We start from the raw sequence: 72,089 nt of genomic DNA on the forward strand, positions 1-72,089 counted from the left end.
CTCTCCACCCATTACATTAATTGCACATGATGCAAGCACTGCACCTTCTCCAGGGCCCGACTGGGGCATACAATGGTCTCGGGCACTAATGAAAAAGTGGTCCGGGGCTGCGAATGGCAGTTCATTCCTTTTGTGACAGCCTGTTTGTGTAGTACCTAAAGCCGAGGTTTTTAATAAAACGTGATGCAAATTGTGCACTTAAAAGAATGTTTATTCAGTAACAATTGTCAAAACGGCCACATGATGTAGTAATTTCTGACACTGGCACACATGGGCCCAAAACGTGGCCCACTTAGACCAAGAAAACTGGCCCACACTAGCATTTTGCGTTTTCGGTTCGAGCATTGCCCTATTGCCCCATAGGCCAGTCCGAGTCTGACCCCTTTGACATTGCGCTATACGGTAATCTGTGGGCTCGATCTCTTCTCTGGGCTGTCTGTAATCGGCAGTCTCTCTGTGTTGGGGTTTCATCGGTGCTCTCTCTCGCAGCGCAGAGTTGGGGTGTCTGTAATGTGTGTGCTTTGCCTCTCTGTGTTCGGGCCCCCAGGTGTTATCTGCGCCCTCTCTCTCTCTCTCTCTCTCAGAGTAGTGGTGTCTGTGTGTAATCTCTGAGCTCCTTCTCTTCCTGTGTGTCCTAGTCCTAGAGGATGGGTGGAGGTCAGCTGGGGGGCTGATGTTAGAGAGGGGCTATGGGGCTGTAAACTTGATTACAGACAATGATCGCGGGGGCTCCTACCTCCTACTCTAAACTAATGTATTGATCTGGGTCTTAACAAAAAAAGTACAAACCAGCTCCACGTGATCTAAAGCAACGCACCCAGACACACCCTAGTCCATAACTGGTGCTTCTCCATCCCCCGAGCCTTAGGTCCCCTCATTGGTTACTAATAGCAAGAATAATCCTGCTCCAGCACTGTGGCCATTCACCGGAGCCTTGCGGAAAGGGGCGTATCCTACTTAACCACAGGAATCAGCAGAACATCCTTGAGAAGAAACTTGAGATTGTCAACTAACAGCGATTTAGTTCTACTGCCCTTCTGCCGACTTCGACATGCAGGCAGATCTGTAGCAGGGGCCACATTTACGAGATGGAACTACCTTCCCAGAGAAGTCAAACTGCAGCCCATTACATCAGCCTATAAGGCTACATGAGCATTGAGAATTGTGAAGTAGAAAAAAGCACTGTGCACTCCATGTCATGTTTCTGTTCAAAGATAGCAAATCCTCATAGAAATGTGTCAGGCAAAATAAGTACGATTCACTTTGAAGTAAGAAATTAGCACAGTAGAGTACTCAGAGCATTGCTGCCCTGTTTTCCCCTGCCCTCTCCCTTGCACTTCTCGTTCTCGCACTTGCACGTTCTGAATGACACAAGGCCTAGTAAGATCGTTTGGCCTCCCTCTGTCTTCCCTCCCTTGTCTTGTCACGCCTAGAAACACTTGTGTATATGCGCATTATAAATGACTTATCATATCATGATCACCTCTCAACACACTCCTTATCACCTCTCACCACTCCCCTAACCGGAAATACACCTGTACTAAAAATGAATATTGTATGATATGTAGCTACCATGTATACCCTGTTTAAAAAAATATATTCTATTATATGTAACTACCCTGTTTTTCACTAATACCATGTAACCATTCAACCATTCCCTGTAACTAAACTCTTCACAGGTGGTAACAGCGCTGCGATGCCCACGGGCTGCCTGTGTGCTATACAAATGTGAAATAGTAAATAAACAAATAAATAAATAATCATATCTATAAAAGACCATTTTTGTGAATTAAAAGACTAAAGTGTCACCTGTGTCTTTCTCCAAATACTTTCCCCATCTGTCCTGTTTACATGTCGGTCAATTTGGACAGAGGGCATGTCACGCGCTGGGGGCGGGGCTTGGGAGCACTACAAAGTTTTATATTGCGAAATAAAGAGGTGACAGAACCTAACTCCGCGTCCCCCGTTTTATTGCAAGGCCTTCATTCACGAGACCTCCATAAACATAACACCCCATATTCCAATTTCTCTTCAATTCATCTACATAGTAAGGCGTTGTCTTGCATGACTTTAAAATCGCTTTTGTCACATATTTACTCCAAAATCCAACAGCTAACGTCAGTGACCCGGCAAGCTACTGCTTTGGTCAACGGACCCTTCACTGGTAAAATCCGGATCAAATGAATGTATCAAAAACTCCAGTGTCACGTGGAAGACAGCATAGGTGGTTGCTGGGGGGTAAGAGGGGGTTCTCAGGAAGCTATAGCCCTGGTTCTTTTGGTTGTAGCCACAGATAGAAGCTCAGGGGTTACAACCAAAAAGGCTATAGCTATCCCCCAGTCCCAACAGTCCCAAAATTAGCATAGGCCCAGATCTTTTCCAGACCTAGCAACACCCCTGGAAAACAGTAACCTCTTACACGAATTGCAACTTGAATTCAGACCGATGAGGGGAGCTGAATCTATACTCCCCTCCATCTGAGTCTCTCTAAAACACAACACCAACGATGCACTTAACTTCCAGGATATCTCTGCAGCATTCGAAACATAGCCACACAATACTTGGACTTCGAATTAGAGGGCCCTCCACTACACCGGATTATATAATTCCTTACAAATAGGACAGGGACCACATACATGGCCATTTTCTTGTCAGGATTCCACCTAATCACCTGTGCAGTACCCCAAGGATCTGGCCTTTCGCCACTTCTCTTAAACATTTACATGACTCCTGTTACAGAGTGGGAGTAATAGAACACTCGTACACAAAACAGGTGAGGTATGCCAGGCATATTCTGAAGTTAATTATATAGGGTAAAGATAATAGGAACAAAGGGATTCAACATAAACAGAACAGCCATTTTAGGCACCATTGTGTCCTTGTCAACAAAAGGGTCTCTCTAAACCACAAAGTGCTCCACCCTGTCTCAATACGGTAGGTCCCTCCTCTGCCTAAAGCCTGGTATGGGAAAGTCAAGCATCCATGGCTTGAAGATCCCCCGGCCTTGTAATCCCTCCTCGCAGGGAATAGTATTGGGATGAACTCCTACAGAACCTAAAGGAGAATCTGAAATACAAAATAGAATATTTCTCTAGAAAATATGTAAGCATGACAGGCTAACCCAAATCAATTGAGGGCCTATTTTAATTGGATGGAGTGTCCTTTGCACCAATGCCCAATCCCTAAACTAGATTAGAAGTTCCCAGTGCGATTGCGCCCAGGAAGGAAAGTGTCCTTCAGATCACTCACAATCTCAGGGTAGTTTCAAGTGCTCCAGCACACTTCTTTGGCTTTGCCTTGGCTGACAATCCTGACATCGTCTAGTCTTTTTTGATGCCATAGCCTTTAAACTCCTATTCGGGTAACGGCTGTATCAGACCCCTCTTGGCCTATGGTCTCTGGATGCTGTACTGATGCAAGAAGTGTAGCTTCCCCTCTTGCCACAGGAGTTCTTCAAAGCAATACAGGACAAGATCTGTAGCTTCCCCTATTGCCCTAGTGGTTCTCCACTGTAGGAATTTCTTCCAGCCTCCCTGAGTGTTTGTCATGCTGCAGTAAATATAATCTCCAAGCCAAGGGTTTCTTCATCATTGCAAACATTTTTAGTTGGCTGTAGTGGCGTTACAACTAGAACCAGTATCAGTGCTAGACCTGCACGGCAGCCTATTCTTCAGCTCCTTCTTTCAAGGCCTGACTCCTGCCAACCTTTTGTCCCAGGCTTGTAGCAGGCTCTCTAGCCTAATATTCCCATGCAGTCTGGCCTGTTCTATGGCCAATGCAAGTTCTGACTCTCTAGCTCTTCTTCACTTGTGCTGTATGTGTCTGAATATTTGGAATTGGACTGTGCCCTGGCCCTAGCGGTCTGAGGTTACTAAAGACCTGTGTGTTATGTTGGGATCAGGCAGCACACATCTTGCATGCTGGCTCCCTGGTTCACAATTCATTTCCTTGCTTTCAGCATCCTTGCAAGGGTCCTCATTTTGCACGTTTTTCCTTGTTGCTGCAGAATATCCATACAGCTCAAGTTTCCGTTCAATGCCAAATGTCTGCACCCACAGTGTGCTTTGTGACGAATCCAGGGTATTAGCCCCCCTCTCCTCTCGGGGGAGCCACGCCTTTGGGACTAGGGAGGACTAGAGAGGTAGGCCCACTAAGATTAACACCCCATAGGGGAAAGGGCAAGCCAGATCCACTGGAGGTGATTCCCCCTCTGGGTATAGGAAGTTCAGAAGAGGGTGGAGTGACCCACCCTCATGTAGAGGGAAAGAAGTTTTCTTTTTTATTTAATAAAGAAAAAGTAAACAGGGATTTCGATTTAACTGAGCGAATGAGGTGCTGTTGTGCAGTGTGTAATACTTAATTAGCCTTTCTTTAGGACTGTGGTCATTAGGCCTTCCTGCTCTCCCAAACACGCCTGCCATCTTGGTGGCAAACAGTCCCTCACACTTTCTGGGGATTATACTGCCAAACACTTTTTTCTTGGATTTTAGCACCATCTTTCTTTGCTCGTGTTGGACTTGCAGACTGTCATGTTGGCCCTCCTGGACCTTTGGAATATATAGCACCATCATCTCCTATGGCTTGGGTGGTCTGTCAGGCATCAGACTTTGAGCAGCATTGGGCCCTGAGGTTAAGAAGCTTCTTCTCTGTGGTGGACCTTTTCAACTGGTTTTTCTTCCAGACCCTAAATTGTGATTTGAGGCTTTTCTACCACTGTGTTATTCTGCTCAAGATTGAGGGTCTTTGCATTGCTTCTTTCATTGTCCTCTCTCTAGTGCAACTCTGCTCCTTTCACAAACCTTCTCTCCTCTTTACCTCCTCAACTCCTTTCTTCCTTCTTGCCTCCTTACTGCACCACCATGTTTGCTCTCTCTCTCTCTCTCCCACACCCTCTCTGTTCTGCTACACTATACCCCTCTCCATTTCTTTCTCTCCCTTCTTCTCTCTCTCTCACCCACTTCTCTACCAACTCCCCTGTTCTCCTCCTTGCTACTTCCTCCTCCTCTTTATTCACCTTCTCTTTCGCTCTGTCTCTCCATCGCCTCCTCTGACCTTCTTTCCTTCCCATATCTCTGCTGACCTGCTCTGTCTCACCCCCACCCTCTCTGCCCTTCTCTGTCTTCTATTCCACTCTCCTCTACATCCTCCTAATTGCTGTCTATCTCTACCTCCTACAGTCTTCTTCCTTTCTTCTCTACCATCTCCTCCTTGCGTCTCTCTCCTTTCTTCCTCCTTACTGCATTGCCACTGTCTACCCAGCACCACTCACTCTCTCCATACGTGCGACGACTCCAATACTTCCTTCTGGTCTTCTACACTTGATCGGGCCAGGCATGAGCTATTTCATGAATGTGTTTAAGTGTGTCTGTATATATATATATATGTGTGTGTGTGTGTGTGTGTCTGTATGTATATATATATATATATATATGTGTGTGTGTGTGTGTCTGTATAAATATGTGTGTGTGTGTGTGTGTTAAGAGCATTGAGTGAATGAGTGCTACTCATGTGGGCTACAGACTTTCTAGGCGCTTGTAAGTGGCTAGCTAATGGAGCAATGGCTCCTCTAGACGATGTTATAAAACATCCACCCACTATATTTGATTAATAATACAAATGGTTTAGGCTACTGCTGGTTGTGTGGGTTGGGTGTCTCGCCCATTCTACTATGTACAATTTCAAGTTTCTGACATATTTGGGACTTGGGGAGCAGGGGAGAGTGAGGTCAGCTCAGGGAGCAGCTCTCATGAACTATTGTCTTTCACACACCCATTCTTCCCTTTCAGTATAGTGGTGTTCTGCTCTGGTGTCTCTGCATGCCGGGTGATCCCTCTCCCAACGTCCACTGTACTTTCCAGCAGGTGACCGCTTTCTAAATCGTCCAGGAGTTTTTGGGATAGCAAGGTTTTCTATACATGCAAGGCTAAGGGTGGACTGGGTAGCTGGTGCAATCTACCATATACCATCTGCATGGCCTGCATCCTGGAGCGGGCAGTGCTCTCCGGCCCCAGAGTCACACAAGTTCCATCCCCTATGCTATGACTTCATCAAGATGTTTACAACTCGACTCAAGCGTATTCCATCTAAAACCAAAATAAACATGATTTGTGCCACTGCAACAACATAACTCATGTCATTCTCCTTTTCTGAAGAAATGGGAGTCTGCTCATAGCTGACTGGAATGAAAAAAACGTGGACTCTTCATGGACACCACCCTCGAACCCCAGGCAAAAGCCATTGTAAGAAGTTGCTTCTTCGAGCTCCAAACCATCCAACGCATTATCTCCTCGCTGACTTCCCGCACAGATCCATGGCAGTCCACCATGGCAGTCCTTGCACTAATACTATCTAGAGTAGGCTACACAACAGTCCCTACCTGACCTCTCAGAATGCTTACTAAGCCATCTACAATCAGCCCAAAATGCTGCAGCTCAAATCCTCCTTGAGACTACAAAGATGTGAACACATTACACCACCCAGCCGAACACTCCACTGGCTCCCAACATAGAACACAATTCAAAACTCTCTGCATCAGCATCACCTACTGTGACTGCCACGGCGGAGGCCAGAATACACCAAGAGGAAATGTCATCATTACAAGCCACTTATAACACTTTGGTCAAGCAACAGGGCTTAAGAGGCAGTTGTATCAAGCAGGACTGTCATGGAAGGTCTGGTGCATAGGGAGTAGGACAATCGGATCCCTCTAAACAAGTTGACACCTCTATTTCACAAGGCCAGTATCTGAAAAGACCTGGACCTTGAATATATCTGCAAATCTTAAAAATGAAGGAGAACAAATGTAAGACAGCACACACTAAGATTGAACAGTGTGAAGAAACAGATACTGTCCTGAGGATCCCTTTGACAACAAAAGGGTGAAGCACGTGTAGAGAGTTCGTAAAATCTTTCGAATACTATTAAAGAATGTTTATATGCAAACTACAAAAGTGGAATCAAGATTATTTGGCTATCACCATATAACAAGTTATCAATTTGTTGGGTTGGCACAACAGGGATTATACTCACATTTGGAATATATACTTTTTATCTCTAGCAATCAAGATAATAGTGTAAACCCAATGCAGACAACCCAGAACATAAGTCATTATGTTTGGATTCGCCCAAAGGAATAAGTCCTCTTTTTGATTTCAATTGCTGTACAAAAAATGGTTTAGTAGAGCAGTAATTTATCAGATCTTGGGTACTCTCCTCATGCTGAACCACATGTCCATGGTTTAACAGCACATACCACATCAACACTTAGTAGTCTGGTATTTCCGGCATGCTCTCATCAACACCTCAGGTTTCGCATCAGTCTCCCCATCTATTCCAGTAACACCAAACCCTTATTCTTTGCTTGCAGAACCACAAGGCAGAGGTGCACTATGCAAGACCACATTACATTACATCACACATAGTGAGAAACTGCTGGCTCTATGTGTTTCTGCCAGCAGAATAACACCAGCTGCACTTCTTGGAAGTATCACCCTGCCAGCAGCACCATGCTGGCTTCTCTCTTGTTCGGCGTTCCCACCAGCGGGTCAGTCCGACTTCACGAGGAGAAGGCTCAGCACAGGAGTAGAGAGGCAAGGAAAAGGGCAAGAGTCAGGACGCTAAAGCGGGGAGGTGACAGAGGACGCTTTAGTAGCCCCCTCAGTGATAATCTAAGTGAGACAAGCCCTTCTGTCTCTGGAGTGAAGTTCTGGAGGAGAACAGAGAATAGGGTTGCGGAAAAACCCTCAATCCCAAATCGACAATCTAAGAAGAAACCTAGGAAAGAGAGGCAAGTGAGGGAACGGACAACAAAGGCAACAAAGACAGTAAATAACTCACATGGTGTGGTTATTTCCTTGGTCCCCTAACTCCTCGCTCACTCTCAAAGGCTGGGTATTGCCGAGGCCGCAGACCACGATGTAAACAAGAAGAAAAAGTAATTCAAAAAGACTGTCATGCTGTGCGCCTCACCTGTGGATTATTTCAGGGTTATGATATGACATGATATGATATGATTTGTATTAATAACGTACCTTTACACAAGCGTTTCTAGGCGCCACAAGACAAAGGAGGGGAGACAGAGAGATGACAAGACAAAGGATCTTCGTAGACCATGTGCAAAGCACATACGTAACACAAGAAACCACTTACTATTCAGGAAATTACTCAAAACTTGGTTCTTCACGTCATAACTAGAAAGACCGGCCACAGGGGCACACTCCCAACTAAGACATTGATGAACGAATGAGACAGAACCTGATCCACACCAAGCAATCTACAGAAAAACCCTAAGGAAAAAAAAATCCCAGGACATACCAAACGACAAACCGAGAGACAGCAGTATTAGGACCAAAGACGTAATACTTAGCAAGATGAAGACAGAAACTTCAGGACAACCCATCAATAAGACCCTCACCCTAAACTATAGCCATTCTCAAAAGACCTCATGACAGCAGACAGCTAGAGAACAGGAAACCCCTTACCATTAGCCCCAACCAAGAGGGTGAGAAACAGAATAAGCACCCACTTTACACAACGCTCATCAAGATACAGCGAGAAGCACAATGTGCCATCACACACAAACTACAACTAAGCAATAGCCTTAAGGAAGTCACCCCACGAAAACCGAAGAACTAACTGAAAGATAGTCTTGGAAGGAGGAAACTAACCATGGAATGCACAGGCTGACATAGACGGACGCACTAGGATGTCTCATCAACAGCAATCTGACCCAGAACCATCCAAAGCTTCCACTGACCAGTGTCACACTAGATAACAAGAGAATAGATAGTACCAACCCAGTCCCACAACCGAAGAAATGGTTGAGACACACCCACCACCCCATAAAATACTCCCTATGACAGAGCTGGATACGCGCAGCACCACCACAGCGAGACAGCTCATAAGGTACCAGCAACAACCCCAGCCACATAGATTCAGCTCAAATGGAACCAGAAGTACCTGAACCAGGATACAGACCACAATAACCCAACCCTCAATTTTCTGCATACTTAACCCACACAAAACTCACACAACCATCTCTCTCCCAGCAATCCGCACGAACTTTACCACACGCATCAACACATAGACAGCACCTACAGCACACAAGACCTCACCAGATCCGATACTTGCACCAAAGCCCAGCACTCGGTGTATACCGAGCTGAAGCCGCCAACAGCACACCACCTCTCCCACTCTCCTACTCCCCTCCTCCCGACGAACCGTACCCACCCCTTCTTGTTTACAGATCTGCCAGAGCGCCTGGGGACCAATTCCGTTGGTGATGGTGCGCTATATAAGTACCTTTAACATAACATAACATGTGACATACAGATCGTGCAAGTGCAATGAGAAAGTGCAGGGGAGAGGGCGAGGGGAGGAGTGCAGGGAAGGGAAGGGGGGAGTTCAGTCAGGGCAGCAGGGCTCTGAGTAAGTGCAAGGACAGTAGAGGATACACAAGTGCAGTCCCAGACTGGAAGTGCTGGGTAGGCCAGAAGGCAGTGCAGGGGGACTGGTCATGGGGCTTTGGGGGGGGGCATGGCACCCTGTGTGAATCTGTGGGCAACCACACCACCAGTCATGACGAGCAGTAGGCTGGGCTACCGGACTACCGTATTCCTGCCGGGAAGACTGACGCAGACTGCCTTCACTTTCACGCCGCCGGTTTGGGCATGGAATCAATTTAAATACAATCCTCCTTCAAATCGATTAAAGACACATCAACTTGAGTATCACGTAGGACCAGGCACAGATAGCAGATCATTCCCTGCCGCAGACTGCCTTCCCTTAACTACTGCCACCTCTGCGCCCTTAGCAGGTGGCGATATCTGACCCCCGTGATCCTCCCATCCCTTTCCCTAAGAACCGAATAGGGAGCTTCATTGCAGAGCCCCTTGTGCTATAGGTACTATAGCTGGGTGACCTCAAGGACACCCTCAAAGGCGGGAGGGCCTCAGCTTGTCGGTTCCTATCTGTGTGCAGTGCCTTCGGCAGTCCTTGACACCAGTGAGCAGCTCTTGAGGTGCCTGTAGCTTAGCGAGGACTAGACCCCTGTTAGTACGGGGCAGTCTCCTCTGATAATCATCTGCATCCAACCCCCCCGCCCCCTCTGTGTTGTTCTACTTACATAGTAGGTTGGAAGGGTGCAGCTGGTTGAGCCCAAAGTATAGAGGAGAAGTCATCAGCTTACAGGCACCCTTTGCTTTTTCACTCAGTAATTTCCAAAACCAACACCATGAGTTCATTTTTCAGCAGTAAAAACCATCACTCCAAACATCAACCTTTCAACCTACCTTAATTGCTCACCACTGGGACAACAGGTGGTTTAAGCTCGAGAAGGAGAAATGGAAAGTAGAAACAGATGGGAGTGGAAGGGAAAGCATTTAAGAGGGCAAGTGGGGTTGGGGATACGAGACAAATGTATAATTAACCAGCACACATTACCGTAAAAATACTGAGTCCTTCGGGATCCTTTTTGATCTCACCCCACTATTGCTGAAAAGGCATTGGTTTAGCCACCCTCAACAGAAACATCTCTTACTTTTCAGGTTCCCTGAAGACCAGGATGACCATTTCTTTTCAGGGGCAAGTCCCGGCGGCCCGGGATTTCAGGCGACGGAAAGTGTAAGTCCCCATTCCCATGAAATCCCATAGTACTCCATGAGAATGAGAACATGGAAGCACCAGCACTGTTGCTATTGGTGCCAGTGCTTCCAGGACAAGTCCGCTTATCGGGATCGTTGCGCCTGGCAGGTCAGACCTGCTGGGCGCACGGGCCCCGGAAGGCAGAGTTGGTGTGTGGCGGTCCGGAAAGGGTGCCAGTACGGTGCGACCAGCGCCCTTTTTTCCGGATCGCCTCACTTGGATGAGGCAATTGTCTGGAAGAGGACCACACTAGTCGAGATGGTATCTCGAGGGTTAACAGACGATGAGCATCTGTGTGTGTGCAGAGCCATGAAATGAAGATTTATTTTCTGCCGTATGCTGCCTTGACTGAGAGGTGTTTCTGAAGATATGTCATTCTGTACCGTACTGCACAGGGCACCAAACTGATAAGTAAGCTATTTTTTCAGCTACGGATATTTTTGTTGATGACACCAGGTTTATGAAAGTTTTGAGAGCCGTGCAAGGCCCTGGATGCTTCAGAGAGTATTTTATTTATTTATATAGCTCTATAAATCGCAGTTATCGAAGCACTGAGGCACAGACGAAAACACATACAACAATTACATAAAACAGTCCAGAAAAGATGAATTAGTGAAAAACTACCAACAGAATCAATAGTGCATCTATGTGAAAGATTCGGAAAAGAGAAGAGTTTTCAGTCGTTCCTAAAAGAAGAGATGATGGAGTCAGATCTAACGCACACGGCTAGTGTGTTCCATAGATCAGGAGCAAGACATTGAAATGATCTGCCACCCGCTTGAGTACGCTTAATGCGTTTGTTGATGAGTAGCTGCTGCGAGCTGGAACGCAAAGCGCGGGAGGGCCTGTACCGCTGTAGGCGATCTTTAAGATGGGCCGGAGCTTCCCCGTACAGGCATTTATGAGTGATATATTGAACGTAATCCGCTGCGCAATTGGCAGCCAATGGAGCCTTTCTATTTTTTGATATGTTATTTATAACGTGCTTAATACACTGAGGTTTCTAAGCGCGGATCTAGGGATCGAACCTGTGGTGCTCTGTGTCGTCTTGCTTCCAAGGCGAGCACGTTGCCCCTGAGCTATCAAATCTGATAGCACCTGGCAACATTGGGCACTATCTTGGCAGTCGAGTTTTGCACAACTTGGAATCTGGCAACTCCATAGGCTGGTGCACCCGACAACAAGGCATTTCCATAATCTGGTTTACTGCCAATAATTGCTCTGGCGAGGGTGGCAGCATTGGTGTCCAAGATAAAAGGCTTAATCTGTTGGAGCAACCAGAGATAATAGTGGCAAGCGCTAAACGTGGCAGAGATATGAGCGTTCATGCTCATGTCTGAATTAAGGAAAATGCCTAATGATTTGGCCTTTTTAATTATTGGAAGAGTCATAGGCATTTCCCAATGTCTTTGTCATGTTTTGAGTGGACATCAGCAATAGCTCAGTTTTCTAGTTGTTCAGACAGAGGCAATTATCTTTCATCTAACCGCTGACCACGTTGAAGATGTCATTAATCAGGCAGGTGACCAAAGTCTTATTTCCAGACAACGTGAACAACTGTTGTGGTTTGTCGGCATATTTTTGGAATAGGTTTTAAAGGGGACTAGACATGCACCCTGGGGAACTCCTTATATGATGGGATACACTTTAGATGATGACTGACCCATCACTATCATCGCAGATCTGCCTCGCAAAAAGGAGTCAATCCAGTTAAATTACAGCTGACTTAGATGAAGGTCATGAGGATGTTGTGATCAAGGACATTGAAGGTGACTGAAAGATCTAAAAACATCAACAGCCCTTCCTTGCCTTCATTAAATATGTCCAATATGCTTGATTGTATATCTAACATGGGGGTTCTCTTCTGTACACAGTGCGGTAGCCTGTTTGATATTTCCCAAGTAGATTGTGCAAGGTGACAAACTGCTGTATCTGTAAATATGCACTTTTGTCTATATTTTTCAAAAGGAAACTCACATTAGTGATATGACGGTAATTTACTGGATAGTCTGGGTCAAGTGAGGCCTTTTTAATAATAGGTGCAATACATATTTCCTTTAATGAGCTTGGAATGAGACCAGTGGAAAAAGGCTCAGTTATAATCGCTGTGATCTCATGGACCAAGCACAGAGACTAATAACTCTACCATGGCAGATGTTACTTGCGCAATTAGTGGCTTTAAGCACTTGAACAAATGGTTCTACTTCAGTAGTGAAGACTTGAGGGATCGAGGCCTGCTCGGTTTTCAAAGATTTTTCAGTATTTTTCAGTATTTTATCACATTTATCACATTTCAGAAGACTGGCAAATCGACAATTTGGCTACAATAGAGTCCCTAATCTTGTGAATTATAAGCATAAAATACTCTAAAAGTGTGTTGCACCACTAGGTGATGCTGAGGAGCCAGTAGTGGCAACATGCCCTTTCTATAGATTGTGCAATATATTGAACTAGCTGCCCATGGAGGAATTAGCAGCCGTGGAGATGTTTCTGTTATATATCTCCTTCTTATGATATGATATGATATGATATGATATGATATGATATGATATGATATGGCATTTATAACATGCCTATACACAAGTGCTTCAAGGCGCGACGAGGCAAGGGAGGGGAACAGAGGGAAGACAGAGACAACGATCTTACTAGGCCAGGTGACATTGAGATCGCGCAAGTGCAGGGGGAGGGGAAAAGTGCAGTACATAGGATAGACAGTAAATAAATAAAACAATAAATAACAATAAACAAGAGGTGTGGCCAGCTGGTGGCAGGTGCAAGGTAAGTGCAGACATCAGCTGTCGAGTGCTGGTAGGCGGCTGTAGGGATACAGAAACAGCCCCAGAGTGCAAGGGCTGCCAAGGGGCAGTGCAGGTGTGCAACTGGCGGGGAGGAGACCTGGGCCCGAGAACAGAGGGTAGCCAGGTGACCAGTGTAGTTTCGGTTTCAGCCAGGAGTTCAACAGGGGAGAGGAGGAGAGAGAGCAGAAGCAAAGAGGAAGATCTTGAGGTGTTTCCGGAACCGGAGATGGTTCTCCTCAATTTTCAGAGAGACAGGGAGGCTGTTCCAGAGGGAGGCTCCAGCCAAAGAAAGAGATCTACCACCAACTTGTTGCTTGGAGAAGTGACTGACCCTGAGGGAGTTGGAGGCGGATGAGCGAGCTCTTCGCTCATCCGCCTCCAACTCCCTCAGGGTCAGTCACTTCTCCAAGGATGAGCGAAGAGCTCGAGAAGGAAGATATTTAGAAAGAGAGAGTTGAAGGTATTGAGGCCCCAGAAGGCCTTGTGGACAATGCTCAGGGTTTTGAACTTAATCCTCGCCGCCACTGGGAGCCAGTGCAGAGATTTCAGTCCTGGAGAGATACGATCCCTGGGCTTGAGGCCAAGGACAAGTCTCACAGTCCTGCTTTGGATGAGTTGCAGAGGGTGGAGAGTAGAGGCAGGCAGATTTAGAAAGAGGCTGTTGCAGTAGTCCAGCCTAGAGAGAACCAGAGCTCTGGAGTCAGTGAGCGTCTGGGGCAAGGAGTGGAAAGGAAGAATACCTCTAAGGAGGTGCATCTGGTAGTGTGACTTCTTAAAGACTTCAGAGATGTGAGGAGAGAAGAAGAGTGTGGAGTCGAAGATGAGCCCAAGGTTTTTAGCCTCACAGGTGGGAGAAGGAAGATGGCCAAGAGAGGCAGGCCAGAGAGTGACAAGAAAGGATGGAGCGGGTGTGCCAATGAGGAGGATCACAGTCTTACTGGCATTAAGGCAGATATCAATGGCGGCACACCACTCCTGGATAGCAGACAGACAGAGATGAGAGAAGGAGAAGAGGTGGTTGACGGGAGCCTGAAAATGAACTGTCATCCGCATAGCACTGAAAGTTGGGGCAGAGAGCGGCAATGCGGTGGGTATGAAGTGGCTAGAAGAGCAGCCTTATATTGGGTGTGTGCTTGGGCCCACTCCTGCTTATGTTAAATGTGGCTGGAGTTGTGCCATTTCCTCTCAGCTCGCTGCTTAGTCCTGCAGAAATCTTTCACGATAAGACTGTTGACAGTCAGGTTATTCTGTGATCTGATCGTTTTTGGCCTAAGTGGGGAAACAAAGTGCAGAGCATCTTTCAAAGTGGGATGATCACAATCAATCTTTTGTTTCAGACATTTTTCTAGGAAGGTGTCCTCACAGAGTGGCATAGGCATGGGAGTAATGGTCTGACAGGAAATTCTGTTAAGGTTCTGGTATGGATTCTTTGTTGAGCTGGCTCGAGTAGTTACCGTTTTGCCTGGCATGGCTAACTCGAAATTAAGCGCAGAATGGTGAGGCCATAAGCAATCAGACATGTCAATCTTGGTGATAACATAACAATTGGCAAGTGTCCAATCAATGTTCCACCCTTTTCATGTGTGGAGTCCCTTACTGGCTGGTCGAAATTGAGTTCTGCAAGATTGACTGAACATTCTGATGCTTCTTTGTCGTCGGAATCCAAGTAGAAGGAAGGAGAAGGTTCTCAAATGAATGCTTACAGCTTTTGTTGACCTGCATGTATAAAACAGTGCACCTATGTTATATGCATGAGATTCTCATTCCGCCACAGTGCAGTGCACGTACAGCTCTCCGCTCTGAGATGTTTGAAAACTCAGCATTGGGGCTCCCATTGCAGAAAAGGTCTGTAAGGCAATGTCCTCACACTTATGCATTCTGCACTTTATGCTGTGTTATAATAAATTAGTGTGAACATCATTGAGTTGTGCCTAATCCTTGTTAGCCTTGCAAAAAACCACTACGAACCTGTTGGGAGACAGTGTGATCTGCTTCATCTGGTGCCAAGACGGGGTGTCGGCTAGCAACACCACTATTTTAGCCCAAGCACTGGCAATGCCAACAGTTTGGGCTTTTGTGCAGGCCTGGAAAAGGCACTTGCCAGGCACTGCCATACTGCTATTAAGTGGCTATTGATGGTAGCAGGTGACTGTGTGTTATCTCAAGGCTGTGCTAGCTTCTGGCCTAAGGGTTTATCATGGGAGCCCAAAGTGGTAGGAGACTAAGGATGGTTTTACAGGATGATTTTTAGCTGCACGTTGCATAGGGAGATGGCAGAAAGTGATCTGTTTGATGAGCAACATCTGGTTAGCAGGGAAATTGTCGAACATTGTGTATGCATGGGAGGTGAAATGCGAGAAAGATATGCTGCTCCGGTAGTTGAATGTGTAGCTTTTAGGAATGCTTTATATTAACCGAGTGCCTTCCGCTGTGAAAGTGCATTATGCAGTGCTGGAGAGCACAGAGTCGAATAGAAGTAATGCCGTCTGAATGCACCTGCTGATCATTCATAGGAACATGACCTTTGAACAGCTGCTTAATGCTGTCAATATGCTGAACAGGAGGGATAGGCGGCAGCTGGTAGTGGTAACTCTGCGGTTTAGAGCCAAACCAGGGGAGCCCCGGTGGCTCTGGGATAGGGGAGCTGGTGGTGACCATGTAGTAATTAAGGGATTTCAGAAGGTGTGATTGATGGTGTAAAACAGATTGCTTGTTATGGTTTCTAGGCCCAGGAACATTGGGAGTGGTGTTGGGTGGGAGGGGGGTTGGGGGGCTGTGCTTTCCCATGGACCCTTAATTCGTTGATCCGTTTGAAATCATCTGTGAGGAACGACAATGCACCTGAATGTGTTTCTCTGAGATGTAGGTACAGTTATTTCCATGATGCACGTGGTAGGGGTCACACTGACCTATTACATTGACGAGGTTATGTTTACTGGAAATATCACGGTGCAAGCAGTACAGTCCCTGGAAAAAGCGATGGCACCTACACTAATGAATGTATGGGCAGGTTCCCTAGACAGGGTGCAGGGAGCTGCACAATAAGTGGACTTTGCAGATGCTGCACGGTTCTGTTGATTGAGAAAGATCCCACACAATGTCATTGCAATGGTTACCCAGCTGCCCTCCCCCATAATAGGATGAAGCCCAGAGTTTTATCAGGCTAGTTGGATTAGAGAGAAATCACATGACCTAGTTGAGACTCGCGTTGAAACTGATTCACTGAGTGACACGAAAGGAAAGTGGATTTTGCTGTGGCTTGGAACAGCAGAAAGCTTATCAGCAATCAAAAGTTGCCTTGAACTGTTGCTTTGAACTAAGTTAATGAATGTTATATGACATCCCACGCTTTGGCTAGTCATATGTGTTGGAATATTGACAGTGCCTCTTGTATACTTGTTTATTCAGAGTATGACAGGGCTTCTTGGCCAGTGGCCTGTACACTCACATATACTCGTTGAAGCGTAGAATGAAGCACAAGAGAAATGACAGTAAGTCAAGGGTTAACAGAAAAAGAGAGAGAGAGAGAGAGAGAGCGAGAGAGAGAGAGTGTGTGCGCGCGTGCGTGTAAAACATTGAAATGTACATCTCTTTGCTGTGCTAAGCTGCCCTGACTGGGCGATGTTTCTTACAAGATGTTCTCTAATCTGTACAAAGCTGAAGAGGGCACCAAACTACAAAACTGATAAGAAAGTAATTAATTGCCAAAGTGGTTTCCAGCGAGGGATACTGTTGTCGATGAGACCATGCTAATCAAAGTTGTGAGAGTAGTGCCAAGCAGAGGTCGAAGTGGGTGGGAGCGGTCTGGATCTGTGCTCCCATACTTTTTATTTTTAAGTTTCACTGTTCCTATACTTTTATTTTAAAAAGAAACCATTCTGGAATGGTTTAGTTTTAAAATAAAAGTGTAGGAAGAAGTTGAAGCTTGCACTTCAGTGTAGTGCACTGAACAGTCCCTTAAATAGCAGGTGTGTTTATTTGGGAGTTTGGATTGTGTATGGGAGGGGGCGCAGGGATGGGGTTTGTGGGGAGCGGGGCAGACCAGCAGGGAACATAGTTCCACTACTTCTTTTCGTAGACTTCGACCACTGGTGCCAAGCCCTGGAAGCTTCACACAGTAGTAGAAAAAGGAGAAGATTCCCGAATGATAACATTATACATTTTGTTTTCCCGAATCCATAAATTGGTGAAACTCTGTCAGATGGGTGAGTCTCTCGTTCCAGGTTAGTGCATGTCGCTGGAAGACCAGGGCCTCACAGTCGTCCACCCTGACCTGTTGGGAAAATCAGCATTTGATCTGTTGGTGCAGACAAGGGATGTGAAGTGATATCCGCACGCTTATAGGTTCTTGCTTCAAACTTTCATTATAATGAATTAGTGTGAACATTACAGAGTTGTGTCTTATCAGTGTTAATCTCGCAGAGCCATCTATCAACCTATTAGGAGACAGGGTCTGCATGGGCTCTGTTCCACTTCAGAATGGTAGCCCACAACGTTCTATCTGGCATCATCGCGAAGACCTCCAGGGCCCTGACCTTTGCCACTCATTTTAAATTATCAGTTTGTTCCACTTTTTTTATTTTTTATTTCAGTTGTTTTAATCAAGTAAACTTGATTTTTCAACAAATACAATTACAAATATTGTTAAAAATTCATTACAATAATGTACAACATTCTTGAAAAGGAAGAAAAAAAGAACAATATATGATACAGATAAAATATGATTAACAATTCAACTTATATCAAGTCAATACAATTCTCTGTTTAAATGATGAAAGACATAACATCCTAACTCATTACAAAAAATTAAGTGCAAGAGTAAGATACATATAATCATAGTTCACTCTGGGTCAATGTCTTCTCTCTTAATTTCAAGCTATATAAAAAGTTCAAAATAGCTTATCTTACTGACTGTCTAGTAGTATGAAACAGTAGGTCCCACAATCTATCGCTGGTGGTTATGACATGATCCATTAATGGAGGTTTAAAATACTTAATTCTTTGCATGAGTAGCGCCGGGCAGTCTGAACACAGATGTTTCAGTGTTTCCGGAGAAACCTTACAGAAGCGACAAGCACGCGCATGCTCAGATATTAGTTTGCGTTTGTATAGGAGTTTGTTAATTGGCCAAAGATTCAATCGATAGCGCAGGAAATCATCACGCAGACGTGAACTAGGGAACATCATTAAACAACTTTCAATTGTACCATAGTGTTTCAGATTAAAGGGAGTGTTTATAAAGGTCTGATATTGGCGCCAGGCGCGTTTGTATCCAATCATACTCCCATAAGCGTATTTTTGCTCTATTTGGATTGTCTAATAATAGTGTCAATGAGATCCTAGTTTCATTGATGATTTCCAGCGCTTGCAACCTCCAATTCAGAGGAAACACATCCATTGAATGTAGGAGATATGTCGCAATGATTTTGATTAAACCCAGTTTGTCATCGGCCATAAGACATTTCCTATAGAGTGAAGAGATTTTCCATTTGCAAATGGCATACAGTGACACTAGACCTAATTCATGTCTCACAATACACATAGGGTAAGGAAATGGTAGGGGCAAGACTCGTTTCCAATAGCGTCCCTCAATTGCGGTCCAGTAAATATAGGATCTTTTCAAGGAAGTCTCAGTTCCATAGGTTATTACTGGAACAAACCTTTGCCTGTAGTAAATAATTATTGGAACCAAAGAGAACTTACAAATACTTAGCCTTAATTAAACAGGCCTGCAATACAGCTGTTGTGACCTTTTGTTTTACACATTGATCATCAGCATTGATATTCAAATTATTTATAACCAAGGTGCCTAGGTATATATATGATGTTACAGTTTCCAAGGTTGTATATTGTAAAGGCCATTGATGATCAACGCATCGTTGTTTCCTAGTGCCAAATTGAATTACCTTGGTTTTTCGCTATGTTCACTGTTATACAATTTTCGATAGAATAGCGATTCAGAGCATTCAATAGGGCACGGAGGCCGTTTGCAGTTTTCGAGAGTAACACCATATCATCTGCATATAGCAAGTGCTTGATTTGGATATCATTCATTTTTGGAGAATCTGTAATTATTGAGTTAAATCTCAGGCTCATGTCTGAGATGAAGAAATTAAATATCGCTGACGCCAGGAGGCAGCCCTGTTTAAGGCCACAAGCAGTCTCTATTGGTTCCGATAATAGACCTTCGTTATTCAATCTAATCTGTATGAAAGTGCCCATATGCAGTTGGATAATCCACTTCAAGATGTACCAGGGACAACCTTTGTCCATGAGTTTTTTAAATATTAGCTCACGGGGAATGGCGTCAAACGCCATGCGAAAGTCAACAAATGCCATGTATAATACTTGGCATCGTTGGCGAGCATGGTGGATGACGGAATTTAGTGTGATGACATTAATAGCGGTACCTAAGCCAGGCAGAAATCCAGTTTGAAATGGATCCCATAAATCAGTCGAATCAAGCCAGAGATTGAATTGGTTCAAGACAAGGCAGGCAAAAATTTTGCCCAGACAATCGAGAAGGGAGATAGGACGATAGGCAGCTGGATCAGCCCTGTCGCCCTTTTTAAAAATAGGGACAATGATTGAGGGTCTCCATGAGTTGGGAATTTCACCAACATTAAAAATGTGCTTGAAGATTTCGAGGAGAATAGATGACCATTCATGGGGATGATCTTTAAGCATACTATTATGTAGGCCATCAGGGCCAATCGCTCTTGACCGACAGAGGTTTTTAATACATTCTAGTATATCTGCATGGTCTATACGGAAAACATGAGACGAATTTGTGATCCGTAATCCCCATAAAAGATCTGGAAAAGGGGAGCGGTATAAAGATGTAAAGTGCTCACACCATTTTTCATTCGAGACTGCAGAGGTGAGTACAGAAGACTGCAGTCTATGGGTGGCGACATTGAGACAAGTCCAAATGCCACTGGTAGATTTGGTGAGCATCTGTCTCAACATGTGCTCTGCATCTTTATTATATTGTAGGCACTTTTGACCTTTCAACCACTGTCTATATCTGGCTTTCAGGAGCCTTTTCAAAGTTGGTCTGGTAAGGGCTGGCTCATCTCTTAGCTTACGTATCACTTGCCTTAGCAATGTCTTTCTTTGCTGAAGTTCTGCATCATAACTATGTAAGTGCTTGTGTCTGATGCTAGAATCAGGCATTTTTATTTGCTTGAAGATTTGGATCTTAGTGACATAGCACTGAGACTCATCCAGAGACGGGGCTCTATATGAATCAATCAAGTTGTATTTAAAATGATTCAATGTCGTCGAATTCCAGCAAAGGCGAGTACCGCTATTATTCATCTTAAGAGAACGTAGGTGGATGTTTTGATTTAATAGATGTTGCTCTGCTGGGAAATCAAGGTGCATAACAAGCTTGTTATGGTCACTCCGAGATGAAGCTATTACATTCATAGACTGCACCTGAGGTAAACATTTTTTATTTATATAGATATAATCTATGATTGCTTGCCGCGTGCCAGATGACCAAGTTGCGCGTGCAGGAACATCACCAGCCACAGTATTATTAACCATAACATACCCCCTTTCTTGCATAATGTTGCACCACATTTGTTCTTCGGGCCTATACCTACAATTAACAGTTGGTAAAATGTGTAGGTTCAGGTCACCGAGAATAATGGAGCACATGATGTTAGCATTATTTTATCCAGATAGAGAGTCAAATACATAAAAAGCATCTCAACTGTTAAATTCTGCCTACTCCAATATATGTTGATAATAGCTAAACTCACCATACCCCGAGTTAATTTTACTGCCTGAAAATATGGGGATAAGGAGGGATATTGCACAACACTAAAGCCACTATCATGCTTGACGGCTAAAAGCAAGCCGCCGGAGGGGCAACCCAAAGATTTTTTAACAGCAAAAGAAGAAATGATTGTATGTGAGGCACAGATTGGAGCGGTCATAAGCCATGTTTCTTGCAAGGCTACGATATCAAATTGATGTAAATCACTTGTAGTTGAGCTTATGAAATGATTGTAGCCTCTGGTATTCCAACACAGAAGAGTAACAGCCTCTTTTCTAAAGGTTAGTTATAATTGACCCCCATACTCTTGAGATCCCACGGCTAGGGAGGCTTGATACGGAGTTAAAGTTCGAGAGGTGTCATGCTGTTTTGACTGGTATGTCAAGATATGAACCTTTTGAGTTGGATCATTGGTTGGATTAATGTCTTGAGACAGAATAAATCCCAGGTCAAATAATGACATTTGCGCCTGCCATAGCAGGATGATCACTAGACCTGGGCGAACTCCGACAAGTCATCTTGATTAATGAACTCTATAAATTCAATATCAGTGGTGTACAGCTCTTTTAAAGTCACAACATCAGAAAATATGTTCAATATGCTTGTTCTATTAAGAACATATGTTGGAAAGGGTGCAGCACGACACTTCATGTTCAACGAAAAAAATTGCGTTTTTCTAGTGGGACACAGGTTTTGCGGGTTCATAAGTGACTTTTGCATACGTGTGTCACAAGGCATGGATTTATTCAGTACAGAGTTCAGCCGTTCATTTGATCTTTTAGAGGTTTGATGAGACACATTTGTTTTAGCACGAACAGCTGAACAAGTTAATTCATGATCTTGACTAGTGAACTTAAGTTCAGAAAAACAAGACTTAATTGAAGATTTGATATAATCTCTTAAATCTTGTTCTGAGGTGGAAACCTGAGAGGTAGGTTCTATATGCAAGTCATGAGTTGATATAGAATTCAATGTGGAGTTCGCTTGCATCTGTAGATGTTTTACTAAGTCAGCTGAAGTAGGCTGCACATGTTCCACATGAGTATCAATAGATATACCTGGAATTGTAAGCTGTGGAACAATGGTAGGTTTTTCAATTAGGCTCATGGGTAGCTGCATAGTTGGATTCATCGTGCCTTGTGGTGGTTCTATACACGATGGAAGAGTTACTTGTGACGTCGGGGGAGAATGTATAGTATAGGCATTAATGGAAGCTCTTATTTCTTCTCTTAGTTGCGAGAGGATTGACTCAACATGGGTATTAGAGTTTAATAAAGAGGCAAGTGACGTGGAAGACACAGTCCCTGTTGGAAGGTTTGAATTGGATTGCATAGCCATCCCATGACCAGACTCAGATGCAAACATGGACAGAGTCGAAGTGGTGGGAATGACAATCTGCTTTGTTAAGGTTATAAGATCATCAAGTGGTTGATATGGTATTATCGCTGGAATTGATTTGGTTGAGACTTCAGCAATTGCTGATACCAAAGGTGTTTCCAATCGAGAAGGAATTCTGATACATTTTCTGGGATTATCACTTGATTTTGGGCAAGATTTAGTTTTTTGCACGGTTTTTTCCATTCTTTTCCACTCTTTCCTTGAACGTGGAAGTTTAGAAGAAAGAGTAGGCACAGATGGTGCAAATACTTCAAAGATGTTAACAGAGTCTTTGGGAGGCAATTTAGGATCTAGGGTCAATGTGGGTTCAATTACTGGCTGTGTAGTATCATCAGTAATGAGCTGCTGGGTAGAAGAATAGTAAACATCAGTCGAAGGTAATGATACAGTAGGCTGATTCGTTTCAACCATTAAAGTATTCGTGGTTTGTGGGCACCTAATCTCCTGCACTAAATTAGCAGGTTCTGTAGTCGTTAAATTGATAACATTTTTGGGAGTGACAAGAGCGGGCAGAATAGAATCCTTGCTAAAGTATTGTTCCATGAGCATTGATTGGTGAGTTACCTTATTGTCCAATGCCTCATATAATTTTGCAATGGTCAATAATGCAGTGTTCATCGCACTTAAAGTGTTATTCAGGGCTGGAGCCTCTGGAAATGAGAAGCGCTTATCCTGGGCTCTTTGTATAAAAAATTCTGATGTTTGATCGGCTTCTCGAAATCTTGTGCGACGCGGAGTGGGCGCTATAAAAGATGGTGATTCAATTACAGTGTCAGTGTGGGATTTATCAAGCATTGCTGATGCTACAACGTTATGATGAATAGATTGGGGAGAAGAAGAATATTTGACAGGTATGATGGTGTTATGGGAAAGATCTTCCTGTAATTGTATCAAGTCCCCCGTATTGGAGCATATGTATAACACATCAGATGTAGGACACAAAGAATGGGTAGACATATTCATGGAATCCAAGGTATCATCGTCAACTTCACCCGTTATGCGAAGTTGTTCGTGGGCTTGACGTAGCTGCACTTGGGCAGCTACCGAGCACTGAGCAGGTTCCATGAAAATGCTTGGAATTATCGTGCTCTGTCTGGTGCTATTGATATTTGTGTCGGTGGCTGAGTTAGCCGGTTCCATGCAAGAGTAAGTTGCAAAGTTACTTAATTTTGTGTGGACATCAGCTTGTAATTCGCCTGCAAAACAGACGGTTTCTAAGGTTGTATCTGTGACTTCTTGGACACAATGGTTAGTCGCCAAACTTTCAAAATGGGGGCATGTTGACGTCACTCCAAGAGCGGGACAAGAAGCTTGTGGGCATATGAACATGTGAGGATCAACCACCTTAATAATAGAATCGGCCGTTGTAAGTGGTAACTCTAGTCCCTCACAGGTGACTATGGTTACTGCAAGCAATGTCTCATCTGGAGGGGCGTCATGCATTTGACGGCAACATACATCCGATGTGAGGGACTTAGAGCGTTGAAGCTTAGTACCAGTGGGGATGACAAAGGGTAAAGTGGACTGTCTGTCTTAATAAGGGCCCTGGCGCCATACTAAGGTGACTGGAAATATTTTCCGGCATGCCGGTTTTCAATGTGTATTTTCGGGCTACCATTGAGTTTATAAAGAACAAACAAATGACACTTTAAATAGTACTCACACAGTGTAGATTTGCTTATGCTTGTAAAAGGATAAGAAGAGCGTTGCCTTGCTCTACGCTAATATGCTAAGCAGCGTCCGGAAGGGATCAAATAGGGAACACGTCCGCTGTCTCCCGTCCGGTGATTGTGCCACCTGCGCCTAACAGCCGCACAACAGTCGGTGCCCTTTACCCCGACGGGCTTAACGCCGCAAGGGTGGCTGTGTGGGGGATAAATAGCTCCGGTGAATCACGTGAGCGGTCACATGCAGTTCCCAACTCCGCCTCCAGCAGGAAGTAAATGCCAGCAAGAGCACGCCTGGTAGTGCTCGCAGTGCTGATGTTGTAAAACAAAGTTCATATACAGTTACACGCTCCCAAAATGCATGTTAGTTTGTATTACAAACGTTTACAATATGTTGTTTCTCTGTAAGAATAACATCGATCCGATTTCTTTAAACTAAGAGAGTTCCTCTAATTAATTTCATTTGACATGATGAAAATCCAGAATTGGGTGATCGTGATGATTAATTTCCGGTTCTTGCCAGAGATTATTTGGTGCCATGTATCTTCGTCTCTGTGGCTTGTTCTCTGCGGATTCATCATGGTAGTGTAGTGGTTCCGCCGTTCCGTTAGCGAAGGGCACTTCATCAGAAAATGATGAATTCTCTCTGTTTTGTCAGTGTCTTTGCAAAATCTGCAGTCATTTTCTTCCTTAGTTATTTGTTTGGTTGCTGCCAAGTATTCTTTTGTGGGTAAGATGTTAAGGCGAAGTCTGAGGTACAGGTCCCGTATTGTTCTAGAAGGAAATCTTTCGAGGCATGACGGTAGCTCATTAAGTGCTCTGCTTTCTAGTTCCGAGAGTATATTCATCTTGTACGAGGCCTTTTCCTGTGTTGTTTTTATCCAGTCGTTCTCTTTGACTTTCTGTTTTGCCTTTGTGGGTCTGTTTGTTAACATCTCTGTTGTGATGTCATTTTGACTAAGGAGTGATAGGCAGGCCTCTTTCCATAGTTCCAAAGCAGGCGAATGGGGTGTTTCCATGGCTTTAGTCAGAATTCTGATTGCCGGGATGTCTTCACTACTGATTATCTTTCGGTAAATGTCCAATTGTTTCCAACTTCTGATGGAATCTAGAGATTGGAGGCCCAGGTTGTATCGTATTCTGAGCGTAGGAAAGGATGGAGCTAGTGAGAGTATTTTGCGCCGGAATAGACCTTCCACGAAGGACCAGATATTGCGTGGTGTATTGAGTAGTGCTTTGCTCCCATATAGGAGTATAGCGCAAACATTTTTTGTAGAAAGCGATGATGGGTTTCATTGTGTATTGCCCATATTTCCTATGGATGGTCAGGCATTGTCTGGCTAGGGTAGGTGCTCTGTTCCTTAGATGCCTAGTCCATGTCTCTTCAATGTGAGATTGGCAGAGCCATACACCAAGATATTTGGTCCCCTTGGTAACTGCAAGTTTTTTTCCCGCTAGATGCAGTCGTAGAGATGCATTTTGCTTAGTGGAGCAGTGTCCCAGTGACATTACTTGAGTTTTCTCCACGTTAATTTTCATGTCATTTTTCCTTATGGAGTTTTCAAGGCAGTTCAGCCTTTTTTGAAGGCCAATTTTATCCATAATTACAATGTTGTCCGCATATAGAATATATGGTACAGGTATTGTGTTGAGTCTCAGCGGATTTGTTGAAGCAATTGTTACGTTATGCTATTGTGAGGAACTCATGGTATCAAAAGGAGAGTCACAAACAAGAGATGCAAGTTCAACAGCTTTATTTATAACTTTGCCCTGGGGTTTGGAGACTTTCTAACTGGCCCTAAATCTAAAGTGGGAGTAAACTCGATCATAAAGTAAAAGTAAAACAGTCTTAGTCCATACAGTCAAAACAGGAGGATCTAAACCTAATGCCTGCCCTCATTCTAATACAAACAGGTGTAAGGGAAATGTAAACAAAATGAAAAGGATAGTGTTCTCAACAAAAAGATCAGGATGGCAAGGGGTTTGAAGCAATGATGAATCCCTCCCCATCATTTTACCTTGGGACAGATGGATTCGAGGGCATACGGACTTAGGCAGCACTGTTTTTCTCAGTGAGGCACACTCTGGCTAACTGGGGTGAGTCAACAAAATGTTCAGGCTTCTTTCATAGTCAAATGTTAGATTTGACTCTCCAAAAACAAAGGTTGCAAATGTTTTCCACAAAAAAACTTCTTCGTCTTGAAACAAAAACTTTAATAGTCACAATCTTTCATAAAGGTCTCAGGAATACCCTTCACCAGGCTTTCTTGGTTGAAGACTTTCGAGACGGCATAGGTTTGGCTTCTGACTATGCCTGACCACTTCGACAACCCTTACCTTCACTTTCTCCCAATGCTTTCTGGTACTCTTAGTTGCAAGATTATGGGCTTCTCTACGTCGGGCTGGAGCCACTCATTATATTACTGGTTCCCCTCAGTCGGGCTCAGACTTCTTATCTTTCACATCAGCCTCCCTCAGTCAGCTCAGGCCTTCAATACCTCTTCTACAGTTCACACAAGTCTCCCTCAGTCGGGCTCAGGCTTGAAATGCGTTTCTCCAGCTCACACAAGCTACCCTCAATTGGGTGCAATCTTCAATACATGTTATTTTCTATTTCCAACAATCCCTTTTGCCTCAGGACTTTGAATAGTCAGGTATGTTACTACAGAGACTTTTGACTGTGCTGTATCCTACAGCAGGACCACTCTGTGTACATTGTATCACACTGTCTCTTTAAAGCATTGACCGTTCTGTACTCACAGTTGCCGTATTACACACAACCTTGTCTTGATACAGTTACTTTCAAGTAAAAACAACCGGGCCTTTGTTCTTCTCTTTTGTTAAGTCACTGGCTGTGTTTTAATATTGTTTGCATGTCCGAGTTCAAGGTTCCTTTACTTGTAGCTTTATCAAACTTCCCCAATTCAATAATTCACCGGAAGGGAAGCAGGCTTCTCATCAAGGTTCCCCAGAAGGAGGACTTCCAACTCGGGTTATTAGCTGCTTGTTGCAAGTGCAGTTCTTTTGCCTGGCTTTCTTGAGACTTCCCCACAGCTCATAAAGTCCTCTAGCTTTCTGCCCTCCAATCTCACATTCGCAGCAGCTCCTGAGGTCCGGTCCCTTCTCGCTCCCAGCCTCGTTCAGAATGTACCTGTGTGCTCTGCCTTTTATCCCAGGTGGGGAAGTTAACAGGTTTCAAGTGAGGATGATTGGAAAGGGAGGCCTGACCTTGCCTGGCTCCATTACCGGGACAGAACCATTGAAAAGAGTCAGAGGTAATCTTCATGACTCTGATCTTCCTCTGCCCAGTAGTACTGATAGAGTAGGAAAGGTGAGGATCATGGGAGTTGTAGTGTCCTACAAACTAGGTTGGGATAGGAGTAGGGAAGGTGTCAGGAAAAGGGGGATACCATGTCTCGGTTGAGGGTGTTCCACCCCACTCCCCGAGGACTCCTTACCCAGGTGATCCTCCCTCGCTTGTCCAATCTCAGGGTCGGGATCCAAAAGCGATGGCCCACCATTGGCCACATGAGCAACGGATCCCTGTGGTTTATTTAGTGAAACACTCACTAATTTTTCAAACTATGTTAACATGGTTTTGTAAAGCACTGCAAATACACTAAGGTGTCTAGGATCTATATTGACCAGAATAAGACACTGAACGTCACAAGGATAACGGGGGAATTATGTGATATAGGACTGATTGAAGATTTGTTAAAAAGAAAGGTTTTAAGATGTTTACAGAAAATCACAAGAGTTGTTTCTCTTCGAAGCACACCTGGAAGAGCAGACCAGAGTCTAGAAGCCTGGACCACAAAAGTACGATCACCCTGTCTTTCTTTTCGATACCTAAGAATTATAGGTTTCCTGTCCAAGTTGAATCTTAAGGACCGGGAAGTAGTATACCATCTCAATGTAGGTGCAAGTAGGTTAGAATCAGGGTGTTGAGGAGTTTTAAACACCAGACACATGCTCTTGAGTATGATCCTGTTTTTAATACGAAGCCAGTGTAGCGAGCGTAAAGCTGGGGTAATGTGATCGTATTTCTTGACTTTCATTAAAATTCGAGCCACAGTATTTTGCACTCTCTTGAGATGTATAATCAGATGATTATATGCTCCTAAATAGGTGCTATTGTTAAAGTCTAGTATAGATGTAACCAGGGAGTTAATTACGAGAACCTGGTACCTGGTGAGGAAAGGAAAGAATGGGCATAGTGTGCTTTAATTTTGTGATCAATAAAAAAACAGGATTTTGTAACTGAAGCTATTTGACTGTTCGATGTTAATTTATTATTTACAATGATGCATAAGTTCTTGATGTCGGCCTAGGGCTCCAGGCATTTACCAAAGGAATCTGGCCTATAAGAATATCCATTTTATCAGGATACGTTTTTAAATGATTTGGTCCTACCCAATGCTTGATAGTTGACATTCTTTGATCTTGACCGGCAGAGTGTTCGTACTTTTTTTAAGAATGTCCTAGCTCTGGGTGTCATCGGCATAGTTAAAGAATTTTACTCCAGATTGATGCAAGATATCCATTAGTGGTCAAAGATACAGATGAAAGAGGATCGGCGATAGAGCCAATCCTATGAGACCCTGTATCGCAATGGTAAGGGCTGGGAATAAAATAGAACAAGATGTATTTGTTGGACTCTGTCTATCAAAAAATGATTGGACCATTTAAGGGCATAACCCCAAATGCACAAATTATGGAGGATATCAAATACAATTGAATGGTTGACCATGTCAAACATGGCCGACAGGTCCAATAAGATCAAAGCGCTTGAGCCACCTGTGTCCAATTTCTCTCATAGGTATCTAAAACAGAAGTGGTGATTAATTCTGTACTCTGTAGAGTCCTAAACCCCATCTGTGCATTATCTAGCAGTGCTGAGTTTTCAACATGATTTTGAATTTGACTTACTATGACCCTTTCTAGTTTTTGGGAGAGGAAAGGAAGTTGGGAGACGGGGTGAAAGTTATTACGGTCAGAAAGATCCATAGATTTTTCTTTAATAAGGGCTTAATAACAGACTGGTCATCATGCCGTCTCACTTAGCTTGAATCTCTTTTTCATTATTTGACATGCAGTTCTCCATCATTTCAATTTGGGATTCCACTGTAGTGATGAGCCATCTTCCGAAAGAATATAGCAATTCCAGCTAGGACTTCATGAAAGTCCCTAGACATATCAGACGCTGAAATGTACTGTGGCTCTCATGTCCCCACTGAGTTCTATGTAGGTTGGAAACAAGGTATCAACACACCAGGCCTCATCATGAGTTGGACTGTAGCCCTTAAATGCTGCATTTAAGGGTTAGCCTTATCACAAGTTGGGCACCAAATGGGCTGTTTTACCTCCAGCTTTTTTCCCATATTACCGCCGGCTGTATTAGCGTGCGGTATTAGAGGACGAAGATTCCCCATTGGGTCTAACAGACCCAATGGGGAACGGGGATTTACGGTTAATGCCTAACACATGATCTGGCAGTAATACTGCTGGTCCGGCGGGCGCTAATGCTATTACAGATGGGCAGTATTAGAGCCGGAATACCGCTCAACTCGTGATGAGGCCTACTGTCTTTGTCCTTCTTCCTCCTCTTATCTGGTATGGTCTCTCACTTTAGCTCTCTGTACAGCAGCATCTATCTATGCCTCTTACTGACATCCCAGTATGGCAATGGAAGCTCTCAGCCCAGGGTATGAGCCCATTGAGGCTGTCTATATGACATGTCACTGCAGGACAAGGCCCTAGAGGCAGCCCTGGTTCAGCTGCCTCCACCCCAGGGCACGTTTTAAAGTTCCAAGAGTGTTTAGGGGAAGACACAGTATAGAATTAGGGAAGAGTGAATCATTAGTACATACAAAATTATAATGAGTGTATTTGTATTTGCTTCATATAGCACAAAGCTATCTTGGGAGCATCAGAGTTTTGTACATGAATTAGAGAGAACAAGATGGGTACATTTAGGTGTGTGCACGTGTGTGTACATATGTAACACTGGAAACCCATTAAAAAAAGGTTAATGCTATTGTGATAAATTCACTTCTTTTTCTGGGAGAGGAATTACTGATTGTGTCATTGTCATGTTTATTGACAGCGGCGAGTGTCACACAGTCGTGCATGGCTTGTGCCATGGGAAAGTGTCAGAAGAAATTGTCTATCAGTCTCTGGCGAGCCAATATCCCATCCCTCACGTCATCTCTGCCTCTGCCACAGCACTGCATATTCTTCATCTGGGGGTGGCATGACCATGTCAAGGGTAGCAGAAATTCTTTCTTCAAGCAGATATTGTCCAGCATGGCACACGCAAGCACAATTTTACCCACTTTCACAGGAGCGTACATCAGTGCTCCATCGTTACAGTCGAGGAAGCAGAAAGGTGCCTTCAGGAGGCTGAAGGTACACTCAATGCACACACAGGTCCTGCTGTGAGCATGGTTGTAAGCAATATCCTGCAGTGTTCGTGGATCAGGCACAGGGGTCATTAGCCAGGGCAGCTGTGGGTATCTGGAGTCACCTGCATGGGGGCAGGCACAGCCATTAGTCACGGTGTGGTGGTGGCCGTACACTATATCAGGGCAATGGACATCTTGTGAATACAAGTGGGCCTTCATTTCATCGTATGTGTCTATTCTATATCTGTGCATGCTGTGTCACTCGTATATGCATTATTTCTGCTTCACTTGCACCCTGTTCCCTTGCAGCATATGTTACGTATGATGTTTGTCAGTGACATGGTGGCCGGCATGTGGCAGTGTATTTCCCTCGTGCATGTGGCATGCTGAGTTTCCCATGGGCCATCCCTGAGCTACTGGGGCCTCGAGGTCACCTTTGTGGTCTGGGCGCATATGTGCATGGCTGTAGTACTGGCAGGGTTGTTTTGTGATGCAATCTGGCCATTTGTCAGCATTGCTTTGGTTTGCGCATGTTGCATTGAGGTATCTATAGTTATGTTTGCATTCATAGTTGCTACTGTATGTGTATATCGGTATCCAGTCATTGCATCGAATACAAAGCATTGAATGCCAAAAGCATTGAAAAAATGCATTGAAAAAGCATCAAATGCATTTTTTTCAAAGGTAAAGGTTTTATTTTAATTATAATAGGTTTTAAGGAGTAGAAAAACAGGGGTTGGGGGGACCCCCCCATTAAAAAAAAGAAAAGAAATGCATTACATGCTTTTCTTTCGTTGCTTTTTTTTAGATGTTAAGGCATTCAATGCTTTGGCATTCGATGCAATCACTATAAACCTGTATATCAGCTTCTCCTTCCAGGTAAGTCTGACATGTGCATGCTCCCTGGAATGTACTGTGACGTTGGTGCAGGAGGTGGTCAGGTGCGACTTTTGCATTTGCTTATCATGCCTTGCTTGTGTAGTTCTTTGTGTGGTCAGGTGCTCTGCAGAACATGCGTGCAGACAAATTTACTCACCCAATAACCACACCCGTTTCCCTCTGTGCCTCGCCATATATCCTGGCAGTGTGCTGTTCCATAGGACCATGGACTTGTGGGTGGAAAAAAGGTAGCAGGTACAGCAGTGGGTGATGTACAGGTTGGGGTCGCAGGTCACCTGCACATTCAGGGAGTGGTAGTGCTTGCGGTTACGATACACTGCTTTGTGGGACTGGGGGCCACCAACACAACATGGGTACAGTCCATGGCAGCTATCACATTTGGCATTTGGGCAATGGCAAAGAACTGTGCCTTTATGGCATTGACCTGGGCTGGGGTGGTAGGCAATGAGATGTGGCGTTGTACTTGCCGCAGGAGGGCTTCAAGCACCTGGGCCATCACTTTGCAGACCGTGGGCTGTGCCATGTCGTGCATTATGGCCACAGAGTGCTGGAAGGTGCCAGTTCCAACTAATAGTGGAGGCACAACTGTTCGGATGTTGATCATGCTCCCTATATCATCCTGTATTGTGGTGAGCAGCTCAGTTATGGTCTCCCTGTTGAGGCGGTACAGGTTCACCAACTGGCTGTCAGTGAGGGTCCAGGAGGATAGCTCTGGTGCAATACACTCGCCTTGGAGACAAGATGAAGCAGAGCAAAACAGATTCGATCCCTGGATCCGCGCTTAGAAACCTCTGGGTATTAAGCGTCTTATAAATAACCAATTACAATTACAATTATGGGGTGAGCGCCTGACCATGGGGATTGGTGCACATCTTGCTTGGGCTCTCCTCCTCCACCACCTGCCTCTCTGCTTCTAGGTGCATTATGCACAGCTGCCTATCCCAGCTCACAGTGGCTAGTCGCAGCATAGTGTTGGTAACAGAGTTTCGGGTATGTTATGTTATGTTATTTGGCATTTATATAGCGCCTTATATATCATTGGTATGACCTCAAAGCGCTGGTAGGTTGAACGCCCTCAGGAACCATAGTTCGAGTCAGTAGAGAGAGAGATAGAGTCGTATGGTGAGTGGGTGCACCGGATATGTGTGCAGCTGGTGTAGTTGTTGGATGAGAGCTACTTTCTAGCGCTAGTTGTGGTGCTGAAGAAATCTTTTGGATGTGTGCAGTCTAGTGGGTGGACACTCAGACTGGGTTCTGGCTGCGTTAGACCTGGGGAACTCCAATGTGACCAGCTAGGCTGATATGTGCTCAGCTAGCTGTGTTATATTAGGGTGATGAGGTGTTCATGGGGTCGTATTCATAAGCGAACAGCTAGGCCGAATTATCAGTGGTATAGCTGTGCTCTATTTGAATGATGTATGTATAGTAGAGAGTAAGAGTAGTGGTGTGATATGGTGGTTATCTGGAGAGGCGTCAGGTACAAGGCATGTCGACATGACGGTGGGGACATTCATAGTGACATACATAGTGACATACAGATAAATATCCTCAACTCCATCTGTACCATCTGCTTTTTCCCTAGCACCCAGTCCATCTGTACCCTCCACTCCATCCGTACCCTCCACTCCATCCGTACCACCCACTCCATCCGTACCATGCACTCATCTGAACCATCTACTCCGCCCATGCCATCCATTCCGTCCGTGCCATCCACTCCATCCATACCATCCACTCCATCAGTTCCATCCACTCTGTTTGTTCCATCTGCTCCATCCGTTACATCCAATCCATCCGTTCCATCCACTCCATCCATTCCATCCACCCCATCCATTCCTTTTACTCCATCCATGCCATCCACTCCATCCATACCATCCACTCCATCCGTACCATCCACTCCGTCCGTTCTAGCCACTCCATCTGTTCCGTCCACTCCATCAGTTCCGTCCACTCCATCCTTTTCATCATTCCATTCGTTTCATCCACTCCATTCAATATATCTGTTCCATCCACTCCATCCGTTCCATCCACTCCATCCGCTCCATCCGTACCATCCACTCCATCCGTACCATCCACTCCATCCGTTCCATCCGTTCCATATGTTCCATCCGTTCCATCCACTTCATCTGTTCCATCCACACCATCTGTTCCTTCCTCTCCATCTGTTCCATCCATTCCTCCCATGCTATTTGTTCCTTCTACTCCATCCGTTCCATCCACTCTATCCGTTCCATCCACTCTATCCGCTCCATCCACTCTATCCGCTCCATCCACTCTATCCGCTCCTCCCAATCTTTTCATTCCATCCACACTATCTGTTCCATCCACACTATCCGTTCTATCCACTCTATCCGTTCCATCCACTCTAAATGTTCCATCCATTCTATCCGTTCCATCCACTCTATTAGTTCCCTCCACTCTATTCGTTCCCTCCACTCTATTCATTCCATCCACTCCATCTGTTCCATCGGTACCATGTACTCCATCTGTACCATCCACTCCATCCGTACCATCCACTCCATCCGTTCCCTCCACTCCGTCCGTTCCATGCACTCCATCCATTCCATCCACTACAACCGTTCCATCCACTCCATCTGTACCATCCACTCCGTCCGTTCCATCCACTCCATTGTATCTACTCCATCCGTTCCATCCGTTCCATCCTCTGTATCCGTTGCATCCACTCCATCTGTTCCATCCACTCCATCTTTTCCATCCAGTCCATCCGCTCCATGCTCTCCATCCACTCCATCCACTCAATCCGCTCCATCCACTCAATCCGCTCCATCCACTGTCCGTTCCATCTACTCTATTTGTTCCATCTACTCTATTAATTCCATCTATTCCATCTGTTCCATCGACTCCATTCGTTCCATCTACTCTGTCAGTTCCATCCACTCTATCCGTTCCAACCACTCCATCCGTTCCATCGACTCTATCCGTTCCATCAACTCTATCCGTTCCATCGACTCTATCCGTTTCATCACTCTATTCGATATGTCTACTCTTTCTACTCTGTCACCCACTCCGATTACTCCATCCATCAGTTCCATTCACTCCAGCCATTCCCTCTATTCCATCGATTCTATCCTATCATGTGGGTAGGATCGGAGGTTTTGAACACCAGGTAGGACAACTTCATTGTGTGTTCGTCATTGGGTTGGAGGGGGAATCATTGTGTGTTTTGTCGTTGGGTTATTGGGGATTCAGATACATGTTTAGGAGGTTATCAGTCTTATGAGAAGAGCCACGTTTTTAGTAGTTTGCGGAATGACAAGTAGTCTTCGGTGTGTCGGATGTGGGGTGGAAGCGAGTTCCAAAGAGTGGGGGCCAAGGCTGAGAACGAGGACCCTCCTATCCTGACCGAGTTGGTTGGTGGGATAACTAAAAGGAGGGTGGAGCTTGATCTTAGAGTGCGGGGTGGGAGGTAGGATTTTAGCTTTATTGCATGTATAGAGGGCCGGTCTTGTGCACTGCACGGTGGGTGATGCACAGGGTTTTTAAAGTGGCCCTTCGTCCAACTGGGAGCCAGTGGAGTGTTCTGAGAGCTGGAGAGGTGTGGTCATTCGGGCCCAGTGATAGTAGCATTTTAGCGGCAGCGTTTTGTGCTCTTTGCAATTTAACGAGGTGGTAAGCCCGGACTCGGAGATAAAGGAGTTAGCATAGTCGAGTCTCGACATTACAATAGACATAACAGCGGCAAGTCTGCTAGGAAAGGAGAGACAGGGAAAAATGCGTCTAAGAATTTTGAGGTGATAATGACAAGACTTAGATACGTTGTTGATTTAACGAGAGAGGGAAAGGCCAGAGTCCAGAGTGCATCCAAGGTTTTTTTACAGTGGCAGAGGTGGTGGGTGGTTGGCCCATGGATGTGGGCCAAGGTAAAGGGCGGGGGAGGATCTTGGTGTTGCCGCACACCATGATTTTGGTTTTGGTGGGGTTTAGGAGGAGGTGGTTTGTAGTCATCCAATGGTCGATGCCAAGGAGGCAGGCTGCGAGGTCAGGCTGAGGGTTGGAGTCTGATTTGAGGAGTTTTAGGATGATTTGAGTATCATCAGCGTAGTTGTAGCACAGGATATTGTCTGGCCGGATGATTCCAGGGAGGGTGGACATATAGAGGCTGAACAGGAGGGCTGATAGGCATGCTCCTTGTGGTACTCCAGTATTGACTGGTCAAGCGGCCAAGGCAAAGGTGAAGAGGAGGGTTAATTGTTTCCTGTTGTTGAGGAAGGAGGCTATCTATTCGAGAGCAGTTCCTCAGATTCCTAGGGAGTAGAGGCAGTCAAGTAGGATTGAGTGGTTAATTGTGTCGAAGGTGGCAGATAGGTCAAGGAGGATTAGTGTAGCACATCCTGCAGTCAGTGGTGATTTTTAGGTCGTCCTAGATTGAGGCCAGAGTGGTTTCGATTCTGTGACCTAGTCTGAAGCCTAATTGCGTGGAGTCAAGGAGGTTGTTGGATTCAACAAAGGCGTTTAGTTGGGAGTATGCGGTTCGATCAATGAGTTTTGCAAGGAATCTGGTGCTCGAGATGGGGCGGTAGTTTTTGGGGTCAAGGGATGTTTTATTTAGAAGAGGCTTGATATGTGCAATTTTGAAGGCGTCGGCGAAGATTCCAGAGCTGAGGGAGTTGTTTATGATGGTGCCTTATGTAGTCCTCTGGAGTGTATTGGGATCACCTGTGACTTAATTTCTGTCATCTATGTTCATTTACCTCTGGCTGAAACTAAATGTGCCGTGTTTTCGGTCGTATTAGCGCCGGTTTTTGGCGCAAATACCGCCGTACATGGACCTGTGATGCGGCTGTGATTGAGCTGCATGTTGCCGGCTGTAATAGCGCTGGCTGTAATAGCGCCAGGTGATTTTACAGTCAGCCGTATTTGCGCCGGCTCATGATCCAGTGGAGCGATATTGGCAGCGCCAATTCCATTACCGCCACTTTTAAGGGTTACCGCCGGACTCCTGATGAGGCCACAAGTGTCTTAGGAAACTTTCTTGCAGGAAGAGGGCTCCCATCCATTGATCTACCATCCTCCTCAAACACTCCATCACAAACTATCTATAATCTCACTGGCCTTATTGAGAATAATACAGAACAAGAGACTGAGTCCGGATCTGAAGGAGAATCAGATAAGACTATAACTAATAATCCTAGAATGGCATCTCTTGAAGAGACATTAGCCCGTCTAGAAGATCAGCAGATTCAGGCTGAAAATAGGTTACAAATGGGTAAAGAGAAACTAATTGCGCCCAAGAGAGATCTAACATTCCGTGAGGAGTCCCACAACCATATAAGGAATGAGATGATTTAGGAACTTTTTTCCTGATTTTTGAATAATTGGCTACACATTTTCACTGTGGAAACGAATTGAAATTATGTTATTTAGGTTCTTTACTAAAAGGAGAACTTCAAACTTCATATCAGCTGTTAAATCTTCCTGGAACAGCTGCTTTCACTGAAATCAAAGAATGCCTATTACAGAGGGTAGGACAAACTAGTAATTTCTATAAACTTAGTAACATCAAATTAAACCAGGCGGAAAAACCTTTAGTACTAGGAGAACGAATAAAGAATACAATATCATTATGGTTGTCTAAAACACCTTACCTGAGGTAATCGAAATATTGACTATCGAGCAGTTTGTTAACTCTTTGCCTACTTTCTTGCAAAGAGCAGCGTTACAATTAAACAAACCTACACTGACCTTGGCTATTGAGACTGGCCACAATTTTCTTGGACGCTAACAGTCACTTTCATTGACTACACCGGAATGAGCAATAAAAAGAGAGTTGAGGTCCTTCTTGTCTTACTCATTCTCCACAAAAGTCGGGAAGACACAAAAAGAGAAGAGATTAAGCCCAGTTAAACATTACCCCCTATCTGTTTTTCTTTTAAAGAACCGGGGCACTTAGCAAGGAACTGCTAACAAATTAAAAAGGAAACGCCAATGGAGATTGGATGTTTATTAGGAGTAGAGGAGTGGGAGGATCCAAATGAAGAGATTGAGACCCGAAGTGCTTGTTTTTGTAAGAAAACCTCTAATACAACTCATGAAGTTGCCATATTAAATGGAATACCGGTGCAAGCTTTAATAGATACAGGAAGTAAACAAACAGCCGTTCTGGCTGATCTTGTCCCTTCAGAAGATCTCAGAGATGCCACTTTGCTCAGGGTAACATGCGTCCATGGAGACCAATAAATTTATCCCAAAATATCCATCCCCATCCAAATAAAAGGTACTCATCACTCTGTTTCCTCTGCCATTAAACCCGGTCTCCCCAAAGAGGTCATCATTGGTACCGACTTTCTCAGGTTTTCCTGCCTAACACAAGAAGTCCACTCACGTCTTCTGGTATTTTCCTCTTTTCCCAACTGCCAATATCTCTTCTCTGCTAAGCCAAACCCTTGGAACTGGTCAAAGACCCCCTCGGACTCTGGGAATAGGCCCAATTTATCATCTCCACCATCTAACCCATTTCGGTGGGTAGCGGATATTATAGGGGAAGGGTATGTGAGAAACCTGAAGGTGCTCTCACATCTACTCCCCCAGGATCTTCTGTTGAGGTGGCCAGGGAAACCCCATAACTTTTGAATCCTGACCCTGGGGTGGACAAGCAAGGGGGAATCACCTAAGTGGAAGGTCCATGGGGATTGGAGAGAGGGTACCTCAAGGCAAAACATGGTATCCCCCTTTTTCTAATGCTGACTTTGACCTCCCTTCCCTTCCCTTAGCCTTTATAGGCTTTACCAATCTCATTCTATCATCCACAGTAATTTTCCTTTAAGTACTGAGAAGAAGAAGAGGCAACTAGGAGCAGTGCAGATTTCCTATGGCCAACACCACCCTAGTACTGTGATGAAGAAGAGAGGTCAGGCATGTCAGCATAATGGGCTTAAACAAGGTCAGGCAATTGGGAATAATTTGTTTCACCTGCAGCCCATTATTAATGAACGGGAGTATACAATGTGGATGTTAGAGAGGTGTAGAGAGCATGAGAGATGCAGGTGGTGCAGGATCAGAACTAGAACAGAAACAGGTTTGTGCCATGCTGAGGGGCTGGAAGTTGAGATGCTAAGGTGCCCGCTGAAGATCCCGGGAGTCCTGCCGAATGGACCGAGCAGGACTGGAAACTCTTGTGGAGGAAGGCAGAGAGCAGAAGCTGCTGAGGAGAGGAGGCGGAGCCCAGCACGAAGGCCAGCGTACCTGGAGGGAAGCAACCAGCAAACCAGCAAGTTGCTTCTCCCATGTGGAGAGGGGGGAAACTGCCGTGCAGAGCAGCAGCAACCCGGTAAGGCTCTCAAAGAGATTTGGAACTCCAGGATGCTCCAAGGGGCTGTTGAGCCTGCATAAGTAAACCGTGCAAATATTGAATACCGTACCTGATGAAAGGGGCTGCTGAGCCCGCATTCGTAAATCGTGTCAATATTGAATAATGAACTTGATGAAGGGGGCGCTGAGCCAGCATGGGTAAACCCTGCAAATATTGAATGCCGAACTTGATGAAAGGGGCTGTTGAGCCCATACAAGTAAAAGCAACACATATTGAATACCGAACTTAACGAAAGGGGCTGCTGAACACGTACAAGTAAATCTTGCATCTATTGAATACTGAATTGACTGAAAGACATTATTCAAGCTCACAACATAAAGCTATACATCTTGGATATTGAATAACAAGAAAGCATGGTGAGAGAGAAACTAAGTGAATGCTGTAATGCTGGATATATTCAATGACAAGAAAGTTGCTACTTGAACAAAATGGGTTAATAACTATGAGAGCAGTCTGGGGAAATCAAGTGTCCCATGATTAGAAAACAGTTTGAAAGGCATATGAAAATCCTACAAGGAAATACAAGCATTGCCTTGTGAACTATTAAGCATCAGCTTTGGGAAACGTATGGTTGGGTGACCTGTGAAGGCTGGACCGTGCGGTCTGACAATTGCACCTAGACCAAAAATGTTCCTAGTACAAACATTTCCAACATCAAGAAATGTGATTTCTGGTTGCGTGACCTGTGATGGGTGGACCGTGAGGTATACAGTGTTTATAACAACAACAAAAAAAAATAACGACAAGCTTTTTCAGTGAAATTAAAATAACGAAAGAAAATTCTAATTTGTAGTAAAAATGTATATGGGGTGGGGTAAGGGATTAAAAAGGGTGGATAATGTTAGTTATTTAAGTTCTCATTATAAAGATTTGTAACCGACTGTGATTGACCATCATGGGTGGACTGTGTGGTCTGTGAGAAACCAGAAGGTGTCTCCCCTGCTAGTCCCCACGGATCTCTCTATCAGGTGGCCAGGGTACAGTGATTGCCTATGCATCCAGACCCTGGGGGTGGACCAGTGCAGGAGGATCATCTGGGTGAGGGGACCTTGGGGAGTGGGAGTGAGACACCGGATGGTGAGACGCTGTATCCATCTCTTTCCTGCAATTCCTTTATCCCATCCATCCTGATGGGATATTTAGAAACTCAATCCCCCCCTCTCCCTTTTTCTCCCTTTTTCTCCCTTTTTCTGCACAAACACTTTTATATGGACAGTACGCTCTGGGAGAAAACTGACTCACACTCGAGCCGTGGACCTGACATGTCCCAATACTATGGTCAGGTGAGGTCAGGTAATTATCGACAATCACTCAACACCTGACTTCCATTACACTTCCCCACACGGATAAAAGGCGGAGCATGAGAGTACACTCTGAGTGAGGCAAAACACACGAAGTTACAGCAATTTCGAGATTGCAGCTGAACGAGGTAGAAAGACAGCCAGACAGAAGAAGTTTGTGAGAGGGACAACACCATTGACCTTTTTGGCAGGAAGCCGTTATTTTCAAGAAACCTTCAAGGCAGAATACATAAGACCAGGAAACCAGGCTGAAGAATCCTGCATTGTGTGTCGGAGATACCGAGGGTCCTCCCGCATAACTGACCAAGGCAGGGAGGAGTAACAGGTGCTGTGATATCGTCCTTGGCTCCAAGAACAAAGGAGCGACAGAGAACAACACAGCCGATGAGTTGGGGAGACTGATGCCAGACCGGTGTGTTGAAGTCAAGGTTGCAAGCAGCAACATTATAAAACAAGCGCTGGAATGAACATTGTTAAATACGTGTGATGAACGACACGAGTGAAGCTAAATTGCTGGTGAATATTTGAACATTAGAGGGAAAGATGCAATGCCGTTGACAGAGTGGTCCGGCACTGTGAATGTGCTCAGTCGAAGGTCTCTGTACGTTATCCTGACAAGAGAAATGAAAGTAGAAGATTGATGTGAAGTGTAAATTGTGTGAAGTGAATCAAAGTGGTCCTGCGACGGTTTAAGCAAAACCCATTGCACATTCAAAAGTCTTCGATTCTGGTATCAAAAGGGATCTGAGCCCGGACGAGGGGGATCCAAAGTCCGAGCCTGAATGAGGGAGTCCAAGTTGCGAACATTGTGGAAAAGAGAATCTGAGCCCGAATGAGGGGGATCCATGGCCCATGCCCGAACAAGGAGACCAAATTGTGAACATTGTAGAACATTGTAGAAAAAGGGTCTGAGCCTGGACGAGGGGGACCCGTAGACCCAGCACAAAGGAGGAAGACCAGTATTGAAGTTATGAAAGTGAAAACCATGACAAAGGAAAGGAACTTTTGTGTTTTGTCTGTTACATCAGGCCCTCTGCAATAAGAGACTGTCATTGCAAGAGAGACTTTGCCGGAAGGCCCTGATGCCTATTTGTTTAACTGTTACCTCATGGCCAAGAAGCCAGAGTGTGTGTGAAGCCTGCACGTGCCGCCTTGCCCCGTTCTGAAAACGTGGGGTCAGGGAAGCCAACTGCTCAACTATCTTGATATATCATTTCTTGAAAACTTTTCTTTTGCATACATTGTTATCCCACACCATTTTGTATTTAGGAGTAAGGATTGGCAATAGGTTTATTAGTACAGACCCTTTTATTTTCCACTAGGACAGTGTTATTATTATTTGATGGTCGTAGCTTGCTCCCATCTTTAGATTTAGATTTAGATAGGTGTTCTACCAATCCATTGAAGTTACAATAAACACCCTTGAACTGTGATCACTTGTCTCTGTCTTTACTGTTTGATACAATGCCTTCCTTACAGGTCTGACTACTGTGCATAGACCAAAAACCACAAAAGGTTGAAAAGCAGCAAAGAAGTGAATCTTTGGTGAAATTAACCAAAGGAAGGGCCAAGTAGATCCAATCATCTTTTATGAACTGGTAAGTGGAAGAAACAAGTAAACTATTGAAAGTAAATCTTGGGGAAGGGAACCCTGAGAACAAAACCTGGAGAAAATGCATTTTGGGGAAGGGAATACCAAGACCATAGTGTTGTGTGAACTTTGTTACATTTGAAAATTGGGGAAGGGAACCCAGGGAACTGTGATATTTGTGAATCTGCCGAAGGTAACCTCAGAACTTGATCAGTCCTTATTGCCACAAGACTACATTGGAACTGTATTTATCTTGAGACAGAGATCTTTAGAAGAACTTATTTTGGAACACTTATATTTGGTTGAGAGCATTTCCCCGCTAGTTTTGTTGTAGTTGTGAGAACAAGCAAAGATGTATGACACAAATAGACTTTTAGTTTTGACTTACAAACACAGACTTTCCTTAGATTTCTTTAGGCAGGGAAATCCTGCCATAGCTTAGGGTTAGTTAAGCGTTAGACCATCCTGATTATTAATAAAGCTTTGTTTGAATATATCTCTGTTGTCTGTGTCAACTCTCTTGATACCATGCCTATCTTACACTGGTTAGATTATTCTGGAAGTGTGTGAAAGCGAAAATTAAAGTGTGATTCAATGCTGCGTTGCCTGTATTCAGCACATGTGTTCTGATTTATTTGTGCTTCTGAGAAATTGGCAGTGTGCCATTACTTTGGAGTCACACATGCACAGTGAGGGCAGTACGGTGTGCACATGCATTTGCTCCATGTGATCATTGTATTTTGTAATGGTATGTGAGTTCTCTGTCTGTTGTGTGGGATTTCTTTTTTTAGCATTCATTTTGTTTTCATGTTGTAGATATGTTGTGGGTAGCTTGAGTACGTGCATTTGTGTATGTGTGTGTTGATGTGTGTGTGTCAGTGTGTTGTGTCTGCAGATTATTTTTGCAAAATATTTGTCTTTCCTTGGTATATTTTTCATGTTTGTTTTGACCATCTAGCCCTACTGTTCATATATGGTGGCCCTACTGTATGTTTGGTTTCAGATCATCTTGTGAGTTTTGCGAAAATGTTAAATTTCTTGTCATGGCTTTAATTTTGTGTTCTCCCTCTGACCATATCACACATGACTAGAGTGTGTGTTTGGGGGCTGCTGATGTTTTTGTGTGTTTTTCTGTATAGTTTTAATTCCATTTGTCGAATTCGTTAAGGGTGCACTGCTTCAGCATAAGACTAATGTTTGTGTCTCTAAAATTGAAGTGGACCATTTTGATATATCATAAGCAAAACAGTGCATTTTTCCGCCCCAGTCTTTTTTCTGCAATGTTTTTCTGCATGACAACATTAGTGAAACTTCGTTACATTTTGCAACGGTGTTTAGAAATGGCCTGACCTTTTGCCTGTCAAAAACGGTGGACTTTCATGAACTGGAACAAAAGTTACAGAGCAAAGCATTTTTGAATTTTCCTATGTAAAGCTTGATGTGACCTTAACTATCCTATGGCTATCCTCGCAGTATAATGTGTGTGCGAGTGTTGAGGATGTATTCTGCTACGACCTGTCTTAAGCAGACCTTTTGTGATCTACGCTGCATGGCTTCCTAACCTTTGAAAACTGCGACTTCCATTACATTGAACTCTGTTCTTCAGAATACAAAAGTGTGGCCGCACGCTCCATCAATCTTTCTCGCAAATGCTTTCCCCTGGAATAAGTTCTTCAGTTCTTTCTTTCATTGGGCCAGAGAACTTTGAAGGACAGTGTTGGTGCCGCCCTTTCTGTCTATAGGTACCAACAACTGACTAAAACTGGAAGACAGGCCATAGAACTTGGTGGCAAGTGGTTGAATATGAGGCCAAAGTGAAAGTGCGTTACACTTAAGTAGTACGAGTAATCAACAGTTCTTGCACATCGCAGGAGAAGATGAGGATGCTGACTATCTGAACTTAACAGTGGGAAAGGACATCCCCAAGGAAGCCCTCATCAAAGGTCTTATATAATATCCTTCAGGCCTAACCGACATGACAGAGGAGTTGGGAAATTTGCCATGTAGACTCCCTGAGTGACAAAGGTAGGGGGACTGCAGCGAGTGCACCCCACCATGAACCTTCAACTGTACACTATGCCACTGCTAAGCCTGGCTGCATCTACAAAGCCAGATGGGACCACATGCCCACACCTGTAGCCCTGGAGTCTTGTCCAACCATTGAAGTAAAATGAGGCAGCCCTTGAAACATCCCTTCTGAAGGACATAGCGCACTGGAGAAAAACCACCGTCACAGGGAGCAAGGAAATCTACTCCAGTCAAAAAGGTGTCGCTGGACTCTGTTTAAAGGCCAGGAGAAGCAATGCCTTCATGAAGTGAACATATATGAAGACAGAGAGAAGGTGAGGACTCGCGATCTGGTGATCCAGAAGAAGGACACCAGCAAGCCTCAGCGGCTGCAACTGCAAGAACCCCCACCTAGAGCTGGCCCAATGAGTTCTGTCTCAAAGCCAGTATCCCCACGAGGGAATGCACCAAAATAGTGCGCTCATTGTTACTAGCAAGGGCCGGATGCTCTCAATTAGTCCTCCACTTTTGAATTGGTGGATACATGGAAAGCCCTACATGGAGAAGTGAAAGCTGTAGAATTCTTTTCACATTACTTTATTTGGTTTTAAAATATGATGGGTACAAGCCGAAAGGACAAATACAAGTTTTAGTTGTCACCTCAACTGAGTAGTTAGAGGGTAGGTAGGTTCATGCCTTTAAATTCAATATAGGTCTCTTGTACTGTTAGTAGGTGAGGGAAGGAAGTAAGGGCTCCAGGATGGAGGTGGGGAGGTGGGAGGGGTTCTTTAGGATGGAAGGAGTGCAAAAGAAGACAGTTGGGGAAGTATAGGAGACGTGGCATTTGCCTATGGTTCCATGGTATAGAGCAATGCCCAGCACTATGTCATGACAGCAAGCTCAATGCTCCATAGTGTAGGGTCAGCAAGATGCTGGTTGGATGTGTCCTCGAGCCTCAGGTCTTTCGTACTACAGTTGGTACTCAACAAAGTTACTGCCCACCTAGGAATGAAAAACACATTTGAAAGGATGTCTCCCCATGTTTACTGGGGCTGAATAGGAATAGCACTGTAGACCCTCCCCAATATGCCAAGAGACTGCTGAGTCGGGAGGTAATACATAGGAGCCTGTCATAGCAAACCTGCATTCGGATATTCTTGAAACCTAAGGTAACGCAAAACGCCACTACTTGACTTTGGACATCAGAAGGCACAGAGTATGGTCTAGCGTTGTGGCAAGTACAGGATGTACCAAAGTCATGCATAAAAGCCATACAACCCACAAAAAGCGGAATCCTTCCACCAACGTCAGTCTTTCCTGACCTGAGGCATTTAGGTCCAATGCTGTGTCTTGTTGCAAAGCAACATTTTGGAAGTGGAAATTCCCCCAAGTTATAGTCAGATGGATGCCAGGTATGGAGAGATCAAGGCAAGAACTTATTGTCCATTCTCTTGAGAGGACAGCGAATCCTGGTGCCGCTGTGGATAACCAGGCATGTCAAGAGAAGGGGTGCGAGAAATGTTTTGGGGTTTATCTGCCCCAGCAAAGGTGAAAATCTCTTGTTTTGGTTCTTTAAAAGAAAGAGGCTGTCACTATTACATTGCTTTTCTGTGTCTCAGCCATGTCAACTGGGAGCCCATCCTGAAGAACTGCTTGGTGCCTCTATCTCGTGCTATGTTCTATAGGGTGTGGGGTTTCTCTGGTTGTATTAGTTGCTTATGTTTGTATCTTATCCTGATACCGCAATGATGTGCTACGTCCTACTGGTTGCATTGCAATGTCATCTATATTTTGAAGGTTGAAAATACGGAGTCCAATTTTGTAGAAACTATGCCCATTGTCTGCTTTTTGGCATGGGGTAAGTTAGTGGAGCCTGGTTTTAAAGTATTCATTGAAAGACTGGGCTCTCCGGTGCTTGTGGAGAGGGTTTTTAATATACATCGACCTATCGCTTGGGCGTCCTGCATCTCAGCCCTTTTAGTTACTGCCAGTGGAAGGTGTGATATTCAAACTGGTAGGAATGGGTCTAGTCTGACCTGCCCAGTACCTCAGGCAGCATGTATATCCATTTTGTAGAGTCAGGAGCATGACTGCACCAGTGGTAGCCTACACCCTGATCTGGGTTTTATCCCATGATGCATTAGCCAAAAAGGTTTTATTAGAGATGACCAATGTCATGTTGGCGTACATGAAAACGACGTGGTACAAGTTTGGACTAACTCACAAGTCCTCCACAGCCTACCACCCCAGAACAATAAGACTGTTGAAAAATTCAAAAAGTCATCAAAGGGGGTGACGGGTGCTCTAGGTCTACCCTTGTGAGGATGTGTGAGGATGTGTGATGACCTCCCCCATGTTTGCATACAGGGAAATTCTCACATACAAGTGGGGTTTAGTTCTTTAGAGCCCCTCTGTGGATACCATGGTAAAGAAAGAGTGGGACTTAAACCCCATGTTTCCCATACACAATATGGTGGGCATTGTGTTAACACACAAACTCATGGCACCCCACCAGTGTTGGTAACACCTTTATAGTGTTCACTACTGCAGTTCAGAACATTAATGAAAACGTAAGTCCTTCATGCTTCATTTTCTTAAAAAGTGGCTTTATTGGTGTTGCCCTTTCACCTTTGTTCAAGGGGCAGAACCTGTGGCCAATGTATTTCGGACAGAATTGTCTATCATCAAAGCTGACGGAAGCTTGGATTCAGTAGTTCTTACAAAGTCCTTGTTAATTTGATGATTGTGAGCACAACACCAGTGATAAAAGCAGTACAAAGGTGTTATCAACACTGGTGGGGTGCAATCCGTTTGTTTTTGTGCATATTTTCACAGGATTTTGGTACACAAAACATTCGGAGTATAACTTATTTAATTCTTGAATTTCACACAGTGGTACCCGCTCTAACAATTGTTATTGGGCGTTGTATTTTCAGCAAGAAGGTAAGGTATCCCAGTTCATACACCATGAAAACCTATCATCATCATAGGTTATTCATCATTAGCCATAAAGTCAAAGACATATATATACAATACATACAAATTCATCATTGATAAATATAAGGCGGGGGCGCTAGAGAGCCCAATCAAGATGGCCGCGATCCTGTGAGCTCTCCACACTACGATAAACATCTGATCATAATCCTGCCGTGTAACTACCCCAAAGTCGGACTCTGCGCATGGGACAAGCTGACTGAAGGTCCCTGGCATATACTGCTGAAATTTGGTGCCCTCAGAGCCCCGAACTGCGGAGGAACAAACGAGAAAGTTTGAGCTGGGAGACTTCAAAGAAACGTGACGTGGTGGGAGGAAGGAGGCGCTGCAGGGCCCGCGCCGAAAAGAACACTCCGGGCCAACAATCTAGCCAGCACGGTTGTCGGCAACCTGGTGTGAGGAGACGGAGCGCAGAGTCCCGCGAGAACCCTTCACCACCCACTGGATGCCAAGAAGATCATCAGCTGCACAGGAACTCTGCCACGAAACAGTGGTGAGAATGGAGACACTGGGGCTGGGCCACTAAACACCACAGGCAGCAGTGGTGCAGAGGCACACAGCGGGCTGAACGCACAGCGAACCACCCTGCAACTACAGTGAGTCCCCCCGATCGGCACTGAGACCTGCTGGAGCCACTCCCAACCAAGCGGGAGGGAGCAGAGTCCCAGGCGCTTGGTGAGAGGAGGGAGGAGAACTTGAACTCCCGCAGCCAGGTGCAACAAAGGAGCAGTGGGGGGTGACTCTCCGGGAGGAGGGGATAGCCCCCTCCAAGACACTGCTACTCAGAACAGCATGAACACACCCCGAAGAGGGCCCGTCCCTCATCTGACCCACAGAGTTTCACAACGCTGTTTCGCAAGGTGTGATAACAGCCACCACACTACAAATAAAATCTAAGATCATAAGGGCAGTGGTATGCCGGAGATCTTCCACATACGAGGCTGTGGTGGGCTAAACATAGCACCACCTCTTAGCCCCTGAAGTAAGGCGCATGGTGAAGATCGAGGGAGGCCTTGCACCACCGTCTTGATTCTATAAAGGACGCAGCTAAACAAGGAGACGGGGTATCAGGTAATATTATCCCCATATATATGGTCGCCGTAAATAATATCACCGGGAAAAGGTTGTGGCGATATTATTTAGGGGTTGTCTCCCGCATTTTCCATGAAATAATGTCGCCACAAAAAACAGCAATTTTTCGGCGATATTTTTGCATGGCGAGATTTTTGTGGCAACATTATTACATGGAACCGGAAATGCGCCCTTTCCACCCGCAATAGCAGCACAAGCAGGAAAAAGGCTCATAGCGCCGAAAAGTCACCTGTTGGCAACACACTGTGCCCAGCGACTAAATACGCAGCAAGCAAGGGATATGGAAGGAGGAAGTGGACCGTTCTCCTCCACAGCGTCCACTCAGCCCCCCGAATCGGTTCGGGGAAGGGCAAAAACCAGGAAGGCTACTGGCAAGGGCTGCAAGCTTGGAAACACACAAGGGATAGGTCACGTCTATAATAGACGAACAAGGAGTAGAGAGATGCTGGGATAACACAGGAGTTTGGTCGTTCTATACAGACCTGTATTCGTCCCATACTAAGGCCTCCCAAGCAGAACTAGAGGAATACCTAGATCAGACGGCCCTGTATTGTTGTACGGATGAAGATAGGGTGGGACTAAATCGTCAAATAACCTTAGAAGAAGTACTAGCGACCATTAGATCTCTGCCATCTGTGAAAGCCCCCAGACCTGATGGATTTGGAGCTCTATAAATACTATGCACCCAAGATAGGCCCCTACCTCCTGCAAATGTACCATCAAAATGCCCTAGAAGGGAGACTCCCGGAATCCCTAAGGAAGTCCCTAGTCACGGCCATACCTAAACCTGGCAAACCACTAAATAACTGTGCATCATAGAGACCGATTTCCCTCATTAACCTAGATGACAAGATACTAGCTAAGATACTGGCTTCTAGACTGGCACCACTAATGAATAATATGTTAAGGGCTGACCAGGCCGGATACATTCTGGGTCGCTCCACGTCTTTTGGGATAAGGATACTGTTTGGGATGATCTCAGCGGTCGATCAGAAGGACCATATAGTCGCTGCATTACTAGATGCTACCAAGGCGTTCCACTCAGTGTAATGGTCCTTCTTGTTTACAGTCCTGCGCAGAATGGGGTTGGGAGAGCAGTATATCGACATGGTGGCGCTACTATATGAGTCACCTATCGTCAAAGTGAGGGTGAATGGCCGACACACCCCAGGGATAACTCTCTGCAGGGGTACGAGACAGGGATGCCCCCTCTATCCGCCTCTGTTTGCCCTAGCGATTGAGCAACTTGCGGAAAGGGTTAGGGAGATCCACATACACGGGCATTCAGCTCTTCAGACAAAGGCAGGTCATGTCGTTATATGCTGACATTTTGGTGCTATTCATCAGAGCCCCAGAGAAGAACCTGGAACCTATCAGGGAGGAATTCTCGGGCCTTGTGATTAACGCGACAAAATCAGTCCTTTTCCCATTAACGGAAAGTGTGACACAGTATGCTGACAAATGGGGGTTCTAATGGCACATTGCACAAACTTGCTACCTGGGGGTCACAATAGCCCGAGACGTGCCCACAATATTCGAAAGTAATTATCAAAAGCACTTAACCAGGCAAATGAGGCAGCCATCAGGTGGAAGAGTTTACCACTCAACCTGTACGGCAAGGATTCCCTGTTACTTCCCTGATTCCTATATGTGTTTCTCAATGTGCCTATAGCAGTCCCTGAGCAGATTACTTCCAGGAGGTGAAATGAACAGTTTACCCAATTCATCTGGGCTGGTAAACAGCCAAGAGTATTGTGGGATAAACTAACAGCACCCATACACAGGGGAGGGCTGGCGGTACCAGATTTGGAAACTTACTATATCGTAGCGCAGGCTGGGTTTGCCCTTTATTGGTTTGGAGGTCAAAAAGAGAGGAGACACATAGAGGTAGAGAGGGCACTAGCGGCTCCCTTCTTGCTGCGATCCAGTTCTCTCACCGCCCCCGATAGGGGACGCAGAGCTAAAAATATGGTGGCGCTCACCTGCACCGATTGGACCCACATAGAACAGAGATCAAGGACAGAGGTCCTCTACACCCCAGAACTGCCGGTCCTGTTTACCCCGGGCATCCCACTCACCTCAGAATGGGGCTTTATTAATTTCATGTGGAAACTGGAAGTGCAAAGTTACTTACTGTGACCTGTTCCCGACGGGAGGTTCATCACATTAGACGAGCTGAAGACAAGGGGGAGTCTTAATTCCCTGGATGTGTTTCTATATTATAGGTTAAAAAAAACCTCCAGAAGATGTTTTCAACCTTCCCAGAACAACCAACAGTGGCCCGAATACTCGACAGGAGGATCTCTGGGGGGCAACACAGGAGGGTGGTCTCGGTCATGTACGCCTTGTGCAAGGAATCTAAGCCACAGGTTATGTCCTCTAGGGAGAGGTGGGAACATTCTTTGGGACACGAGATATCCGGTGGGAAGTGGAGATACTGTTGTGAAGCAACTAAAAATATTTGCGATAAACGCCAGATACAAACTAATAGATTGGACATTTCTACATTAATTCTACTATACCCCTATCCAGGGCTTTAGGTGGGTCGGGGACTGCCGGGGCTGGGCCCCGGCAGGCTCCAAAATCTTGTTTTGAGGCGGGGCCCTGCTGGGGCCCTCCAATCTCCCTTGGCAGCCCCGGCCACTACACGAAAAGGCTTTTTTTCTATAGCCTGAAAGTATCGCTCATGTGCGAGAGCCTCAGTCTTCAGAAAAAAATGCCTTTCATCCATAATGGTGGCGCCGCACCTGCAAGGCATTCCTTTAAGCAAGAGATGCCGGTGGGCCGGCGCCACCATTATGGAGAGAAACGTGAGGCCACTGGAAGCAGAGGCCTTGTTTTATAACTCCTGAAGTTCCCGCACATTCGCGGGAGTTTCAGTCTTCATAAAAACGGCCTCTGCTTCCAGTGGCCTCACCCTTTCAGCCTTAATGGTGACGCTGCCCCTCCCCAGCTGGCGAGGGGCAGCGCCACCATTAAGGCTGAATAGGCGAGGCGCTGTCCCCTGCCAGGTAAGCCATTAGAATATAAATGCAGTGATCAGCAACCTCTCCCCATGGGGAGAGTGTGCTGATCTCTACAAAAGGCTGCCTGGTAGGGGTGCCAGTAACCCATTGAGCCGGGGCTTGTCAGGGGGGCGTAGCCTAACAGTCCAGCAAGACTCCCTTCGTTAGGCCACTCCCCCTTGATGAGCCTCGGCTCATTTTGTAGTGCCACTTAAGGCACTGCCCCTATCCAGATTCACAGCTACTTTCCAGAGGCATCCACCAACTGTGTTAGATGCAATGAACCAAGGGCCGATTTCATGTACATGGCATGGGGTGCCCCACAGTATATACCTTTTGGAGCAGTGTACACAACGACCTCCGGGCGTGTGCGGAGAACGCGGGGGCGCTGCCCCCGCCCACTGCACGGTGAGCCGAGCGCCCGCTGTTCTTCAGGTACAGCGGCACACATTGGGGATACGCTGCCCGGCTCCCTCCTTGCTCCCCCTCCCGCCTGGGACCCACCTGTGGAGCCTGCACCGGAGACTGAGCGGCTCCCGTCTGGGTCGCTCGGAGGCCCGACTTTCACCGCTCCGCTCGGGGGCGGCAGCAGCGGTGTGCGTGTCCATGGGCCCAACTTCATAAGACCTCACCGCTGCGCTGCGCGCCTCCCAACAGCAAAGCCCTCAAACACAGCTCCCTCCCATCGGTGCGGTGGGGTGGCACCGGGGGACTCCGCCACAGTGAGGGATTGGCTGCCTTCCCCTCACTGTCTTCTGGGGTGCTCGGGCCCGCTCATCCGCGTTGTGGAGCCAGCCGCCTCCCTCAAGGGCCCGCTCCAGCCGGGGGCATCGGCAGCGACAAGCAGGCTGAATACCTGCTTCTGAGAGGACTCATCATCTCGCCACACGTCCCACAAGGCCCAATTCGCCTGTAGCAAATGGAGGCACCCGGCCCCTAGCACAACCCCCCCCCCACTTGCAGCCTGAGGTCTGTCTGCATCTGGGGACAACAGGGAGACAACACCAAGAGAAGCCTTGCTTGCAGCGCAGTGGAGGGCCAGCGGTCTTCCCCCACACCATCTCCTGGGGCGCCCCGGCCCACCCTTCAGCCTGCTGCCTCCCCCCGCCGGGGCCCGAGTGCCTGCCCGCACGACATGAGATGGGGGTGGCCCCCGCTTCCGCCCTCGCCACCCGTGGAGTGAAGAACACAACCATAGGGGGGTCCGGAATTTGTAAACTGCGACCCCAATGATGCTGCACCCAGGTAACGCCGCAGAACATTCTGCTTCAGCTAAAAGGACGTCGCAATTCCGACCCTCCCCGGATTTTGCAAGTCCATTTAGCCCTCGAAGATACCCAACATCCAACGCCACTCCTGGGGCCCCCTGGCCCACTCAGCGATTTCCCACCCCCTCCTGTTGGCGACGCTCCTGGACTTATTGCTGCACCCGCTTCTGCCCACAGCATATTATGCGCCTTTTCTATCCTTAAGACCTATGAGCCTTCATCGACCCGCATTCCTCTGGCGGTCTGTGGGCTAGGCCTCTAAGGACATCTACCACTACTCCTGGGGTGCCCCGGCCCACTCAGCGATTCCCTGTCCTCCGCCGCCCCGTTCAGGAAAGGGGGCATCATGTCTAAACAACCCAAACTCGCAAAAAACACAGACATTGCCACAATGCTGCAGGCGGCGACAAGGGGGAAAAACAAGACCCACCTACCTCTATGCCACAGACAGATCAAGAAGGCAAGGAACACCTCGCAACCAGAAGTGATCTTTTGGTCTTCATGGCAGATATTAAAGCTGAGTTTAGGTCCTGTATGACTGAGCTATCGACGAAGCTTGAACACACTGCTCAGAGAGTTGCTGAGGCGGAACAAAGACTGGGGGAAGTTGAGGACCAAGACCACGCCACAGCCATAGACGGGATCCAGCATTCCATTACAGCCCTACAAAATAGATGTGAAGTCCTGGAATTCAAGCAGGAAGACCTTGAAAATCGAGCCCAGCGCAACAACCTACGAATCCGGGGTGTCCCTGCCACGGTTCCAGATCAAAAATTGTCTGAATACATTGGGGACTTTTTTCAATGCCTCCTCCCGGACCTGGATAAAACCCAACTCTTACTGGACCGCACTCACAGGCTTTGTCCTCGCTGCAGAGTGGAATCAGGCTCACCCCCCGACATCATCACCAGGGTGCACTTTTTTGCCACTAAAGAGGCCATCTCATCCATCTCCCACACCCCAGATGAATTATCTTTCCAAGGATCCCCACTCCATATCTACCAGGACCTCTCCCTCCTCACTCTGCAAAAAAGGAGAGCTCTCCGACCATTGACCCTCTTTCTCCAAGACCAACGGATCCGCTACAGGTGGCTCTTCCCAACAGCATTACAATTCACCTATAATAGTACTCTACGAAGAATCAGCCACCTAGAGGACGCCACACAAATAATGCATCCGCCTTCACCTGGGACGACTCCCCCAGGGACCTCTGAAAGTATCACCAATGGGGACCTGCCACCCCCGCCGAAAGAAAAACGAAACATATGGACTAGGGTCCCAAGGGACAGAAGAAAGAAATGACCGCCCTTTACAAACCTTGCAAAACCACCATCAGACAGCCACCGCAGCGGGCCTCTCCCCCCACGGCTCCTGCCCATTTCCAAGGAAGGCTATACCTATAAATCCTTTGAATGCCAGCTATAGTCTGGCCGAAAGTTCCGGCCATGTTGGCTGTCTTTTGTTATTTGGCCCGGTTGGCCTGGGGTGACACTGGCCTCACAATGCCAGCCCCCCACCAGTTAATACCCGACCTCCCCGTTGGAGGCAGGGACTAAAATCCCAAGAGCAGGATAACAACTATTCCTCTCCTCGTACACAATGGCTGACCTTAATCCAACCTATTCCTCGCACCTGAGCCCACCCGAGGCCTCCCCCCCTCCTGTTCAAGACCATAGCACCTTAAAAGTCATCTCCCTCAACGTCAGGGGGCTGAATTCCCCCCCCAAAAGCAAATCTATCCTACAGAAGCTCCAGGACGAGGAGGCAGTAGTGGCCCTGCTCCAGGAGACCCATCTTTTACCAAAAGACTTCGGGCGACTGCGCACCCATCGATTCCCTAAACAATTTGGGGCAGCAAGAAAGGAGGCACAGCAGTTCTCTTTAAAAAGGGACTAAACCCCCAGGTTCTGGAAACTAAACTTTGCCCGGAGGGCAGATTTGCGCAGTGAAATGTCTCCTTCTGAACCAGCTGTACACCTTCATCTCGGTCTATGCCCCAAATACGGGACAAGTCGCATTCTATGAGACCCTCTCCGCCTCCCTGATCCCCTTTGCGGAGGGTCAGATCGTGATGGGCGGGGACTTCAATGGAGTCCCAGACCCCTTGAGGGATAAATCGCACTCGGCTTCCTCTGGAGACACCACCGTGGCCCTAGGTTTGCTATGATTATTCAGGACCCTGGAAGTGGTCGACTCCTGGCGGGTGCTGCACCCCTCAGAAACGGACTTTACCTTCTACTCCTATGTCCACAGAACCTTTTCCAGGATTGACCTCTTGTTGACATCGCCACAGATACTCGCATTCACAAATGAAGTGTCCATTGGATCAAGAATACTGTCGGATCACGCCCCTGGAGATCCGCACATATGTCCCAACCCCTACTGCTCGCCGCAAATGGTCATTGTATGACCCAATGTTGAATGACATGTCGATTAGAGATGCTATAACAACTTCAATCTCGAACTTCTTCCAGGAAAACCCCAATGAAGATACCTCTCCGGCCAATACCTGGGACGCCATGAAGGCGGTCATCCGGGGGGAACTAATAGCTCGTGGGGTGGCATACCACAAAAACTGAAGGCAAACTTGTATGGCTCTTGAAGAAGACCTCCGAGAAGTAGAGGCGAGGCATGAAGAGAAAAGGCTGGTCTCCCAAAATACAACGAGCGTTGCGCACGGCGCGGATGAAGATTGAGACGCACTATGCCGAACACACGGCACACCTACTAGCAAAAACCAAGCAATTCCTTTATGTTAGAAATAATAAAGCCAACAAACTAATGGTAGCAAAACTCGCCAAAATCAAGAAGAACAACACCATTGTCGGACTGTGCGACCCCCAGGGCACGACCCAATATTCTGAACCGGAGAAACTTCGAATAGCGACCGAACATCTCGTACAAGTAATGTCGGCACAGCCACGCAATCAGCAGGAGCAGACAGAGTATCTACAGAAAGCCACCCTCCCGCAACTAAAGCCTGCAGCACGTGATACCCTGGACGCACCAATCTCGGCAGAAGAGGTCGAAGAGGCTATAAAATCCCTCAAGCCCAGAGCTCCCGGCCCAGATGGATACACCACTAGATTCTATAAACTCTTTCGGCATCAACTGTTGCTACCCTTGGTGCAGCCCTTTAACTCTTTTCGATACACGGGCACCATAACCCTCTCCATGCAGGAATCCATCACAGTCCTGCTACCTAAACCTGGAGGGGACCCGGCGAATCTGGCCTCTTACAGACCCATTGCATTAGTAAACATTGATGCCAATTTCTATTCGAAGGTCCTAGCAACGTGCCTTTCCCGCGTCCTGCCTAACATAATCCACCCAGACTAGACTGGATTTATTAGGAACAGAGCTACGAGCGACAACATTCGCAGAACCCTGGATCTGGTGGACCTGGCTACTTGAAACTCTCAGAACTTGGCACTCCTAGCCCTCGATGCCACTAAGGCGTTCGACAAGGTAGACTGGACCTTTATGAACCTCACCCTAGAGGCCTTTGGCTTCGGAATGGAGTTCTGCAACATGGTCATGGCAAACTACAGATCTCCGAAGACCCTTCTGAGAATTAATGGCAACCTCCCCCCCCATCCCTCTAACCAGTGGAACCAGGCGGGGATGCCCACTCTCTCCACTCTTGTTTGCCCTGGTCATGGAACCCTTCGCCCAAAGAATTAGACTGAATGACTCTATTAGGGTGCCCCGGGCTGGACCCTCCCAGCACAAGGTGGCCATATATGCAGAATATGTCCTATTTACTATCTCACAGCCCACACTTTCTCTCAAACACGCTCTGGCCGAGATAGAGGACTATGGGAGAGTCACCGGCTTCTCCATTAACTTTGGCAAATCTACAGCTCTCGCAATAGGCCTGTCTCCATCAGAGAGGGCGACCCTAGCCCTGCTTTGTCCCATCCAATGGAAAACTACTGCAATCCCCTATTTGGGGGTGCAAATTCCGGCAAACCCAAGGGAGATCTACTGCATAAACTTCCCCCTCTCTTCAAGGAACTGGCAGATGACCTGAAATGATGGAAACTGCAGGAAATCTCACTAACGGCCTGTAAGATGAATCTTTCTATATGCTTGCGCCTCACTCCCGGTGCCCATCCCCCCTCCGGCTCTCCAGGAACTCCAAAGGAATATGCTGCACTTTATCTGGCGGGGGAAAAAGCCCAGAATCCCTCTGAGAACAATGTTGGGGAACGCCAGGCTGGGCGGTCTAGGGGTGCCTGATCTACAGGGCTATCTGATGGCAGCACAACTGGCAATCACCCAAGCATGGCGAATATCCTCTGACCGCCCGAGATGGGTGGAACTTGAGCAGTCTCGCCTGGCCCTCCCTCTACGCTTCCTCCCGCACATACCGCCTTCTATTCGACAGACAGAGAAGCTACTTCTGGCTACCAGCCACACCGTGGACACATGGGATAAAGCGCTAAAGAAAAAAGGGGTCCCCAGAGGCCTGAGCCCCTCATCGCCAATTTTTCTCAACCCAACTTTTTCGCCGGGCATGAACCCACGGAACTTTAAGAACTGGATTGCGGGGGGTCTGGAATCACTGGGGCAACTATATGATGGAGGGGAACCGCACACGTTCATACAATGCAAGGAGACTTTTCACCTGCAGGAGACCGATAGGTTTTCCTATATACAACTTCGCCACTGATGCTCCCACCCGCAGACTCGCCTTGTAGCAGTCCACCCACCTACAGCGCTGGAACTAACCCTCATGGACCTTCCGGCCCAAGGTAAGATTTCGGCCATATATAAACGCTTTCAGGGGAACTTCCTCACATCCAAATCTCGCGCTATGGCACAGTGGGAGGCGGACCTAGGCCATCCTATAGAGGACCAGACCTGGACAGACAATTGGTCCCGGGCACACTCTTCCTCAGCTTGCGTTACCAACAGAGAGTGCGCGTACAAAATACTACTGCGCTGGTACTATTCCCCCCTGAGGCTCCACCATATGAACAACTCTCTAGACCCGGCGTGCTGGAGACAGTGTGGACACCCAGGGTCCTTTCTTTATATGTGGTGGACATGCCCACAGGCCCGACAGTTTTGGAAACAATGCTTGAATACTATTGAGGACATTACCCAAACGACGCTCCCCCTAGAGCCTGAACCCATCCTTCTGGGCACCCCAATACCAGGAATATACCCGAGATCACGGCCCAAAGTCAAGCTTCTGTCCCAATGCCTTCTAGCAGGTAGAATAACAATTGCCCGCTCGTGGAAAACCAGGGAGGGACCTCTCCTGCCCCTATGGTGGATCAAAATGTGGGATATCCTCATCGCAGAAAAGGAGATGGCGGCAAAGGCAGGGACTCTCCATCGTTTTCAGAATGTGTGGAGCCCTTTTCTTGACTATGATCGGAAATTCCCGGCCCTCACTTATAAGCCCCAGCAAGCTAAGCGGTTTCTGGATAACAGTAACACCTCCGAGAGAGGGTGCGATACATTGGGGGATGGGGAGGGAAGTGCCAGCCACCGGGATTGTGACTAGGGTGGACATGCAGGATGGAGAGGGAGGGGGATAATAGATTTTTGATGTGTTCAGAAGGGCCTAAAAGGCCACGGTAATGTATAACTGTATTTGTTTCCTGCCTTGTTCAAAAATAAACATATAAAAAAAAGGAAAGTAAAAGCGTAGAGAGGGACAGTTAGGAAGCAGTGAACTGGTGAACACCCCACCCTATAGGAGCAAGTTATTCCTTAATAAAAAGAACCCCCTGAATTTCCCATGAAAGCACAGTGATGTACAATGGGACATTTTTTCTGAGGCTATCATTAGTTTTCATTCTTGGACTTGTCGTTTTTCATTCAGGATGTGGTGGAAAATAAAGGTACAATTATATTCTTTAGCCTTCAGCTGTTTCTATAAGTATTTACACATTGGTACCTTGCTTTAATATGGGATTTGTGTATTTTTCGAATAAATACTTTAAGACAGTACTATTGTAATCCTTTAAAGTCAAAATGTAAAGATGTGTACCAAGTAGAGCTCAGAAGTTATGTAGACGTGTCTAAAGTGCAGAGTGCGTAGAAATCCCGAGTTCACTGCTTAACCAAAGTGTGTGACCATGGGCTAATTGTATTGTATTGTATTTTATTGTATTGGTCATTTATATAGCACCCTTTCCCCATTTGTATAGCCTCAATGCGCTTTGTGGTTGGAACGCCCACAGGGACCGCAGCCCATGTGTAGAAGGTTCTAAGAGTTTAGATTGAAAGATGCTCGTGTGCATTTCTGCTAGGTTAGGACTTAGGTGGGTAGGAGTATTCTTATGTTTGAGGATGGCGATAGTTTGTTACGGTGTGCCTTTGCGAATGCTGCCGGCATCTGTGGGTTGTTGGTTGGTAGGATTATCCTTGTGTTTCAGGACGATGATAATTTGTTATGGTGTGCCTCTGCGTATGCTGCCGACAAACGTGACATAATGGTGGGTAGGAGTGTTGTTGTGTTCGGGGAGGACAAGTTTGTCATGGTGTGCCCTACGAACGCTGCCGGCATCCGTGGGGTATTGGGAGATAAGAGTGTTGTTGTATTTGGGTTAGAGTTTCTTTGCGCCTATTGAGAGTGTAGAGTGGGGTGGGTTTCAAGAGGAGGGACGGAAGAGCCAGCTTTTGATGGCCTTTCTGAATGCCAGGTGATTGTCAATATTGAGAATGTACAGGGGTAGGGAGTTCCAGATGATCGGCACTTGGACGGAGAAAGAGGTTCCGCCCAGTCTGGAGGAGTTGCAACGTGGGGCCACTAGGAGAGATGCCGTGCGTGATCTGAGAGTCCTTGAGGGGTGTCTTGAAGGAATTCTGGCCCGGTGTTGTGGATGGCCCAGTGGTTGATGCACATGGCTTTAAAGGTAGTAGTCGCCCAATAGGGAGCCAATGGAGGACTCTTAATGTGGGGCTGATGTGTTCTCTAGGAGGGAGGTTAATGAGCAAGTGGGCTGCAGCGTTTGTATTCTTTACAGTTTCCTCAGCTGAAACACTAGTGCGCCTAGGAAAAGGCAGTTTGTGAAGTCTAAGCGGGAGAGGATGATAGAGATGATGGTGGAGAAACAGTGAGGCTAAGTGAGATAAGGGAAGATACACCTGAGGATTTGCTTTGGAAGAAACAGGTTCTGGAAATGGAGATGACTTGTTGGTAGAGGGATAGGTGACAGTGGGGGCCCTAGTGATTGTGGCCAGGGAATAGGTTGGGGAAGGGGCAATGTTTTCCCGGAGACTAGGATTTCAGTTTTCCCCAGATTGAGCATGAGGTGGTTGGTCATCTTCCAGTGGTCAGTATCCGAGAGGCATGATGGCAGTTTATTAGTATTTAATCTCTCTCTGATCTAACTACAAAAAGTGGAGTCCTTAGTAGTTATTAATTTCACAGTATTGGAAAAAAAGACTACTTTACAATGGGGCAGAGTTATTGATTTGACCCCCTGAGGCAGTCACCTAGAATTTCCTTATTGTTGCATTGACCCTCCCCCAGTTCCCATATCAGTTAACAAGCACATGTATAGTTCATTGCAGAGATTATAGCATGGCAGACTAATTTCCTGCCCTCTTGCTGTCAATCACTGAAGTTGCCTGGGCCATTCAAAGTACTACCAGAAATGAGAATCGGTGAAGCTCTTTGCTGTGCCCAACCATGCTATGTTATTGAATCTTGTTATGCCTCCTCCCTTGATGTTTTTTTAAGCTTCAGGGTCTGTAAGTGGTGGCTTAAGGCACTAACACAGGGCAGGGCAAAGATGCTTTGTTGCAATGTTGATGTGTGCAGATCTGAAAAGATAAGGCTGCCTGTATTGTGTGCGTTTAAGATATTTTGTGATTTGTCTTCAGCAGTGGTTACTGTGGACTCCAGCTTGCCTAATGTAAATTGTGTGCTTGTTTATAGTGTTTGTCAGAGTGGTGTTTAAGGCGAGTGGAAAAGTGTGGTGTTGTTTAGGGACATTTTGGGCCCAATCCATAGAATACAATTGCGCAGAAAAAGGGGCGCAAACGTGGAAAAGGCGCGCACGCGCCTGCTCGCCGATTCATGGAACACAATGCGCAGGGTTTACCCGCGACTTGCGCTGAATCCCTGCGGGTACAACACATCACTGCGACACCACAAAGGCCTTGCACAAGACTCCCAGCGAAGGCGCATACCGTCTTGCGCAGTCACCTAAAAATGAGGCGGAACACATGGAATGGGGAACAACAAGCTTAAATATGGGCATTACGTGGGAAGTACCACAGTAAAATACTCACAACGCCCACACGCACACTAACAACGCATATTCATGGAACGGAACAGGGCTCACTGGTGCGCAGAAAAAGGCGTGCTAATCCGGAAACACGTACGCCATTCGAAAGCAGGCATAAGCGGCACTGCGCACTAAAAACACTGCATAAAAAGTGCGCACAAAAATCCAATGCGCGTATACAGCGACGATGAATGTCCCATTTTTCGCAGCAGTCATCGTGGGACACCACAGGAGGAGGAGGATAGCCAGGGAATGCATTTTTTTTTACCCAGGACCAGCCTTTTTGGGATGCCTGATGACCAGGTCTATGGCAGGTATAGGTTTCCACCTCATATCATATCAGACCTGATCACGGAGGGGGAAGATGACCTCACATCACCCAGCCCGAACTCCCAAGCACTGAGCCCCTTGGAAAAGGTGTTCAATATACTGCATTTTATGTCCACTTGGTCATTTCAGCAGACAACTGACATAGTCGGGGGCATTTCACAGGCCACGCAGTCACGCTGCCTACACCAGGTGTTGGCAATCATGACTGCACGCCCCTCAGTCTGCAGGCACATATACATGCCCAGAACACCGCAGAAAGGCAGGCCGTGGTCCAGGACTTTTACGGAGTGGCGCACTTTCCTAAAGTGCTCAGTGCCATTGATTGCACCCATGTGGCCCTACATCCACCTAGGGCCACAGAGCACATCTATCACAATCACAAGCACTGGCATTCCCAACGTGCAGTTTGTATGTGATGCCAAGGGAATCATTGCCTCCGTATATGCAAACTATCCAGGGTCCACCCATGACAGTTTCATATTCAGAATGTCACCCCTACACCGGGCCCTAGAAGCTGGGAGGCATGGCACCACATGGCTCATTAGTAAGTACAAATGGCCCTGCAAATGCATGCGTGCATGCATGTCTCACACAGACAAAACCACACCACTGACAACCTATATCACCTCGACAGGGGACAGTGCCTACCATCTGAGCACCTACATGATGATGCCAATACAGAACCCCAACACACCGCCCCAGGTAAGATACAACGCAGGCCATATTGCAACTAGGGCGATAGTGGAGCGCACATTTGGAGTCCTAAAGTCACGCTTCCGCTCACTTGACCACTCTGGTGGTGAGCTACTATATGCACCACCAGTAGTGTGCAGGATCATTGTGGCAGTATGTGTCCTGCACAATGTTGCAACACGGTGTGGCATACCGGTGGACATGGTGGTGCCCCCACATCCCCTACCACATGCACAGTGACTGCACATGGTAGGGGAAAGGGCACGTGGTGAGGCTGCCCCTACCCAGCTTGTGGCACAATGTGTCACCTAAAATCCAACGCCTGTGGAGTGCACACAGCCCTGGCACATTCCAGATGACAATCGATGATGACAAAGAGACAATCATCTGTCCCAACCTTAACACCCTGAGAATGTGTCCTTGGAAGTGCTACATTGTGTGCATCCCTTAGTACTAAAAGTATCTCAATCAGGTGTGCACAAAAGGAACACATGGAAGATGGAGTATGCCACTAACACCATGCCAAAATACACATCTAAGTTCCGCTATGTCACATAAACCCTCCCACACTTCAAGTCACCTGGTTGACACACCATGCCATGGCATGCAATGTCCAAACTGAGAAATAAATGGCCAACACATAACACCACTGTCACAAAACGCTCAACAATCAACGGAACAAGTTCAGAAATAACTCACTCTCACTCATCAATCTAATAATGTACACAGGAATATCAATTGGCCAGTACAACATACCAGAAACACAGGACCCAAGAGTGCATCCGTCTGACCGTGACCATACATAATTGCACATGTGCCTCAATGTGTTGTGACTTGCATATGGCACCCTTGCATATTCATGTGGCACTGCTAACCAAATGGGGCAGGGAAGCACATACAGCAGGAAGGCTAACAATAATGGAGATAGTCAAGCCAATACATGAAGATGGAACATGAACAAAGGCTGGATCTCAATGTACAAACAATAAGGGATGCTAACCATGCATTGGACAAACAATCATGAATCCCAGTAGGGGTGTATACAAAGGTTGGACCTGAGACTGCCCACAGATAGAATGGAAGCCCAATGCCTCTGTGTAAGTTACTTTTACATGCTGCACTCCTTGCAAGCCCATGGAAAGGGGAAGCAGGAGTGGCATATATGTCTGGACCCTAAGGCACAAACAAGTAGGGTACCAACACGAGACAAGGCTGCATGGGTCCAGCTGGAATCTACAGTGGATGCCCTCGGCTGCCACACAAAGCAACACACTGTCACATAAATGCACAATAGACAAAAAACAAGTTTAAAAAAAAAATCAAAAATGCCCATGGGGGGCCGGGGAGATGAGGGGCACCCAGGTGGGAGGAGGTGCAGGGTGCACGCCAACACAAACCTCCATGGGTTGATGGGCCACACAGCTATCGTGGATCGGGAGACCTGTTGCTGCTGTCGCAACCCTCTGATGTTGCATCAGAATGTGGTAGTGGTAACGGAGGATCACCACGTATAGCCCTGGTCTGGTCCTCCATGGCAGTGGCCATGCAGGACTGAAATGCTTGCATCTGCAACATGATGGCTCGGAGGTGTCATGATGCCTACCTCCAAGGAGCCAGGTCCGACCCAGCAACCCCAGAGGCAGGCATCATTCCTCCCAGGGAAGTGCAGCGGGTTCAAGCTGGGGCCCTTTGGACACAGTCCTAGTGCCTTAGGCGCCAGGCTCATGTTGGACCCCTGTCCTGGCACCTTAGGCACCTGGCTCATAAAGCTAGACATGTGTTCAAGTGTTTTAATGTGCCCTTACCTGATGCAGACCATGCTGCTACATCCAGGCCCTCTTGAGGCCTGAATGGAACTACTTTACCTGTGGGACTACTTTCCACCTGGGTGTGGTCGGGGAAGATACATACCTGATCGGTGGAAGGATACATGCCTGGAACATTTTTACAAAGCTATTTAAACCACACCCGATCAGTTCTGCTCCTCGCAGCTGGACGCTCACCGTGCCAGCTCCTGCATCTGGATTTCAGCCATGCCTGTCAGCATCCTGGGTCGCCTGCAAAGGGAGATAAGAGAGAATTGGAGAGAAAGAAGACCTTACCTGCTAAAGCTGCATCACGGAGACAGCACACCGACGATCCTGAAAGGGAAGACATCATTTTAAAAGCATTTCGCTTCGATCACTGCAGCGCTGCATTTCACTCACCTTTCCTGGGCGCCTCCATCTTCAGCAGCGATCATCCGGATCCGCATCCCACTTCCCAGAGCCTAGAGAGAAAAGACAAGAAAACAAGGTGAGAGAAGGAAGGGAAATAGGAAAAGCTCAGTTTCCTTCTAAGACTTACCTGTTGGGTCATTCCCATTTCATTTCAGGTCCTGCTGCTTCCTGGCATTCCGGACCCCGGCCCCAATGGGGAAAAAAGACAAAGACATTGAATGAGCGAATGCAAAGACATTACCTGAACGCTCACCCAGAACTTACACTTCGGGTCGGTACCATATCTCCGGCATTCCGAACCCCGGCCCCTAAGGGGAAAAAGACATAAGCATTAGCGCTTGCTGCAATAAGACAATGAACATTATTATAAGGCTTGAACTTTTGAACGTGCAACAGAACTCTTACAGCGCCTCACCTGAATAGTCAAGCTTATTTTGAACTCCCATCAAACCTCAATCCAGTGAAGTAACTGGGTTTCAACGCGCCCCTGCATCAGAAGCAGGATGGAGAACTCATCCTTCCAGACCCTAAGGTGAGACTTCATGGGGAATCGTGGAAGGGTATCGAGGAGGGTTGGAAGGGAGTGGGAGGCTTGAGCATTATTCCGTCTGTAGGTAATACTCCCTTTTCACGCACAGGGGAATATTCCTGCGAGCCAGAAAAGCCAGAGTAGAGGGGCCCTTCCTGTCCATCATCAGAGTCCTGCGCTTCACCATTGAAGAAGCATCAGCACTCGAAGCCAGACCTGTGCCTCCGTGGGAATCAGGTGAGCGTGACAGAACGCGAAGCCTACCCACAATTTCCCACCCGGGCGCTATGGAGACTTCCGAGACAGATCAGCTGGCCCAGCTTTTGGGGGAATTACGGGCAGAAGTGCACTCAGCCCGCCAGGAGACTAACGCTCTCAAAAGAGAACTGATACTATCCAAGGAAAGAACTGATGACCTGGCCAAAAGGTTATTGGAGGCCCAGGCAGGGTACACTCCTTTACCTAATACCGGAGGTACTTCCACATCAATAGGTTTGAATAACCTGGTACAAATCAATCTACCTGGACACATGCCTTTAGCCCCGCCTGAATGTTTTGCGGGGGATCCCAAGAAATATGCCGTCTTTATGAACCAATGTCGTTTACACTTTCTATGCAGACCCGGGGCCTTCCCTAACAACCAGACCAAGGTAGCCTTTATACTATCTTACCTCAGTGGCAGTGCTGCCGATTGGTCTATTCCATTGGTAAATCAGGATGATCCCATTCTCCAGGATTTTCAGGGCTTCCAGGCCAGCATGGAAAGATTGTTTGCTCGACACTCTCAAGGACAGGCCCTTGATAATGAACTGCTATCCTTACGACAAGGTAATCAGGATCTCCTGTCCTATGTTGGCACCTTTAATAGACTGGTTGTGGAAACTGGATGGCCAGAAAACAAAAGGATCATATTGTTTCATCGAGGCCTGCGCGGAGAGCTTAAGGATGTTCTAGCTCAGATAGTAGATCCACCCCAGGTCTGCGCAGACTACATAGACTTGGTGGTTCAACTTGATCACAGACTTCAAACTAGAAAAGCAGATCGATTCAAGTACGAAACCCGAGTACCGATCAAAACCCACACTAACTCCAAGAGTACCGACGTATCTGAACCTATGCAAATCGGCGGTGTTAAAGGACCATTAACGCAGAAGGAACGAGAGAGAAGGCGGCAAATGCAACTTTGTCTGTATTGCGGGACTTCCGGTCACTTTCTTCGAAATTGTCCAGTTAAACCACCTAAGAAGGTGGTTGGAGCCACTGATAACGATTTATTGACACCTGATTCGGGAAACGACCTAGCCCGACAAGCGTAGGGGTCCGCTTGCCGAGCTTGAAAACAAACTCTTTGACCTCGCATTTTGTCATGCCAATGGTGCTAGTGGACCCAAAACACCCTCAGCAGTTGCATGCTGTAAAAGCATACATCGACAGTGGAGCTATTGGAAACTACATAGACCGTGAATTGGCTTCCAGGATTAAGCTCCCTCTCCGCCCGAAAGTAACCCAAGATGTCATTACTACAGTAGGTGGAACCGAAATAGCCTCAGGGCCTGTAACGCATTCCACTGTTGAAATGACACTGGTGGGTCAGGATGGACATCGGGAAGCAATCGTGTTTGATGTGATCAAGGCCCCACAATTTCAAGTAATTCTTGGAATTCCTTGGTTAGAAACACATAATCCCAGAATCGACTGGCGAGCAAAGAAGATAAGTTTTCCTGATTGTGAACCAACTTGTTATCCAAGAAACCCAGTTATGGGTCTAGCCTCAGCAACTTCCACCCCTGTACAGCTACCTTCAGAATACCAAGAATTCCAAGACGTTTTTCAGAAGGAACAGGCTAACACGTTACCTCCCCATCGGTCTTATGATTGCCAAATCGATCTGGTACCCAATGATCAACTACCTTGTAGTAGGATTTATGCTCTTACGGAACCTGAGAACCTGCATTTGCGTCAGTATTTAGATCAGTACCTAGCCAATGGTTTTATTCGCCCGTCCAAGTCTCCTGTCTCCTCAGCTCTGTTCTTCGTGCCCAAAAAAGAGGGCGACCTTAGAACTTGTATAGACTATCGCGTCCTAAATCTAATAACGATTAAGAATCGTTATCCTCTGCCCCTGATCCCTGAGCTTATCGACCAGGTGAAATACGCTTGTGTGTACACCAAGTTAGATCTCCGAGGAGCTTATCACCTGGTGCGTATAAAAGAAGGCGATGAATGGAAGACTGCATTCCGCACCAAATTTGGGCTCTTCGAATATCAGGTGATGCCCTTCGGTTTGTGCAATGCACCTGCCGCCTTTCAGTACTTTATGAATGATGTTCTTCGGGAACTTATCGATGTCTGTGTCATTGTTTATATTGACGACATCCTGGTGTACTCTGCTTCAGAATCCGATCACAGAAAACATGTTAGGGCAGTTCTTGAGAAATTGCGCCAGCACAGACTATTTGCAAAGCTCGAAAAATGCGTTTTTCATACCACAGAAGTTGAGTTTCTCGGATTCATCCTGACACCTCAAGGAGTCCGAATGGACTCGCGAAAGGTGGACGCCATCCTCAAATGGCCATCTCCTAGCTCGGTGAAGGGAGTTCAGAGCATGCTCGGCTTCGCCAATTTCTATCGAAGATTCATTCCGGAATTTTCCCGAACAGTCCAACCCATCACAGCTCTCCTAAAGAAAAACAAACGCTTTGAATGGACTCTTGAGGCCGAACAAGCCTTTCAGGACCTGAAAACCAAATTCACCTCTGCACCTGTATTGAAACACCCACACCCAGATCTCCCTTACATTGTGGAAACCGACGCATCCAGTTCGGCCATGGGAGCTGTCCTGTCGCAAAGAGACCCAGAAACTAACCAACTACACCCTGTGGCCTTTTGGTCCAGGAAATGTTCTCCTCCTGAAATCAACTACGCAATTACCGACAAGGAGTTACTGGCTATTAAATCTGCTTTCAAGGCTTGGCGTCACTACCTTCTCGGGGCAAGACACACCATCACCGTAATTACGGACCACAGAAACTTACAATATTTAAAGACGGCCAAAGCTCAATCTTCACGACAACTCCGATGGGCTCTATTCTTTGCGGAATTTGATTTCGTAATTACCTATCGCCCTGGCTGCAAGAATGGTAAAGCAGACGCCTTATCCCGGATTGGCATGGAAGAACCCAATTCGAGTTTAGAACCTGTGGCAATCATACCTGAACAAAGATTCTTAGGCCTAACTTCATTGCAAACTATTGAGGACATCCAAACGCAAGTAAAACAACTTCTAGACTCTTCAGCCTTACTGGAATGGAGTCAAAAGGGTCCTCATTACACCGTTAAGGATGATTTACCCTACTTCCAGGAGCGGTTGTTTCTGCCAAGTAAAGAATTGCAAGAACTTGTTGTTGCCCATCATCATGAATCATTAATGGAAGGACACCCTGGTATCACTAAAACGGAGGAAAAAATCAAACGCCACTTCTGGTGGCCTTCTTGGAGAAAAGACATAAAGTCTCTTGCGGAATTTGCGCCCAAAACAAGGGTCAAAAGAAAAGGCCAGCCGGCCTACTTCAACCCTTAGATATTCCACCGGCACCATGGCACACCTTGTCAATGGACTTTATAACTGACCTGCCTCCTTGTGCTGGTTACAACACTATCCTTGTAATTGTGGATCTATTCTCCAAAATGGCCCACTTTATCCCTTTAAAAGGTTTGCCTTCAGCTTCCACCTTGGCCAAGGAATTTCTGGAGAATATAGTTCGCATACATGGTTTTCCTTCCATATTAGTCTCGGATCGTGGAAGTCAATTTATCTCCCATTTTTGGAAGAAGTGTTGCCAACTAGCACAAATAGATGTGCGGTTATCCACCAGCCACCACCCCCAGACCGACGGACAAACTGAGAGAACCAATCAGACTCTCAAGCAATATCTTCGGTGCATGTTACACCAATCCGAGTTAAATTGGAAAGACATCCTTTGGATCGCAGAATATGCATACAACAATTCAGTGCATTCTGGAACCGGACAAACTCCTTTTTATACTTTGTATGGTCATCATCCTCGGACCTCTGACCTAGATCCACCTCTGACCCTGGAGATGCCCGAGGTAAATCAACTGCATTCCACAATAACCCGAGGCTTCAAAGAAGCTGCAACTCATTTACAGCAAGCCAAGAAAAAGTATAAAGAAAACGCTGATTTGCACCAAAGTAAAACTCCTCCTTACCAAGTAGGAGACCAGGTATGGCTAGCAACGAAACATTTACCCCTCAAGGGCCCGCGAACCTTCAATCCCAGATTCATAGGACCTTATCCCATCAAGGCTATAATCAATCCCGTGGCCTTTAAACTGGATTTACCGTCTAACATGCGTATTCATCCAGTTTTTCATGCATCACTTTTGAAGCCAGTACAACCAGGGACCCGACTGTCCAAGCCTCCAGACCCAGTTCAAATTGAAGGGGAATTAGAATTCGAAGTTAAAGACATTTTAGACTCCAAGGTGTTAAAGTCAAAACTCTTCTATCTTGTTGACTGGAAGGGATATGGACCTCAGGAGAGATTGTGGGAGCCTAGTAACCATGTTCACGCACCTCGATTAATACAAAGGTTCCACCGGAGATTTCCGAACAAGCCAAAACCCCCGGAGGGAACAACCTTGGGAGGGGCCTTGAGGGGGGGGTACTGTCATGATGCCTACCTCCAAGGAGCCAGGTCTGACTCAGCAACCCCAGAGGCAGGCATCATTCCCCCCAGGGAAGTGCCAGCGGGCTCAAGCTGGGGCCCTTTGGACACAGTCCTGGCGCCTTAAGCGCCAGGCTCATGTTGGACCCCTGTCCTGGCGCCTTAGGCGCCTGGCTCATAAAGCTAGACATGTGTTCAAGTGTCTTAATGTGCACTTACCTGATGCAGACCATGCTGCTACATCCAGGCGCTCTTGAGGCCTGAATGGAACTACTTTACCTGTGGGACTACTTTCCACCTGGGTGTGGTCGGGGAAGGATACATACCTGATTGGTGGAAGGATACATGCCTGGAACTTCTTCCAAAGCTATTTAAACCACGCCCGATCAGCAACTCACGCTTCGCGTTGTTCTGCTCCTCGCAGCTGGACGCTCACCGTGTCAGCTCCTGCATCTGGACTTCAGCCACGCCTGTCAGCATCCTGGGTCGCCTGCAAAGGGAGATAAGAGAGAATTGGAGAGAAAGAAGACCTTACCTGCTAAAGCTGCATCACGGAGACAGCACACCGACGATCCTGAAAGGGAAGACATCATTTTAAAAGCATTTCGCTTCGATCGCTGCAGCGCTGCATTTCACTCACCTTTCCTGGGCGCCTCCATCTTCAGCAGCGATCATCCGGATCTGCACCCACTTCCCAGAGCCTAGAGAGAAAAGACAAGAAAACAAGGTGAGAGAAGGAAGGGAAATAGGAAAAGCTCAGTTTCCTTCTAAGACTTACCTGTTGGGTCATTCCCATTTCATTTCGGGTCCTGCTGCTTCCTGGCATTCCGGCCCCCGGCCCCAATGGGGAAAAAAGACAAAGACATTGAATGAGCGAATGCAAAGACATTACCTGAACGCTCATCCAGAACTTACACTTCGGGTCGGCGCCATATCTCCGGCATTCCGAACCCCGGCCCCTAAGGGGAAAAAGACAAGCATTAGCGCTTGCTGCAATAAGACAATGAACATTATTATAAGGCTTGAACTTTTGAACGTGCAACAGAACTCTTACAGCGCCTCATCTGAATAGTCAAGCTTATTTTGAACTCCCATCAAACCTCAATCCAGTGAAGTAACTGGGTTTCAACGCGCCCCTGCATCAGAAGCAGGATGGAGAACTCATCCTTCCAGACCCTAAGGTGAGACTTCACGGGGAATCGATGAAGGGTATCGAGGAGGGTTGGAAGGGAGTGGGAGGCTTGAGCATTATTCTGTCTGTAGGTAATACTCCCTTTTCACGCACAGGGGAATATTCCTGCGAGCCAGAAAAGCCAGAGTAGAGGGGCCCTTCCTGTCCATCATCAGAGTCCTGCGCTTCACCATTGAAGAAGCATCAGCACTCGAAGCCAGACCTGCGCCTCCGTGGGAATCAGGTGAGCGTGACAGGAGGTCTCCATGAAACACCTCACAGGATGCATGCAATTCCTCCATGATGGTACGAGTCATCAGTTGTATCTGTTGTTCAGACCGTCCACTGCTGGATGCCTTGAGTGCAGCCAGTGTAGTCCTGAGGGACCTATACTCTAACCTCAGGGCTTCCCTGTGGGCCCGACCCTCTGCATCCGTGGATGCGTGCAGAGCCCTCAGTTCTGCCCGTCGGCTCCTGTTGCTGGCCACAATGTTCAGCCTGTGTGAGCGGCATGTGGACTGCAATGCCTGCTGCCAGCGGTATCATGGAATTAACCACCCTATCCATGGCCTGAGCCAACATCTCATATGAAGTAGCCTGTTGTGCAACAGCATACATGGACTGCTCCCACACAGTATCGCCAGCTAACACACGGCCACCACATTGGCGGACCCCACGCCTGCCTGTGCCAAGGGAACCTGGCCCTTGATGTGATGGCGCTGTCTGTGGCTGTAGGACTGCATCTCTCCCTTGAGCAGCTGTCCCAGGAACAGGAGTCAATACTGTGGAGTGTGACCCTCCCTCCAGACGTTTGAGATGCAACAGCACCCACAGCCAATGCACTCACCTGCCACAGCACAGAGGTATGCATATCAATTTCACCACCAGAGCCAAAGGCTTCCTCTGAGGCGGACTCAAACTGAGTCAGGGCCAGGATGGCCTGTAGCACCAGTGGATCTTCATGGGCTACCACACCACATCCTCCACTGGTGGTTGGTTGTGGCTCAGTATTCTATTCCTCCTCTGCATCCAGTGCCTCAACACCTGCACATGGACAGAAAATTACATGAAGAGCCATGTAAATAGCATAGCCCACACACATAGGCATCACAATGTCATCATGCAACACATCAACCTGCCATGTCACAAACTCCTGCACGTACGCAGTGTCAATGCAAGTGAAGGGTAGCATGAAAGCAGCCATAGACGTGTGTGGAATGGCTAAATACAACATGTAGCGCAGGGTGCATACCACCTGCTACACACATGAGCACCTGACTGACATAGTTAATTCACCAACATCACTGATGCAAAAACACATATGCCACGCAGCATAGCCATGCCTGAACTGTAATACTGCATGAGATGGAACTTGCTGACTACTGGCCCAGAGACATGTACAATGGATGTGACATGACATGACATATAAATCAGAAACTCAATACACACAAGTGTCACACAGTGCTACGATGCAAGGGTGGTGGAATAGAGTGAAGCCAAACACACCCATCCCATGAGGTCAGGTCACATTGACATCACACAAGTGAATAACCATGGTGAAGGAAAGACCTGGGGTTGGAAGTGGGAGTGGGCAGTGCAGTAATGGGAATGGCATACCAACTAAATACAACTACATAATCATCAATGAAAATGCGGCTGGCTGGTGGAAGTGGAAGTGCTGACATCAGATGTCAATTGCAGCTAGAGGTTCTAGGGATACAGTAAACAGCCACAGAGTGTGGGGGATGGCAGGGAGGCAGTGCATGGGTACAACTTGTGTCTCAGAGGCCCGTGTTGGAGATCAGAGTGTGGGCAGGTGACTAGTGTATTCTCTCAGTCATCCAGGACTCCAGCAGGGGAGAGAAGGTTAAGAAAGCACAACACATGAGGAAGCATCAGAAGTGCCTCCAGACCTGGAGATGGTTCACCTCCATTTCCATTGAGGCAGGGAGGCTGTACCAGAGGGAGGCCCCAACCAAAGATAGACATTAACCACCAACTAATTGCTATGAGAAGGTACTGACC

Source organism: Ambystoma mexicanum, chromosome 3q, assembly GCF_040938575.1.
Source record: "Ambystoma mexicanum isolate Mex_15411 chromosome 3q, UKY_AmexF1_1, whole genome shotgun sequence".
Lineage (NCBI taxonomy): Eukaryota > Metazoa > Chordata > Amphibia > Caudata > Ambystomatidae > Ambystoma > Ambystoma mexicanum.